Source organism: Phoenix dactylifera, chromosome 7, assembly GCF_051530095.1.
Source record: "Phoenix dactylifera cultivar Ajwa chromosome 7, Ajwa_hap1_PhDact_Kaust_v1.1, whole genome shotgun sequence".
NCBI classification, from domain to species: Eukaryota; Viridiplantae; Streptophyta; class Magnoliopsida; order Arecales; family Arecaceae; genus Phoenix; species Phoenix dactylifera.
The window spans coordinates 29,506,542-29,577,843 of record NC_143196.1 but is presented as its reverse complement, the minus strand read 5'-3'; the positions used below and the strand labels follow the sequence as shown (position 1 = coordinate 29,577,843).

General features: G+C 42.8%; 5 protein-coding genes across 12 annotated transcripts; 4 read left to right on the top strand and 1 right to left on the bottom strand.

Moving 5' to 3' along the window:
* The first annotated feature begins 2,370 nt into the window (after window positions 1-2,370).
* Window positions 2,371-2,946, top strand: LOC113462386 (uncharacterized). The gene has a single exon (XM_026802542.4). The coding sequence runs from the start codon at window positions 2,371-2,373 to the stop codon at window positions 2,944-2,946; it is 576 nt and encodes a 191-aa protein (XP_026658343.4).
* A 28,892-nt stretch (window positions 2,947-31,838) lies between these two features.
* On the top strand, window positions 31,839-34,783 carry LOC103703361 (homeobox-leucine zipper protein ATHB-13-like). The gene is made up of 3 exons (XM_008786197.5): window positions 31,839-32,469; window positions 32,545-32,921; window positions 33,642-34,783. The coding sequence occupies exons 1-3, from the start codon at window positions 32,337-32,339 to the stop codon at window positions 33,975-33,977; spliced, it is 846 nt and encodes a 281-aa protein (XP_008784419.2). The 5' UTR covers window positions 31,839-32,336; the 3' UTR covers window positions 33,978-34,783.
* Window positions 34,784-48,325: 13,542 nt separating this feature from the next.
* Window positions 48,326-54,215, top strand: LOC120111010 (pentatricopeptide repeat-containing protein At4g32450, mitochondrial-like). 8 transcript variants are annotated; one of them, XM_088701552.2, is made up of 3 exons: window positions 48,335-48,487; window positions 48,566-50,693; window positions 52,925-53,337. In XM_088701552.2, exons 1-2 carry the CDS (start codon window positions 48,431-48,433, stop codon window positions 50,681-50,683), a joined length of 2,175 nt encoding a protein of 724 aa, XP_088557678.2. In that variant the 5' UTR covers window positions 48,335-48,430; the 3' UTR covers window positions 50,684-50,693; window positions 52,925-53,337. The 8 variants fall into 8 exon arrangements, with proteins under 8 accessions (XP_038983202.3, XP_038983203.3, XP_088557675.2 ...); XM_088701553.2 differs by lacking the exon at window positions 52,925-53,337 and adding an exon at window positions 52,113-52,565; XM_039127274.3 differs by having other exon boundaries at window positions 48,326-50,693.
* Window positions 54,216-56,714: 2,499 nt separating this feature from the next.
* On the top strand, window positions 56,715-62,600 carry LOC103703387 (vacuolar protein sorting-associated protein 29). Its single transcript, XM_008786234.4, has 4 exons — window positions 56,715-56,872; window positions 57,342-57,525; window positions 59,047-59,184; window positions 62,096-62,600. The coding sequence occupies exons 2-4, from the start codon at window positions 57,394-57,396 to the stop codon at window positions 62,396-62,398; spliced, it is 573 nt and encodes a 190-aa protein (XP_008784456.2). The 5' UTR covers window positions 56,715-56,872; window positions 57,342-57,393; the 3' UTR covers window positions 62,399-62,600.
* A 1,019-nt stretch (window positions 62,601-63,619) lies between these two features.
* Window positions 63,620-66,547, bottom strand: LOC120111011 (uncharacterized). The gene is made up of 5 exons (XM_039127278.3): window positions 66,076-66,547; window positions 65,877-65,926; window positions 64,680-64,803; window positions 64,495-64,599; window positions 63,620-64,373 (listed from the first exon to the last, which is right to left on the bottom strand). Exons 1-5 carry the CDS (start codon window positions 66,251-66,253, stop codon window positions 63,754-63,756), a joined length of 1,077 nt encoding a protein of 358 aa, XP_038983206.1. The 5' UTR covers window positions 66,254-66,547; the 3' UTR covers window positions 63,620-63,753.
* Between the last annotated feature and the right edge of the window lie 4,755 nt (window positions 66,548-71,302).

The window sequence follows — 71,302 nt, the reverse complement described above, 5'->3', positions numbered from 1 at the left end:
GGAGGAGAAGAAGGAAGCCGAGGGCTCGGCCGGAGGCTAGGGTCTCGGCGAAAACAAAGAAGAAAGAAAGAGAAAGAAAGAGAGAAGGAGAGGGAGTGACTGAGAGGGAGAAGGCCACAGATCTGGCCGGAGGACCGGTCGGAGGCGTGGCTTCCGGTGAGAACGAAGGAGAGAGAGAGAGAGAGAGAGAGAGAGAGAGAGAGAGAGAGCCGGAGGAGAGAGGGAGGCGATGGAGACGAAGAGGCGGAAGCCTCTGGAAGGGGGGAGAAGAAAACTTGATAACGGGTTCGCGGGTCGGATCCGAATCCGAACCCGCAACCCGTTAAGCCCAAAGAAAAAGAAAAAGAAAAAGAAAAAAAAAAGAGAGAAAAAAAAAAAGGGGGAAAGGGTTTAGCCAAATTTGACTAAACCCGAGCCCAATCAAATTGGGCTAAGTCTGGACAAGCCAGACTATAAATTTAACCAAAATTAAACCCAAATTAAACTTGGGATTAAGCCTGATGACCAATTAGAAGGCCAATTAAACTATATGGACCCAATCAAGGCTCCAATATGAACACATTAGACTTGGGCTAAATTTCGGGTGGAATCCAAACAAGTAAAAGGAGATAATATGCTCATTATAATGTGATTTTAGGTGACTCAGGATCCGTCACCAGGACGTAAGAAACTTGGGAGAAAACGAATCACTGTAAGTAACCTGTCCTAATCCTGTTATGGATCATGTTATGTTATTAATGTTTCCTAAGCATTTATTTTAAGTATATATGTTTCATGCCTGATATGTTACAATGCATAAGTAACTTGCATGATTACAGAAGCTATGGTTATGTATGCGACATGATGATACTGATATTTTAATTATGCATGTAAGTTTGTAAAGTCTTAGCTAGCCAAGAGGCACTGTAATGGCTCAAAGATGCTACTGATCGAATGCAACTGAGCTGGCCTTGCTAGTGGCCGAGAATAACTTCGCTGGCCTTGCTAGTGGCCGAGAATGACTAGCTGGCCCCGCCAGTGGCCGAATGGACTTCGCAGTAGCATCCGAGAGAATGGACCACGGCATGTCGGGGGCACGGTTTCATATGCATATAATATGAAAATTTTGTGATTTGCACTACTGCTTTGTTTAAATTGCATACTTATTATGCCAGGATGATTATTAGATAAACATGCATGTCAGCTTCTCAAAACCCTGATTTACATGTTTAGTCTACTGGTTGATCCGGTAGGATTATGCAGGATTACTTACTGAGCCGTGTAGCTCACATCTGTTTATGTTTCGTTTTCTTTCAGATCCTCACCAGTGATCGCCATCAGATATGTTTTTATTTTGTTACAGAGCTTCGTATTTTTGGAGAAGCTTATATACTTCTGTACATTTGAATAGCATAGAAGTTCTGTATTTTTGGTTTCAAACTTGAAGGTTGTACTGCAAACTTTTAATATATATATAAGGATGAATCCTTTTGGCTACCTGTTACCCCTGTATGAGGCTGCGTGCTACTGTGGGCGATAGTCGGCAATAGCACGGCCGTGTCACGGATCCGGATCCGGGGCGTGACATGGTCCAAGCCCAGCCCAAGATGAGATGACAGCTCAGACTCTAGTAGCTTTACTTATGGCATGCATGTGATTTCTTACATAGAATTCCCGTCATCTAAATATATGTCCTCTCACTTCATCTAGTTTCTTCCCAATTAATTCTGTAGGACCAAGGAGCATACTTATCTGGAATCGATTAGTTTAGTCTTTCTAATACTTAAACCTTCGAAAATTTAATGCAACATCTTGCTTTGCTGATGTTCCATTTGTTTGCAGTCTAGCACCACTTCAAATGGTTTAAATCCAGCTTCATCTGTTGTATATGCTAGTAAGCTATTTAAAGTATGGGGTTTAAAGATGGCCTCAGATGGACTGAGTTGTCTTTTTTGTTGCTCGGCACTCCGAAGAGTATGTCTGGACGAGTGTCACAGATAGATCCTTTCCTTTATATCAGTTTCTTTTTTTTGTCTTGGCAGATTGTACTCTAATGTTGGCCGGTTTTCACCCAAAAAAAAAAAAAACCGGCCTAGCAAGAAGAAGCTTGCTACCAATAAAAGAATAGCCCAACCCCAAAATTCAAGGCGGAAAGGATAGATGGTTGGCATTGCAAGTAGTGAAGGTCTAGAACTATATATAACCAGATGGAATGCGTCAACCATTTCATGTTAGAGAGTGAATGTTGGTGGTGGCATTACAAAACATGAGGCCTTCCAAAAACTTCGCTGCCATTCAAACTTCCCCCCTACCTCATCTCCCTTCTATATCCTAATTCCCCTCTCCCACTCCTTCCGTTCTCCTCTGGCCTCACTTACCCTGGCTGCAACCATGAGGCCAGGAAGCGCCCACTTACTCCTACTTGCCGCCTGCTTCGCCCTCCTCCCCCTTGCCTCCCCTGCCGCCGTTCCCGGCGCCGGCAGCCATCCCCGCCGCACGCCCCTCCCCCCTGTTGACCCTCGGATCATCCCCCTCTGCAACCAGACTCATCTCCCGGACATCTGCATCAGCGCGGCTCGCTCCTACGCCCATGAGTACCCCGTCATCGACCCCACCAACCTGTTCAACATACTGGCCCGCGCGCTCATAGACCGCATCAAAATCGACACAGCCAGGACCAGCGCCATGACCAAGACCCAGAAGTTGGATAAGATGGTGAACGTTGGCATCAACAACTGCCTTAAATCCTACGAGGACGCAATGGAGTACACGGGCGAAGGGATAGAGGCATTCATAACACGCGACATAGGAACATTTGTGACCATATTCAGCCAGGTGATCGGCGCATTCAGCGGTTGCAACGACGAGTTCATGGATGTTCCTAACCCGCTGGAAGCTCAGAATGACAGGTTGATAAACATGGCGGGCAACTGCATCCGCATTGGCAAAATGACTTTTAAAGAATAAGCAAAAGCGGTTTCTGTGTGCACTTTAGCTCTTCCACGGGTGTAAGAAGTGCTTCTAGTTTCAAAGAAGGAACGCCCTTTATATATGTAATAAAAGAGATGGAAGGAAGTGGTTGGATTTTGTGGGATTGATTTGGAGTTGTGGATCGTGGGTGGGCTTTACGTTGTATTCTTTTGCTTCTATGGTTTTTCCTTTGGTTTAACTGCTATGGTTACGGGTGGTTTCGGATTATGGGAGGGCAGCAATTACTTTCCATAGCCATAGATAACTCCTACATCGGCCAATATATAAATACAAGCATATAGATATTGATAAATTCTTTGTTGGTCCTCTCATGCTCGTAACAACTCTGTGTATGATTGAACTATCCATTAACTGTTGTAGTAATTTGTATATGTTTTACTGCAAAATATGTGCACTGCTTCTCTAACCAGACGAGAGATTAGGTCTTGGGCCAATAAATTGCATTCTTCATCGAAATCTTGCCAACTTCTGCAATTCAAAGGTGCAACATAAGTCCAGATGTAAATGATATATACCAATGCCTGACTCCAACATTACATTAAGAAGGTGAAGCAATTCGTACTCGTTTTGATGGTAAAACTCCGAAGATGACATGCTTTCTAGGAGTGATAGTAAAATGTATCAACTATCAGCAACACAGCCGGCTGAAGAATTGATTCTAGAATACTCTACTCTGCTGACAGCTGGCTTCTTCTTCTTCCTCAGCAAGATATCAAGATTGTCTTCCCCTGTAAGCTACCAGGTTTCTTCCAGAGCAAGACTCAGCAGGGCAGTTCTTCACAAGCCTATAAATACCTGATTCCTGTAAGCACTGTTTAATTTTTTACTGAAGCAAGACACTGTAGCTGAGCACTGTAGCTCGTACCAGTGAGAGGAATATAATGTTTCAGTGAGAGAAGCCTAATACATTAGTTTTCTTCTCATCTCAACTCTTCTCTATTCTATACACTCTGAGAATCTCTTTATGGTATCAGAGCGGGTGGTCCTCCCTTCCATCAACTTCCCACCCTCCCTCTTCCCAATTATCAGAAGCATCAATGACATCCTCAGTTCGATCAGAAGAAGTTCAACACTCATCCGACTTGATATTCTCTCCAAAACTCAAGTTCCTGGTTACAAGAATCACATCTCTTGTTTCTATTCAACTTGCATCGGACAACTACCTTACCTGGAAATCGCAGATCTCTCGGGTATTTCGAGCATCAGGCTATTTCGGTTTCCTTGATGGATCAACTGTATGTAACCCTCCCTCAGGCCCTTCCAGTAGCTCAGATGAATATGATAATTGGCTTCTGATTGATCAATTCTTAGCCACTGCTCTTAATTCAACAATTTCCCCTGCTATTCTGCACCATGTTGTAAACTTAGATCATAGCTTTCAAATTTGGTCTGCTTTGGAAACAAGGCTAAACTCTACTTTCAGATCACACATCATTCAAATTAAGAATGAGCTCCATAATTTGAAAAAGGCTGACAAATCCATGCAACAATATCTGGGAGAGATCAAGACAAAGGTAGATATCCTGGCAGCAGCCGGTTCCACAATGGAATCAGAAGATATAATCCTCTACATTCTAAATGGTCTTCCACCAGCCTACGACGCCTTCTCTACTGCTATCAGAATTAGATCCTCCTCTCTCCCTCTAGATGAATTTTATGCATTATTGAACAGTGAGGAAATTATCCTGCTTAACAAAGACTCACAGCATTCTAGTACAGCGTCGTCTTTTGCTCTCTCTGCTGTCCGTGGAAGGGGCCAATCAAGCAACCAATTTTCCCGAGGACGAGGAAGATGGTCCTCTGATCAAAATAGAGGCAGATGGCAGGGTAGAGGATGGCAAGGAAGTGGACGGTCCGGGCGTCACAACTCAAACTTCATTGAGTGTCAAATCTGCAAGAAGATTGGGCACTCAGCTACAAATTGCTGGTTCCGCCATCATCCAACTGTTCAGTATTCCCCTCCAGATACAACCCATCAGGCGCTGTTTACAGCACCTCCCTCCACACAAACAAGAAACTGGATCATCGACAGTGGCGCGTCTTCCCACATTACAGCTGATCCTGCTGCTCTTCACAATGCATCACCATTTTCTGGTACAGATCAGATCTCAGTAGGTGATGGCAATTCGATTCCCATTACCCATTCCGGTTCTGGTACGATTACTACTGACTCTCACAGTTTTCACCTCTCTCAATTGCTTCATTCCCCACAAATTTCACACAATCTTCTGTTAGTACATAAATTAGCTGTTGATAATGATTGTGTTGTCATTTTCGACTCGGGTGGATGTGTGATTAAGGACAAGAAAACAGGGAAGACACTGTTTCAGGGTCAGTGTACTGATGGTCTCTACTCCATTTCATCTTCCCCAACGACCACAAAACCCTTCACTACCTCTACAACAGCACTACAGACTTCATCAAACTCAAGTGTCCTCTGGCATCACAGATTAGGCCACCCCAATTCTGCTACCGTATCACAAGTATGCAGGCTGCAGGGAGTGCCCTACTCAAAGATGCCATCTTGTGTCACATGTAATCAATCAAAGAGCCACAAATTACCTTTTCAAGCTGCAGAGAAGCATACCAGGCAACCTCTTGCCTTAGTTCATTCAGACGTTTGGGGTCCCTCACCCATGTCTTCAGGGAAAGGTTTCAGATATTATGTAGTCTTCATTGATGACCACTCAAGATTTAATTGGGTATACCCCATTGTTGCTAAGTCAGATGTGTTCTCCTGCTTTGTCCACTTTAAAGCAATGGCTGAAAATCAGCTTTCTACATCCATTAAAAAACTTCGCTCTGATGGCGGAGGAGAATTTCAAAATCATCAGTTTCATACCTTCTGTTCTAAACATGGGATTGTTCAGCAGTTCTCTTCCCCATGCACACCGGAACAGAATGGGATCGCGGAACGCAAACACAGGCACCTGATTGAGATGGTTCGCAGGCTGCTATCCGAACTAATTGGCAAATGCACAATGCCTACTGAAATCTTCTGTGACAACGTTTCAGCCATGTCGCTTGCCAATAATCCAGTATTCCATGCTCGCACCAAGCACATAGAGATAGACTATCATTTCATTCGTGAAAAGGTGCTCTCCAAAGAAGTTCACCTGTCTTATATCACCTCTTCTGATCAACCGGCTGACATATTCACGAAGCCCCTTTCGACTCAACGTCATCTTCTTCTTACAACCAAGCTTCGGATTCTTCCAGTCTCCTCGGCTTGAGGGGGCCTATCAACTATCAGCAACACAGCCGGCTGAAGAATTGATTCTAGAATACTCTACTCAGCTGACAGCTGGCTTCTTCTTCTTCCTCAGCAAGATACCAAGATTGTCTTCCCCTGTAAGCTACCAGGTTTCTTCCAGAGCAAGACTCAGCAGGGCAGTTCTTCACAAGCCTATAAATACCTGATTCCTGTAAGCACTGTTTAATTTTTTACTGAAGCAAGACACTGTAGCTGAGCACTGTAGCTAGTACCAGTGAGAGGAATATAATGTTTCAGTGAGAGAAGCCTAATACATTAGCTTTCTTCTCATCTCAACTCTTCTCTGTTCTATACACTCTGAGTGTTGGGGGAATAAGGTTTTTCCCCCAAATGACACGAATGCCCCAAAGAAGCCGCACAATCGTCGACCCTGGAAGGCCGAAGTCGGCACCCGAACTCGGAACCTCCGACCTAAGAGAAACCCCAATGCCCGAGGCCTACTTTTGTCAGCCACCTACTACGGCTATACGTCTCCGAGGTCCGGCCAGAGACCGTACTATGACGCCCCTCCGGCATTTATTGCGCATGACCGCTGTGATCCTCCGGCACACTCCACAATAAATATGGATCTCCAGCTTACTCCACAATAAATATGGATCTCCGGCTTACTCCACAATGAATGCGGATCTCCGGCTTACTCCACAATAAATGCGGATCTCCGGCTTACTCCACAATAAATGTGGATCTCCGGCTCACTCAACAATTAATGCACGTGACTCCTGTCATCTACGGACTCCCAGCTCTCCACGGCAAATAAGCCCAGCAGAGTCTAGTCAACTGTGATAAGTCTCTAATCTCGGCCATACCTCCGACACTGATGCAATAAATTCGCCTGGTAGCGTGCTAGTTCGGGTTGTACAACGCCCTCATCGCCGACATCAGTGCAATTATTCGCCTGACCAAGCGCCGACCTGAACGACATGCCGAGCCGTACTACGGCTTCGCCCCGTTACATCGCAGGTAAACCGCCCCCGGTCTATAAAAGGGGGTTGGAAAATCGATACTGAGGACACGCACCGTTTACCTCTACTCTACACGATTTGCCCCCTCCCTGACTTGAGCGTCGGAGGGCCGGCGCCGGGAGACCCGGCCACCGGCTCGTGTGCAGGCACCCAGACGGAGGACGCCGCCCACTGTCGGATCGTCGCCCAGCCGCGGGAATCAGCCGCTCCTTCTCGCCGATCGCCCCAGACGGAGGACGCCGCCCGTCGACGAACCACCGCCCCACCGTGAGTAACCACCTCCCGCTCCCTCTCCTCGACCGAAGATTGCCCCCGGGTCCAATTTCCAGCAACAGTTGGCGCTAGAGGAAGGGCCCGAGTAGCAGTCATGAAGTTGAGAAGTAAGGGAGCCTCTAACGTCTCCCGGCGTCCCCCGCAAAGTCCTGGACACTCCGTCCAGAATTTCCCAACTCCAGCTGACCCAGGTCCTCAGGTCCAGCTGGAACAGTTCAATGCCCTGGTACAGCAAGTCCAGGCCCTGGCCGCCGCCGTGCAGGGCCTACGGCGCGTGGAAGCTTCATCGGCGCTTCCCCCGCAGGCCCAGGCCCCGCCGGAGTGTCTCCCCAACGGCCCGGTTCTCCCCAGTCAAAATCTGCATGGCTCCTCCAGAGCCAACAACGGAGAACGGGCTACTCCCCGTAGGGAGTTACCGAGAGAAGGTTTCGATCGGAGACCCCAACTTTCCGAGGCGGAGTCAGCCCCGGACCGCCAAGGGCCGGCGCAAACCACAACGACAATCCCACGGGTGGGGGAGCTCGACCGAAAAGTTGAGCATCTGGAGCGCCAGATTGCGGCACTCCACGGCAAGAAGGCAAGACAGGAAGGGGACTTTGAGTTCACTGCCAAGTCCCCCTTCTCCCGCCAGATCGAGGACGAGCCGGTTCCCGTGAGATTCAAAATGCCTCAGGTGGAGCCCTACAGCGGAATCACCGACCCCCTCGACCACTTGGAGAGTTATCGGGCCCTCATGGCCCTACAAGGGTCCTCGGAGGCCATACTCTGCAAAGCCTTTCCAGCGACCCTCCGAGGGACCGCTCGGCTTTGGTTTTCTGGACTGAAGCCGAACACGGTGTCCTCCTTTGAGCAGCTCGGCAGGCAGTTCGCCACCAACTTTGCTGCCAGCCGGCGCCAGCGACGGACATCAGACTCCCTCCTGGACATCAAGCAGAAGGAGGGGGAGTCCCTCAAAGAGTACCTGGACCGCTTTACCGCCGCCACATGGGAGGTCCGCGAGCTAGACCAGTCGATAGCCATGTCGGCTCTGAAAACTGGGGTTCGCTCCTACCGATTTCTCTTCTCCATCGAGAAGAGCTTCCCGGCCGACTTCACCGAAATGCTGGCCCGAGCCCGGAAGTATGCTAAGGCCGAGGAGGCAGTCGCCTCCAGGCGGGGAGCAATCGAGCCCGCCTCTAAGAAGCAGAAGAAGCGCCGCGAGGAGCGCGGCCGACAAAGGAGCCGGTCTCCCCGCAGAGAGAAAAATCTCCCCAGACTGAGGAGTCCGCCCCGTCAGCAGGGGCGACCTCAGCAGAGGACACCTCCTCGTCCGAGGTCTCAACCACGGCCCCGGACGTACGAGGCGAGGTACGAGAACTATACACCCGTCAATGCGCCCCGGGCCGAGATCCTGATGGAAATTGAGGGTCGGGACTTCTTCCGACCCCCGCCTCCTATGCGAGACACGGGATTTCCCCGAAATACCAGGAAGTATTGCCGCTTCCACCGAGACCGTGGGCACGACACGGAGGACTGCTTCCAACTCCGGGACGAGATAGAAGCGCTCATCCGACGGGGAGTACTCAACCGGTTCGTGAGGAATCGACCTGAGGAAAGAAGGCCGGCGGAGAATGTCGCACCAACCGAAAATCCAGGCGACAACAGGCCCATCGCCGGCACCATCAACATGATCGGGCGGGCCTCGGCAGGAACGGCCGCCCAGGGAACACCCCCGAAGCGCCCACGTACTGATGAAGTCATCTCGTTCTCGGACGAGGACTTAGAAGGGGTCGAGACCCCTCACGATGACGCTGTGGTCATCTCCATGATTGTAAATAGGTTTGATGTAAAGCGTGTCCTAGTTGACAATGGAAGTTCAGCCAACATTTTGTACTACCATGCCTACCAAAAAATGGGGTTGACAGGAAGACATCTCCGGAGAATCAATGCCCCGCTAGTCGGGTTTACCGGAGATGCGGTCTCGGTTGAAGGTGAGGCTAGCTTCCTTGTCACAGTTGGCCTCGCCCCCCGGGAGAGCACTGTGAGGATGGACTTCTTGGTGGTCCGTCTGCCCTCGGTCTACAACGCCATCCTTGGGCGCCCAGGGTTAAACACCCTTCGAGCCGTGGTTTCAACCCGCCATTTACTCATGCGGTTCCCCACCGGCCAAGGAGTAGGCGAGGTCCGCGGAGACCAACTGGTCGCCAAGCAATGCTACATGGCGGCCCACACAGTGAAACAACCAGCTGAGGCGCCAGACCGCCCGACGCGCCCCTCACTCCCCATAGAAACCCTCGATGCAAGGGACACCCCCTGGAAGAAGCAAGTAGAGCCCGGTGAGCTCCTTATTCAAATCCCACTACGAGAAAATTTTCCCAAGCTAACCGTGCAGGTCGGCTCCGGCCTCGGCGCCCATGAGAGGGATCGCCTCGTCAGCTTCCTGCGGGATAATGCCGACGTCTTCGCCTGGTCGCCCGCGGACGTGCCAGGAATTGACCCTGAGGTCATGGTCCACCGACTTCAGGTGAAACCAACCAGCAGGCCTATAAAGCAGAAGAAAAGAGGCTCCGCCCCCGAGCGACAACGAGCTGCGGCCGAGGAGGTGGACAAACTCCTCGGAGCCGGCTTCATCCGGGAGGTCTCCTACCCGGACTGGCTCGCCAACATAGTCCTCGTAAAGAAGGCCAACGGAAAATGGCGTATGTGTGTGGACTACACCGACCTGAACAAGGCCTGCCCAAAAGACAGTTTCCCCCTCCCGAGCATCGACCAGCTCGTCGACTCCACCTCGGGACACCAACTGCTAACTTTTATGGACGCCTTTTCAGGATACAATCAAATCCGAATGGCGCCAGAAGACGAGGAGAAGACGGCCTTCATCACCGACAAGGGCACCTACTGCTATAAGGTGATGCCCTTTGGCCTGAAAAACGCTGGGGCCACCTATCAGAGGCTGGTCAGCCAGATTTTTAAAGACCAGATCGGCCGGAACATGGAAGTCTACGTGGACGACATGTTGGTGAAGAGCCGAGCGGCGGAACACCACATAGCCGATCTCGACGAGACGTTCGCCAAGCTCAGAAAATATCAAATGAAACTCAATCCGGCGAAGTGCGCGTTCGGGGTCACCTCGGGCAAGTTCCTGGGTTTCATAGTGACCCAGCGCGGAATTGAGGCCAACCCGGAGAAAATCCGGGCACTGCAAGAGATGTCGCCTCCAAAGACAGTTAAGGAGGTGCAGCGGCTCGCGGGGCGGGTAGCCGCCCTGGGAAGGTTCGTCTCTCGGTCAGCCGAGCGTTGCCTCCCCTTCTTCAAGAGCCTCAAACGGCCGAAAGACTTCCGGTGGACAGAAGAATGCCAGCAGGCCTTTGAAGATCTTCGGAGCCTTCTGGCTTCTCCCCCGCTGCTCACCAAGCCCCGGAAAGGCGAGGTCCTTTACTTATATCTGGCCGTCTCCCCAGCCGCAGTGAGCTCAGTTCTCGTCCGGGAAGAGGACAAGCTCCAAAAGCCGGTCTATTACACCAGCCGGGTTCTCAGGGATGCCGAGACCCGATATTCTAAACTTGAGAAGACCATCTTCGCTCTCATCATCTCGGCTCGGAGACTCAGGCCTTACTTCCAAGCCCACACGATAGTTATATTGACTGACCAGCCCATGAAGCAAATATTGCAGAGGTCGGATCGTGCGGGGAGGATCGCCAAATGGGCGGTCGAGCTCGGGGAATTCGACCTCGAATATCGGCCCAGGCCGGCTATCAAAGCTCAGATACTCGCCGACTTCATCGTGGAGTGCACCCTTCCGGACGACCCCGACCTGCCATCTGGACCCGCGGAGGAGGCCCCGAGGCAGCCATGGGTCCTGCACTCGGACGGGTCTTCGACCTCGGGGGGTAACGGGGCCGGACTTATCCTCACTAGTCCAGACAGAGTGGTGGCTGAGCAAGCCCTGCGCCTCGAGTTCCCGGCCTCGAACAATGAGGCCGAGTATGAGGCCCTGATCGCCGGGCTCAAACTGGCGAAAGAACTAAACGTGGGAGACTTGACGGCATTCAGCGACTCCCAGCTGGTGGTGAACCAGGTCCAAGGAGATTTTGAAGCTAAAGAGCCATCCATGCAAAAGTATCTCCAAAAGGTGCGGGAACTCATATCTGCCCTGAATTCTTTCAACATTCAGTACATTTCCAGAACGGAAAACCTCAGGGCAGACCAGCTATCCAAGCTGGCAAGCTCCCGCATGAGCGAGCTTCCTAAGGGAACCGCGCTCGAGTATCTTCAGACCCCCAGCACGGAGGAACCCGAGCCTACCATGTGCATCGGCTCCGAGCCAAGCTGGATCGACGGGCTCGTCTGCTACCTTCAGGACGGAACCCTACCTCATGACGAGATGGAGGCTCGCCGAATCAAACGCCAGGCCCCCCGATATGTCCTATACGAGAACAGGCTCTATCGACGATCATTTACTTCCCCCCTTCTCAGATGCCTCCGCCCCTCCGAGGCGGACTATGCTCTCCGAGAGGTCCATGAAGGGATCTGCGGAAATCACCTGGGGGGCCGGGCCTTGGCCCATAAGATCCTGCGGCAGGGATATTACTGGCCCACACTCCAAAAAGACGCAACAGATTTCGTCCGCAAGTGCGATCGGTGCCAGCGAAACGCCAATATCCAGCGCCGACCTTCAGCTCTGCTGACCTCCATCATCGCCCCCTGGCCGTTTGCCCAATGGGGGATCGACATCCTGGGGCCCTTTCCCCTCGCCACCGGACAGAGAAAGTTCCTGGTCGTCTCCATCGACTATTTCACCAAATGGGTCGAGGCCGAACCTGTCGCCCGGATCACCGAGCAAAGGATGCGGGATTTCGTATGGAAGTCTATAATCTGCCGATTCGGACTACCCCGTATCCTTATATCTGATAATGGTCGACAATTTGACAATATTCATTTCAGGGAGTTTTGCTCTGAACTCGGCATTGATCATCGCTTCACCTCGGTTGCCCATCCCCAGACAAATGGGGAAACCGAGGTAACTAACCGAACTATTTTGCAGGGACTTAAAGCTAGGCTTGATCGGTCCAAAGGACAGTGGGTCGAGGACTTGTACAATGTCCTTTGGGCGTACCGGACCACGTTCCGACTACCCACGGGAGAGACCCCCTTCAACCTAGCATACGGCACTGAGGCCGTCATCCCGCTGGAGATCGGCCTGCCTTCTCCCAGAATGGAGCATTACGACCCCGACACCAATTCTTCCCAGCTAAGGAGCAACTTGGACCTTGTCGAAGAAACGAGAGAGGTCGCCCGGGTTCGCATGGCGAGATACCAACAGCGAACGGCCCAATACTACAACTCCAGAGTCAAGCCCAAGCTCTTCAAAGTAGGGGACCTCGTCCTCAGGAGAGTCGAGGCTTCTCAACCGACCGAGCAAGGAAAGCTCGCCCCAAATTGGGAAGGGCCGTATCAAATCGCCCGGGTACAACGACCAGGGGCGTACAAATTGAAGTCCCTGGAGGGGACTCTGATCCCACGAAGCTGGAACTCCGAGAATCTACGGATGTATTACCAATGAAACCCTAAGGGGTTCAAAACAATCAGGACAATGGACTCAGCTCCTTTTTCTGCAAAAATTTCTCTCACCTTGATAACTGTAATCCTCTTTTAATATTGGGTCGTCTGTGATCCTCAGATTCCCCGGCCAAAATCGGGATGCCTCGAGGCTCGACCGTAGAGTCCCAAACTCCCTCGACCTCGGGAAGGATCGCAAGACGACGAAACGTGGAATGGAGCAGGATTCCTCGACTAAGGCCGAGATGCCCCGAGTGTCGACAGTGCGTGCCCAGACCCCTCGACACTTCGGGAAGACGGGGTAGTACCTTCGCGGCCCCCCGTGGCGCTCATCACCAACAACGGGGTAGTACCTTCGCGGCCCCCCGTAGCGCCTCCTCAACTAAGGTCGGGATGCCCCGAGGGTCGACCGTAGAGAACCAGACTCCCTTGACCTCGGGAAGGCGCCGTGAGGGGTGGAAAGGGTGGCTCCACCTGGGGCGCCACGAAGTGGACCCCCAGGAGCGGTCGACGATCCCCGATCCCCGAAGCGAGCGATCCCTCGACTAAGGTCGAGATGCCCCGAGTGTCGACAGCGCGTACCCAGACCCCTCGACACTTCGGGAAGATGGGGAAGTACCTTCGCGGCCCCCCGTGGCGCTCATCACCAACAACGGGGTAGTACCTTCGCGGCCCCCCGTAGCGCCTCCTCGACTAAGGTCGGGATGCCCCGAAGGTCGACCGTAGAGAACCAGACTCCCTCGACCTCGGGAAGCGTCGCAGGTCGACAGTGCGTACCCAGACCCCTCGACCTGACGAACGATTCCTCGACCAAGGTCGGGATGCCCCGAGGGTCGACCGTAGAGAACCAGACTCCCTTGACCTCGGGAAGGCGCCGTAAGGGGTGGAAAGGGTGGCTCCACCTGGGGCGCCACGAAGTGGACCCCCTGGGGCGGTCGACGATCCCCGATCCCCGAAGCGAGCGATCCCTCGACTAAGGTCGAGATGCCCCGAGTGTCGACAGTGCGTGCCCAGACCCCTCGACACTTCGGGAAGACGGGGTAGTACCTTCGCGGCCCCCCGTGGCGCTCATCATCAACAACGGGGTAGTACCTTCGCGGTCCCCCGTAGCGCCCCCTCGACTAAGGTCGGGATACCCCGAGGATCGACCGTAGAGAACCAGACTCCCTCGACCTCGGGAAGCATCGCAGGTCGGTAGAGCGTGCCCAGACCCGCCGACTTGACGTATGATCCCTCGACTGAGGTCGGGATGCCCCGAGGGTCGACCGTAGAGAATCAGACTCCCTCGACTTCGGGAGGTACCACAGGTCAGCAAAGCGTCCGCGGACCCGCCGACCTGACACAAGACCCCTCGGCCAAAGTTGAGGTGCCCCGAGGTCCGACCACAGGGTCTCAAACTCCCTCGACCTCGCAAAGAGCTACAAATCAATAAAGCCTCCCCAAGCCCTCTCAACCTCGGCGGGTGCTGTCGGGTCCGTGAGAAGCCCGAGCCCCCTTAAAGTCAAAAATGACTCCGCAGGTCGACGAGGAAGGGAAGCAGCCTACTCCACCATGCGAAGCATAACTCTGAGAATGAAAGAGGTACATTCAACTGGACGCCCTCCTTGTCAAATTTTATTTACATATTGCTGAACGGAATCTTAATGTTGAAGCCTTATCTCGCCCCAAAGTCGGGCCTCTCTAACGGGTCGGCTTAGGATCGACCTCCTAATTACATTATGCATGCACCGTTCGTCAAGTCTCCGAAACTGGTACAGAGGATTTCATAAATTAGTGCCCGACTTGGCTCTTCGACGTAAACTCCTACGTCCGGCTAAAAAGTGGTCCCGGCCACGAATGCGCCAGCCAAACACGGGTACCAAGGCAATCTCTGGAAACCCCAGCCTTGCTCACCGAAGCCTCGGCAGAGTCCGAGAACAATAACTACGAAAACCTTCGGTAATAACCTGCCTATTGGCCCGCGCTCCCTCTGAGGAGTTTGGAGTTAAGTTCGGAGACCCGACTAAACTCCCCGATTAGCGGCACATACAGACCTAGTCCGGTCTTAGTTAAAGGGCTAAGGCCCGACCTCGACACCTTGGGACTTCCCTAAAGGCTAAACGCGATGACCTCCACGTCTCCCAAATCCGAGCTATAGGACTTAGGGAAATTTTCTAAAAAACTCAAGACTCGGAGCTCCTCTTCGTCGGGATGACTGGAACCCGAGAAGGCTAAGACGTAGCCCGGGAAGAAGGGCAACTTCGTTAAGCAGCCCGAAAATTAAAATGCAAAGCTAGGCCATCGAGGCTGTTCGCTAAGGCCCTGGCCTCGGTCACGACAACAGAGGGAAAGATGAACACGGAATGGCAAAAATACTTTTTCATTAACAAAGGGCCGGAAGGCCAATTACAAAATTAGAAGTCGGCCGCTCAAGGGCCGACCTCGGATACAATGAAAAAGAAAGAAAAATACGCTAAGTCCTAAGCGGCGGGAGCCACATCCGGGGGGTCGTCCGGCACATTGATGACCTCAAGACCTTCCTCCGGAACAGGCTCGGGGTCGGGAGCAGGAGCTTCGGGCACCACCTCCGGGACAGCGTCCGTCTCGGCCGCCAGAGCCACCTCCATGACACCGTCCGCCTCGGCTACCCTCGTCGAAGGCTCGGCGGGGTCTTGCTCATATATTCCCGCCTCGGATGTCAGGATGGTGGGAAGGGCTCGCACGTCGGACCCCCAGCCCCGGTCCTCCCTCGGACGGACCGTCGAGAAGTCATACTGAGGGCAGTACAGGCGCACCTGCTCTCGGAAGTTCTCGAAGCCTCGAAGGAAACCGTCGACCGTCTCCTCCTCCAACATGTCGCGGAACTCTTGCGACTCTTTGAAGAGCTCCACGGTGTGCTCGGCTCGTTCGAGAGCCCTCCTCTCCCGGGCCTCAAGTTGCTCGATTCGGAGGCGAAGGGCCCTCTCCTCATACTCGAGGGCCGCGACCCTGGCCTGGACCTCCCCCAAGCGCGCCTCCGTGCCGCGCATGGTTGCCTTGGTCATGGCGTGAGCCGCCTTCTCCTCCTCAAGCGCCCCCACCACGGCAAGGCGCTCGGCCTCGGTGGCCGCCCACCGAGCCTCGGCCGCGGCCGACACCGCTTCTAGCTCGGCGATTCTTTTCTTGGCCGGCTCCAGCTGCTGGCCGAGCTGCCGAACTTCTTCTCGATACCCGTGGGCGAGGAACGCCATGGTGTCGAGCTCGAGAATATGCTGAAAAAAAAAAAAAAAAGGAAAAAAAGAAGAAGCGAGGGTATTGTGAGTTGAAAGGCACGTATGCACGCTAATAACTCAGGAAAATTAAGAAGGGAACTTACCCGGGCGGTGCTGCAGTAAGCACTGCCGGCGACCTCCTCCAGCGAAATCCCCCGGAACGCGGCCCGGTCCGCTGGGAGCACTGCACGCCGCAACATGGAGCGTGCGACCTCGGCGTCCTGAAGGGCCGAGCTCCCCTCAGGAACGGAAGAGTCTGGCTCAACCGACTCTTCTCGGAAAGCTCGGGAAGAGCTCGGCACGATCGGACCCGAGGTCCCGGAGCCGCTCGCCTCGGGGCCTCGGGCAGGCCCGGGTCCTGGCTGTTGCGGCCGGGCCACGAATGATTCCCCCCGCTGGGCAAGGGGGGCAGGGCAAGGAGGGGCCGATGGGCTCGCACCACTGACCACCCGCTCCCGCCTCGGGTCGGCCGCAGGGGCCCCCGCCTCGGGGCCACTCATCCCGGCCGACGAGGAAGCGCCGTCCGTCCTCGCCCTCCTCCGAGGCTGGGGATTAGCCCCCCCGGCCTCGGCCTCCCGCCTCCTCAGGCGGGAAAAAAGCGACGTGTTGCTGGTCGGCATGCGGGGAATATCTGAAATCAAAAATTTTGTTAAGTGTCAGGCCAGTGGCAGTAAAAGCGAAAGACAAAGAATGAAAATAACGTAGCCGCCCTTACCCTCGGGGCGCGCCGAGCTCAGACCCACGCTCGCCAGGGCGCCCTCCCGCAGGAGCTCGGTCAGGTTGTTGCCCCTCCCGAGGGCTCGCACAGAGTCTAGGATCCTCAGCTCCCTCCCCGTGGGCTCGGAGAGTCTGTTGAGGGCCTTCAGCCGTGGGTGTCCCCACCTCGGCTCAAACCCCCAAGGCGCCGCGGACGCCAGGAAGAAAAACTTCACCTTCCACTCGTGGATCGAGGAAGGGGCGCCCCGGAAGAGTGACATACCGCCCCGAAAGGCGAAATATAGCCACCCTGCGTCCGCCGGGTTCTTCTTTAACAGAAAACACCGGCGGAAAAGGCCTACCGTGATCGGGATCCCGTGCCCGAGGCACAGGGACAAAAACCCGATTATGGTCCTCCATGAGTTCGGAGCCAACTGCGCCGGGACGAGCTGGAACTCGGCCAGCAAGCTGCTCACGAACTCATGGGTGGGAAAACGCAGGCCCGCCCAGAGTGTCTCGCGGTAAACCGCGATCCGACCTGGGGGCGGCTGCGTCACCCTGTCCCCCGGCCCTGCGGTTTCAAGACGAAACCCGGGCTGGAAGAAGAAACGGGAGCGGATTGTCTCCAGTTCCTCCTCTGACATATTCGACCCAACTTCTTCGGGACCGAGACTCATTCTCACAGAAGAATGGAGTAAAAATTAAGAGCAGAAAATGGAAGTTGGCAAGGAGAAGAAAAGAGGAAACTCTAGAGAAAACAGGAAGAAAACCTACTGGACATTGCCAGAAATTGCTCCGAGCACCGCCGGCAAAATTCGGTTGAGGGAGAAAACAAGGGAAAAAAGACGACGAAAATGAGGGGAAGCCAAACAAGACCTTTAGGGCAGACTCGTGGGGTTTATATAGACCCCCCTGACGGCCCAGATCGATGGGGTCGGTTCCCATCCCCCGATCGGGCTGCGCCACGTGGCGACCTCTGAGGCCGAGGCACTGCATCCACTCCGGATCAATAAATCGAATACGAAATCAAAGTGTTGTCCCATCGGATCTCGGGACCTCATTATGGGTCCACAGAACCCCATCGCCTCGAAGAATGAGCGGACGGCACCCCCGCTCCCCTCGTTTAATAAAATCTGGGACACGTGGAGCCCCGGTGTGGCCTCCACTCCTCCGAAATTATGACCCGGTAACACGAAATCGGAAGCGTCCGACCCCTGGTCATGCCGCGTGTCCGTTTTGAAACCCAAAATGGCACGCTCATTGATGAGCGGGAATTCTCGATTGTGGGGCCGAGGCGCCACCCCGTCGAACCCGAGGACCCTCATCCTGGGTCCGCCTCACAAACCAACCTCGGTAATCCAAGAGACACCGCCCCCGCTATAGTCGCCTTGAAAGACGTAGGGATATGGACCCCATCATTAATTCGCCGAACAAAGTAACCTCAAAACGCCCAAGGGCGCAGGTCCTACCACGAAAATTCTAAGAAACATGAGGGTGCGGACGAAGTTCGCCCCCCAACTTTAACGATGGACTTTACTTCCTACGTCCGAGCCCACAAGCCGCTCGAACTCGGAAGTCGGGGGGTAGTGTTGGGCGAATAAGGTTTTTCCCCCAAATGACACGAATGCCCCAAAGAAGCCGCACAATCGTCGACCCTGGAAGGCCGAAGTCGGCACCCGAACTCGGAACCTCCGACCTAAGAGAAACCCCAATGCCCGAGGCCTACTTTTGTCAGCCACCTACTACGGCTATACGTCTCCGAGGTCCGGCCAGAGACCGTACTATGACGCCCCTCCGGCATTTATTGCGCATGACCGCTGTGATCCTCCGGCACACTCCACAATAAATATGGATCTCCAGCTTACTCCACAATAAATATGGATCTCCGGCTTACTCCACAATGAATGCGGATCTCCGGCTTACTCCACAATAAATGCGGATCTCCGGCTTACTCCACAATAAATGTGGATCTCCGGCTCACTCAACAATTAATGCACGTGACTCCTGTCATCTACGGACTCCCAGCTCTCCACGGCAAATAAGCCCAGCAGAGTCTAGTCAACTGTGATAAGTCTCTGATCTCGGCCATACCTCCGACACTGATGCAATAAATTCGCCTGGTAGCGTGCTAGTTCGGGTTGTACAACGCCCTCATCGCCGACATCAGTGCAATTATTCGCCTGACCAAGCGCCGACCTGAACGACATGCCGAGCCGTACTACGGCTTCGCCCCGTTACATCGCAGGTAAACCGCCCCCGGTCTATAAAAGGGGGTTGGAAAATCGATACTGAGGACACGCACCGTTTACCTCTACTCTACACGATTTGCCCCCTCCCTGACTTGAGCGTCGGAGGGCCGGCGCCGGGAGACCCGGCCACCGGCTCGTGTGCAGGCACCCAGACGGAGGACGCCGCCCACTGTCGGATCGTCGCCCAGCCGCGGGAATCAGCCGCTCCTTCTCGCCGATCGCCCCAGACGGAGGACGCCGCCCGTCGACGAACCACCGCCCCACCGTGAGTAACCACCTCCCGCTCCCTCTCCTCGACCGAAGATTGCCCCCGGGTCCAATTTCCAGCAACACTGAGAATCTCTTTAAAATGTACATGGTCTGAAGGTATAGAAGGTTGTCGAGCCTTTGTTTTTGGTGGTTCAGGACATACCAAAATATGGGTGCTTTAATTCGGCGTTTGGTCCCATTGGCGTCCCCGGCCGGTGCTCGAACTTTCGGACAAAGGTGGTGGGGTAGCATAGTCTTAATTCCTTTAGATCAAAAATTCTAAACAAAATCAAGAACCAAATTGTTGGGGGGAAAAATGGACCACCCCACAAATACAATTAAAGCACCCAAATCCGACAGCGAGCCGAGCTCAGAAGGCTGCCGAGCACAGAAGGCTGCCGAGCTCAGAAGGCTGCCGAGGCCGAGCTCAGAAGGCTGCCGAGGCCGAGCTCCGAAGGCTGCCGAGCACAGAAGGCCGAGCTCATAGGCCGAGCCGAGCTCAGAAGGCTGCCGAGCACAGAAGGCTGCCGAGCTCAGAAGGCTGCCGAGGCCGAGCTCCGAAGGCTGCCGAGCACAGAAGGCCGAGCTCATAGGCCGAGCCGAGCTCAGAAGGCTGCCGAGGCCGAGCTCAGAAGGCTGCCGAGCTCAGAAGGCTGCCGAGGCCGAGCTCAGAAGGCTGCCGAGCTCAGAAGGCCGAGCACAGAAGGTCGAGCTGACCTCAGAAGGCCGACCTCGTCATCTGTATGCTGCGGCCATGCCCTGCAGCAGCCTCACCGCACCATGCTTTGCTTGCCGGCCACGCCACGACATATCAATCAGGAACCATACCCTGTTACGACTGTCAACGCCTCACCATTCCCAAGAATGTACTGCACTGCGCGCCACAAGCAAGCTCTGGCTACGCGCCATCTCCTCCCATGATGGGAACGGGCCATCCACGGCAACTCATTACTTCACACGCCCACGTCCAATCGTGACGGTAACCCATTAATTCGCCCAGTCACATCACAGGTAACCCTGCCACCCTCCCTATAAAAAGGGAGGCTTCTTCCTCCCGAGGGGGAACTCCTCCTAACTCTAATTTTCTGGCTTGGACTGCTACATACGAACTACATCTCCTTCTCCAAAATTAAGCCCCCCTCTGACTTAAGCATCGGAGGGCCGGCGCCGGGGAGCCCGGCCACCGGCTTCTTGCAGGTCTCCCGGAGGACGCTGCCCGCCGACGGACCGCCACCCGCCATTCTCGCGCCGGAGCTCCTCCTCCTCAGCCGACGGCCGCCCCCGGGTCCAATTTCCAGCAACAGTTGGCGCTAGAGGAAGGGCCCGAGTTGCGGCCATGAAACTAAGGAGCAGAGGAGTCTTTAACGCCTCTCAGCATCATGCTCCAAGTCCCGAACGCTCAGTCCATAATTCACCACCAAGATCTCCGGTAGATTAAGTTCCACAAGTCCAACTCGAGCACTTCGATGCGCTAGTGCAGCAAGTCCAAGCGCTAGCCATTGCAGCTCAAAGCCTGCAATAAGTGGAGGCCCCTCCTGTGCCGCCTCCACGGGATCATGTTAAGCAGAGGAAGAAACTTTCTCCCGAGCCATCTCGAATCAGGCATGGCTCCCGCTACAACGACGTATGTAGGGGCAACCAGTGAGTAGTCCAAGTCTCACGCCAACGAGTTGGAGGGAAAGAGAAATAAAAGCTGAGGTCTGGAGAAGGAGAGTTATGGAGCTTTAAAATGGGATTGTAAGCCCCTGTGACAAAGGGTACAGCCCCATTAAATTCCATTGTCCTTCCAAGTCTTCTGTCTTCCGGCAGCAAGCAAGAAACCAGCATGTACTCCCTCCTCACGGGCGTAAGTCCTTAGGATAGTGCCCGCGACGTAGCTCCCCTTCAGAGCGTCGCCATCACAGAAGCCCCCGCCGAGCTCATGCAGACCGAGCTCAGAAGACCGAGCTCATGCAGGCTGCTAAGCTCAGAAGGCCGCCGAGCTCATCCAGTCCGAGCTCATGCAGGCTGCCGAGGTCAGAATGCCGAGCTCAGAAGGCCGCCGAGCACAGAAGGCCAAGCTCAGCAGGCCGTCGAGCTCAGAAGCCCGAGCGCAGAACACCTCCCAGAAAATCGAGCCAAAGAAGGCCGGTGCTGAGCTAAGTCCTGAGGGACTTTGGAGCTCGGGAGCCCTCAAAATATCTCCAAAAAGTACAGGACGCCACTTTGGCTTCAAATAATTTCAATATTTTATCTATTTTCAGGTCGGAGAATCCAAAAAACGACCTACGGGTATCTCTATCTCCAACGTCGCCCCGTTCCGAATAAGGGCGCACGATCGCCAACGAATGAAGTCCATCTCCCGTATGTCTCCAAGATCGGATTCCCAACTAAGCTCAGATCCTCCAGTTAAAGGATTAACGGCATGCTCCATCGGCTAAATCGAGCTCGGCTCGATCTCCATCGGCTAAATCGAGCTCGGCTCGATCTCCATCGGCTAAATCGAGCTCGGCTCGATCTCCATCGGCTAAATCGAGCTCGGCTCGATCTCCATCGGCTAAATCGAGCTCGGCTCGATCTCCATCGGCTAAATCGAGCTCGGCTCGATCTCCATCGGCTAAATCGAGCTCGGCTCGATCTCCATCGGCTAAATCGAGCTCGGCTCGATCTCCATCGGCTAAATCGAGCTCGGCTCGATCTCCATCGGCTAAATCGAGCTCGGCTCGATCTCCATCGGCTAATCGAGCTCGGCTCGATCTCCATCGACTAAATCGAGCTCGGCTCGATCTCCATCCACTAATCGAGCTCGGCTCGATCGCCAACAGACAAGGCCAAAGAAGGCCGCTGAGTCAACTGGAGCACTTAAAACTCCAACTGCATTAGAGGTACACCCTACTTGGTACGTACATCTCTATACATATTTGGCTATATTACAGGATGATCGACGACTGGACTACTTCCTTCGCCCGAGCCAAAAAGCAGCTCGAACTCGGAAGTCGGGGGTAGTGTTGGGGGGAAAAATGGACCACCCCACAAATACAATTAAAGCACCCAAATCCGACAGCGAGCCGAGCTCAGAAGGCTGCCGAGCACAGAAGGCTGCCGAGCTCAGAAGGCTGCCGAGGCCGAGCTCAGAAGGCTGCCGAGGCCGAGCTCCGAAGGCTGCCGAGCACAGAAGGCCGAGCTCATAGGCCGAGCCGAGCTCAGAAGGCTGCCGAGCACAGAAGGCTGCCGAGCTCAGAAGGCTGCCGAGGCCGAGCTCCGAAGGCTGCCGAGCACAGAAGGCCGAGCTCATAGGCCGAGCCGAGCTCAGAAGGCTGCCGAGGCCGAGCTCAGAAGGCTGCCGAGCTCAGAAGGCCGAGCACAGAAGGTCGAGCTGACCTCAGAAGGCCGACCTCGTCATCTGTATGCTGCGGCCATGCCCTGCAGCAGCCTCACCGCACCATGCTTTGCTTGCCGGCCACGCCACGACATATCAATCAGGAACCATACCCTGCTACGACTGTCAACGCCTCACCATTCCCAAGAATGTACTGCACTGCGCGCCACAAGCAAGCTCTGGCTACGCGCCATCTCCTCCCATGATGGGAACGGGCCATCCACGGCAACTCATTACTTCACACGCCCACGTCCAATCGTGACGGTAACCCATTAATTCGCCCAGTCACATCACAGGTAACCCTGCCACCCTCCCTATAAAAAGGGAGGCTTCTTCCTCCCGAGGGGGAACTCCTCCTAACTCTAATTTTCTGGCTTGGACTGCTACATACGAACTACATCTCCTTCTCCAAAATTAAGCCCCCCTCTGACTTAAGCATCGGAGGGCCGGCTTCTTGCAGGTCTCCCGGAGGACGCCGCCCGCCGACGGACCGCCACCCGCCATTCTCGCGCCGGAGCTCCTCCTCCTCAGCCGACGGCCGCCCCCGGGTCCAAATTCCAGCAACACAAATGCTCCTTCAAATGCATCCATGGCACGTTGAAGAAAAGCATATCCACAGGAGTCCGTTCGAACTTCCGGGCTGTTTATGATATAGCATTCTTTTAAATGAGCTCTGAACTAGAATACAAAAGCTATTTTTGTGGAAAAGTAAGCACATACATGACGAAATGCGAATGCACCAGCTTGCTCAGCTGCCTTTGGTTCAACGAGGTTCCCGTCCTCCCTTGACCTCTTTCTTCTTCCTCTCCCATCCCATGGCAGCCCCATATGATGACGACTGCACCGGCGACCTCCACTGGCGACGGCGACGGCGATTGTAAGATCCCTCTCTCCTTCATCCTCCTCTCCCTATCTTTCCCTGTCTTTGGGTCATTCTTGGCCATCTCATGCTCCATCGCCAACCACCGCCACGACCCTTGCTGCCAGGCTTCCCAAATCTCCAAACCCACCATGATCAAGGCTGGCTGCGACGCTGCTGTTACTGCCTTGTGTTGGGCACTGCGGTTGGAGCGGAATTATGGATATTTTCGCATAACGCACCTACACAAGCGTTTGCCATGATCCACCGGTTTCTGGCAAGATTGGGTGGGTCAAGCAGCGATTCCAATGGCTTCTACGCGTCCTCCTCCAGGAGCTTGGTCATAGGCTGAAAAGTTCTCAGATGTTGATGGGGGCAGCTTCTATTGCTCTGCTTATGGCGCTGTTCTTAGTCCCATACTGGGTGCTGCTATACCATCACCTTGTCACCATGTAATCCTTTTACTGTACTTGGGCTTTCTTTTGGCTTCCTTGTATTGGACTTTGACCCTTCCCATTTCATTTTAACGTAATGAGGAGGTGGCATTTGACCGTTTGATTCAAAAAACGAAAAACAGATATCACTCCCTCAGCGCTACATGCGTTCTATGTCGTGCTTGCTGCTTACCATTTGGGTGTTCCAGGGTTCTCATATATTTTTCATGCTTCAATACCAGTACTAGATCTCACCAGGTCATGGCCAGCCCTTAATCAACCTAAATGAGTCTGTATTGCAGAGTTCCTAGTTTGCATTGGGTATCAGCTAGATCCATTCTAATATTATTTGTAACTACCAAAGGCCTCATCTAAAATCATCAATTTAAAAATATTATTAAGATTTTTTAGCTCTATATAAATATTCAGTATCTTCGGTGAATAATTGATATGGTACTGAACACATGCTTGGATAGGCCTAATTTATGGCTGTACCACAATCCTTCAAGTTCTTCTACTCTTCTCCTAGGCTGTTTGGGTCTCTCAGATTTGTCTTTCTATGACCTTCCCACTGCTCTGAATGCGATGGGATTACAGTTCCCAAGGGCCTAACGTTACTCAAGGATAACCTAAGAAAATGCTTACGTATTTAATAAATCATTTTACCTTTGTCCACACTATTGAGATGGGACATTCTTCAACACCTGTTGCTGGTGCTGATATCTTTAGGATTGACAGCTCAGCTGATGGTAGTGAATGAACTCCATGAACTGCGGGGGGATTGGGTCGAATTCATTCGCAGCTATCAACCATCTGAAGAAAAACTGCACACAGGAAATCTAGCCCTTAGAGAAGCTTGCATTGGGATACGTTTTGTCCCTAAATATATTAGAAAAAGCAGTAAGGATGAAGGATCCACCACGTACAGTCCAATAATATTGAACTGCTTAAATTTCCAACTAACATAGCCATGTGAAGAAGGCTTGTTTCTTGCTAACCAGAGAGAGGGCCATACCTATTAAAGCACACGAAAGGCTTGGAAGCAATCCAATGTATATTTTTTTAACTATAGTGTGATTATTTTTCTTTAAACATTTATATTGAGGACTAATCCTCTCTCTCTTCACGTGTAAATACACATATATCAGCAAATTGGTAGCAATAAGCCCAGTTTGAAGATGTTCGTATGTTAAAGAGGTTTCCCATCATTAGTTTTCTTTTTTAAAAAATATTGATTCAAAATGTTGACGGACAATTTAAGCCTTAACCATTATAACTATTGTATAAACTCGGATACTAATTTGGCTTTACATCTCACACAACGTTTACAAAGTTTGGAACTGTTACAATGGGTCATATAGTTCGAGAAAATAGATTGGTGAAAGTGCTTTTCTTTGATAGTGCCACCTTACCAAGCTGGTAACTTTCGTGACAGTTGGATTAGTGAACCCAAATCGGACCCTGCCTTTGCCAGGTTTGGGCGTTCAGGGGCATTTGGGAGAGGGTCCCACTCATATGGCCCGCTACCTACCAATTCCATATAAGAAAGCTCTCCTCCCCATGAAAGTGCTGGCTTGTAGAGCTGGTAAAGTTTTTGGTACTCGAACCAAGTTTTCCGAGATCCAACACCACCTTGCATGAAAGAGCCTCTCTTGGGACATTTATATGACTAGGTCCTCGGGTAGTGCTATCGTTTTAATTTTATCAATAAAATATATGGCAGTAATCCGTCTGCTTTGCTTAAAAAATAATATAATTCAAGCATATCAAATGAGTCAAAATTATCATAGTTGGCATCCTCGTTACCTTCCAAATCGTGTATGTTTATAGAAGGCTAATAGAGCCGCAGATCGAGTGGCTTCATATATGACCAATCATTCAAAATGACCCCATAGGTTAGAGAAAAGAAATTGCCTAGAACACGCCGAAACTTGTTATTTTTTAATTTTTTTTGGATATATCCATAGGCTCAGCAACACAAAAGCTGAGTTGATGGGAAAAGAAAGGTCAAGCTATCGTTAAGTGTTAAAAGTCTCTTCTTTTTTTTTGGACTGGACTAAACATGAGTTAAAAGTTTGGGCTTCCTTTCTTGCCAACTTTGGGTGCCAAGATGTGGGGCCAAGGGAGGGAACGTTATGCATGAGAGCTGTAGGTGGGCTAGGCAGCAAGCCCTGCATCCGTAGGTCCCATCCTTTGGATTCCCAAACAACCCTGACCCTTTCTCCCCTTTACCTATCTATCTATCTATCTATCTATTATTAGTTTTATCTCCAGAGAGGTGTCGTTGCAAAATAGAGTGATTTGGGAGATATATTTGTAAATAATGATTTTGAAGAGTAGATAATGCAATAAGACATCTTTAAAGGTATATATTCAAAATAGCAAATTTATAAATGTAATTTAGTGTTGAGGCTTCGCAGCCGTGGAGGAACCGTGTCGGAAAAAAGTAGGGCTCATTAGAATATTCTTAAGATAGTTTATATCTAGGCTTAGCATCTTTATCCAGGACTCTGTTAAGTCTATATCTTTTCTTTGCTTTTACTTTTGAGAATAGGAGCGGGTTCCAACTATATATAATTATAAGGGAGTTTTGTAGGAATGTTTTACCCCCACCCTCTCGGGGTGAAATCGTGGAGATAACATCGCTTCAAGACTTCAAGACTTGAATACAGACCCTTTCATTAAATGGAGGGGCCTAACTAAGGTGGCATTATTTTGACCCAATCCACTTAGTCCTCTTGGACCTGGTCTGCTCTAACCTATTGGGGCTCAGTACAAGTCAAGTACTGGTTGGCAAATTGAGCTAGGTTTTGGTCAGAATGCCTCAAATGGTTGGGTCAGAAGGTATATATTATATTACTATTTTTATATTATCTTTAAGTCGTAAATTATGGTGTGAATGTGAGCCATTGGATGTAATATTTATCTAGAGATTTGTGATATATATTGTTATTTTATTTACTTTGTTAGTCATGTCATTCAGTTGAAACTGTGATAAAATTACCCATGGACACAATATAAAGCCTAAAGTTAAATGGGCAATAGATTGGATGTAGGCCAATAGGTTGGCTATAGGCCGGGCATACGTAACATGTTGGCGAGCCAAGTAGGATTTGGGTTAGAGCCTAGAGGCCTTCTGTAATGGCTCAATCCCTTTGGGCTAGTGGGCATTCAAATGCGTCTATTACACACAATGAGAAGAAGACTCCTTCTTCCTCCCCGATTTTGCCAAGCTCTGAGATTCTGGAGCTGATCCAATCACCGATCGGATAAGATTGGGATTCGGTCTATTTAAGGCCGCCTCCTCGTTCGAGCTCCAACAAAGAACACTTGAGACAACACCACCGATTTCAAGTTTCTTATCTGAATCTCTCCCTTGGATCTTCGCTGGAGAAGTCGCCAGACCACCTCGCTGAATCGAGATGAGTATTCTACGTCTTCTTCTCTTTCCTTTTTAGTCTTTTAGCCATCGTTTATGTTGATTTGGGCTAGCAAATCGTTAGAATTTCATCCGAAATAGGGGTGCCTATTTTTGACTCCTTCTATCATGTTTATCATTGACGGCCGTCGGGTTTGATCGGGTTTTGTTGCCTCATGAGACCTCTATAGTCGTGTGGCCGTCAGTCGAGGGGGAGGGGGGGAGATAGTCATATCCTAGGACGAGTTTAATGGTGATGATCTTCCTCTTATCTTCTTCCTTACGTCGGCCAATTGTCGTTGCTGGTAATGCAGTAGCTGAAGGCCGGCTATGGCCGCCATCGCCGGGGCTAGGCCACCGTGGCTGCCCCTGGTGCTGACCGAAGGGGGAGGGGGAGATGAACCTCCCAGTTCATGAAGAGAGAAGAGAGGTTTCTCTTTTCTTCTCTCTCTTCTCTTCCTTCTCTCGTTCTCTCTCCTTTTTTTATCTCTCTCTTCCCTTCCTACCTCTATTCTCTATTATTGATTCTTCCTCTCCCTTTTTCTCTTTCTAATTGAACCAGGTTATTAGTAGAAGAGATTCGGGGGACCTACTGATGGACGCTAGTAGGCAATCTAGGTTACTAGTCTATTGCGTAATTTTTTTTTTGATAATCGGATTTGATTTTGTAAGGAAAGAGTAATATGCGCAAGAAGATTCTGATCGGGGCACTCTACACCCCAGTTTGTAGTTCATAAAGTGGGTAAGTGATTGCTATGCTTAGTGAGTCTTCGGTAGAAGTAAGAATTCTTGTATTAGTCACCAATATATATATATATATATATATATATATATATATATATATATATATATATATATATATATATATATATATATATATATATATATATATAAATTTATACCGCTGAATTTGCATCATGAGTTTTACATCAATAGATTTGGCTTGGCATGTGACGCTATGTTTTATATGATTTCCAATACGAATATACTTATATAGTTATAATATGTATCAGATATTGAAAACATAATTATGCGAACAATGATACCTTGAATTTGAGATAAATACATTGTGTAAGTAAAAATTGATTTGATAAAAGTAACATATAAATCAGATGAATAAGATATGATTTGGACTAACTTCGTCATAGGATAGCCTCCATGAGCAGATGCGTGAGATATTCTCCATGAGCTTATGTATGGGATAGCCTCCACAGGCTTACACATGGGATAGCATCCATGAGCTTATGTATAGGATAGCCTCCATGGGCTTACAAATGAAATTTTGTTTAGTAGTCTTGGACTGGGTCATGATCTTGGTTAGTCCAAAGTCGAAAAAATATTGCTATGAAATTTGAAAATCAAGTTAATGAGTTATATGTGTGTATATATATATATGCTTCTTTGGTAAGATGATACTGAGAGCTTATATGCTTGTAATTTGTATGAACTTTTCGAGTATTGATATGGTATTTATTTTATCTGGTATTGTTCATTTGATTATTTTTTTATTACTTATGGTGTAGCGGTTCGGAATTTTTACTAGGCTAGAAAAACTCATATTCTTCTTTGTATTTTTTTTCAAAGTCACAGAAGGTGTAGTTTCGAGCTAGTAGTTAGTTAGCTAGTTATCTCTATTATTTTTTTTATACCAATGGATATCTGAACTTTATAATATTAGTGGTTTTATTGGATTGATTTTATTATAATTATTGGTATATATGGATATCATTAATTTTAGGCCTTATATGATCTCTAGTTGATTATTTAATGTTAGTAGTTTTATTGGATTGATTTTATTATAATTATTGGTATTATATGGATATTGTTCATCTTAGGCCTTATATGATCTCTAAGGTCTTGCTTTAAAACTATGTGGCTGTGTCACTTGGTCAACCTGGATGATGGGTTCGGAGCGTGACATGTTGATATAGGATTTTGACCAGATCTTAACTCAACCCAACAATCAGATTACCAGCCGCAGGCATGAGCAATAAGATAACACTTAGGTCATGATTTTATCATATAAAAACACCCTTTAAAAATGTCTATTTATTTTCATCAAAAAACAATAGTAGATTTTAGTCTAAAATAATTCCCACAAATACTTCATTTCTTCAAGTATTGTGAAATTATATTATTGTTATACTAAACAATCTATGTTTTAATTATGTTTATTTTCTTATCGTATTCTTCAATGCCTTAATTTTTCAAGTTGCAAAACTATACTTTTTAAAATAATGATATTGAATGTGCTAATTACATTTTTTTTTCGTTGGTATAATCATAGAAGGCCACAATGAGCTACACAAGGAGAGGTAATGCTCCCCAAATTTCGCCAACCTCCTCCAAACCTGATGAAGGTAGGATTCAATCCCAGGTCGTTTGGTATGGTGCTAAAAAATAAGCTAGCATCTTGCTAATTATTAGGGCCCAAACTGTAGGAGAATAACAAATGATGAGTCATGGCTCACTATGTTTATCAAAGGATGTACGAACATGTGCTTGAAAGAGCTCTTATTGCCACCAAAGTTGTAGCCTATTGGTAAGGAGGCTTGGACTCCATCCGAATTGTCCGGGCTCGAAATGCGCGGGCGTCGATTAAATTAGGGAACCGTATGCCCCATGCCCGGATGGCTCTATGTGGATATGTGATGCGGATACTAGTACTGGACTGATTATTTTACGGGATCACGGTCGTCGCAGAAGGACGGTCCAGCTACTTTCGTTGTGGTTAGATTGATTTATGTTATTTTTTATTATTTTATGTTGGTAGAATTAATTTGCATATTGTCATTTGAGGACCTTGTTCAGATTATTTTCTTTGTAAGGACCTATCTGTTATTTTGTGGCCCTATATGTATGTGGGGCATGCATTTGTTTTTTTTAATGAAATAATGCATGAAAATTAATCTTCTTCCTCTTCCTCCTCCTCTCCTCTTTTCTTCTTCTTCCCCTATTTTTCTCCTCTTTCACTCTGCCTTCCATCCCTTGCATCCGTCCTACATCAATATGTTTATCTTCTATTAGTACTGAGGTGGTGCTGGGGTGACGTACTCACACGTGGATGGCCCAGTGGGATTTTCCATAGGTTGGAGAGGGCACGCGGAAACTTGCGATCCGCATCGAATATTTTCTGGTGGAAAGAGGGCCCAGTGAGGGCTACCCCCCCCCCCCCCCCCCCCCCCCCCCCCAATCCAAAAACAAAGAGCTCTTATTAGATCTCTCTATTTAGATTTTTTTTTACTTTCACTAAAAATCCCAATATTCCTCTATATAAAAACTTATTCATCTAATTTTTGCGATCCACCTGTAAAAAGTAATTTGGTCAATCTTCTTGATAAATTTACTTTATACGAGCTGTAGTGTCATCATAACTCAGCAATGACAACTTCCCAAATATAGGGGAATTTTTGAGTTGGGAATCTGATATGTGCTTCCTTAGGATTTTGGACATGACTAAAGTAAATAGATAGGCCTTTCATTCTTTTTCTTAGCCAGAAAAAAACAAAAAAAGAAGTAGAAGTTACCTCAAACACTCAAGAACCAAAAAAAGCAACTTGAATAAGTTTTTGAGTGGACAAATGAACTTTCTCACGAAACACATTTCCTACATTGATGTTTTAAATTTATTCCTTTATTTTTCTTATACAATTTCAAAATCTTGTATTATTTTTAAAATGTTTTCGGATCCAATTCTCGTACCAAAAAAGCTCCGGCACTATGTTTCATAACAGGAATACCACTTCACATCAAAACTTTCTAGGACTCACATTGATTGTAAGTGGTGCCAATCCCCTCTTGTCACATAGCCTGCTAACTATGAAGAGATTTTCTTTTTTTTTTTTTTTTGCACCATGCTTGGATTAATAAGAGGGAAAAGGATTGACATAAATAATTGGGTCCAAATGATTTACGCTTTTAGACAGAATTGTTTTCTAACATGTAAATATGATACTTTCAAAAATATAAAGTTGCCAGAATTTGGTGACTCTTTTGAAGATGAAAAATTGAGTAAAATAAATCACGAATGTAAAATAATTTTGACTAAAAGTTATGCATTCTTTTCGCTCCAATAAAGTTTTAGATGGCTGCTGGTATGACATCTGCTAAAAAAAAGGGGAAAATATGGGAAGCAAAGCACCCCCCCTGCTGCTTGAATCATCCCACTCCTTGCTGCATGAGGGCGGAGAAGGGATCCATGAAACTGCCATCTTTTGTTTCTTATAACAACTCTCTTTTTTTCTCTCTCTCTCCACCATAAGACGTAGCTGCCCTGGCCACTTAACTGCCAACTTCATAGAACTATTGGCATTTTAACTTACCAAAAATATTTCTCCACTCGTTACCAAGAAGTAAACCATACAAGTCCCACCCCTGTTCTTCCCTAGAAGAACAATGATGCCTTCGGACAGAGGTGCATGACAATATCACTTCATGACAAGACAATCATATGATTATTGTAGCCACTGCATCCACAGCTCTTGGATTCTCGAACCGGTGCGTGACTGCTGACGCCATCTTCGTCGTCCCTAATCCCCATGCCAAGCCCAACATTGGTATTCTCTTTTCTATTTATACCTGTAATTTGGACTCAGCACGACGTTTTTGTTCGGAGTATAGACTGACATTTTTTCCATTTCATGCACCAATCGCTCCTTCCATCATCTCTAATCGTCTTGCTTGTTTTCCTTCTCTGTCTTCCAAATTCTTATGATATCTCGGTGCTCTGTTCTCTCTATTCCCTGTTTCCATCTCCTTTCCCTTTCACCCATGTCACCATTAAATCTTAACAAGGCCATCCTTTCATAATTGGCTTGTGACCACCAATGTTTAACAACCAAATTACTTGCAACGGAACGCCTGCCTCCTTCCCTACAAACTTCTTGCTGCCCCATGAAGAGAGCCACCAGCCCCCAACTCTTAGTACCCTGCTACCCACCAATCCACAGGACTTCAGAGGTGAGGAGGATCTGGCGCAAAACTAATCGTCAAGACTTCAGGTTGAGGCTTTCTCAAATTGGTTCGTTGGTGCAGGTGCGGCCACAATGCTGGGGAAGAGGTCCATGTCATTCGCCGGCGTCGAAGCCTGTGAGGAGATGAATGCAGAGGATGAGCTCTCCGATGATTGCTCGCAGGTGGGGGAGAAAAAGAAGAGGCTGAATTTGGAGCAGGTGAGGACTCTGGAGAGGAATTTTGAGATGGGGAGCAGGCTGGAGCCAGAGAGGAAGATGCAGTTGGCCAGGGTTCTCGGGCTGCAGCCAAGGCAGATTGCCATATGGTTTCAGAACAGGAGGGCCAGGTGGAAGACCAAGCAATTGGAGAAGGACTATGATTCCCTCAAGAGGCAGTTTGAGGCTGTCAAAGCTGAGAATGATGCTCTCAAAGCCCACAACAGGAAACTTCAGGCTGAGGTACTGTTTGGGAACTGCCGCATGGAATTCATAATCTCTTGAGGAAATCAGCCTCTCTCTCTCTCTCTCTCTATCTCTTTCTGCTAATTGTTGGCTTAAATCAGCCATTTAATTGAGATTGATATGATGTCAATTATTTGTCTGTCGTATTGTTTTTTGTGTCTATTGAGAATGATTGGCCACTTTTGGTAGTCATTTGGTATCCACTTGGTGATTGGATTATAAGTCTTAGAAACTCCATTATTTTGCAAGATTTTGTTCCTGATCAATAAATGTCGGGGTCCTTCATTTATATAGGAAACTCTATTTGATCTTTTGTAGTCACCGAATTGAATTGCATCATAATTCAACATCTTATAATGGTTTCCTCTCATTTAATTATATGTGGTTCTTACAACATTTTTTTCGAAGTTGATTGAACTCAGCTTTGATTCATTTCTTCTGACTTTTCTTAGTCCGACTTCAGGTAATCAATTGGTAACCACTTCGTGAAAGGATTATGATTCTTAGAAACTTCTTTTTTTCCCTTTTTTTTTAATTGCGATCAATAGATAGGTTGGTCAAATTATCAATTTTTTTCTTTTTTACACCTGAGAAATAACTGGAATGAATTGCATCATACTTTGATATATCCTTTTATTAATTAGCTCTCAATAAATCATACGCCTTTTGGTGATGTTTTCTTCTTTTTAAGTTGATGGAACTAATAAACATGTGCAGATCTTGGCACTTAAAGGAAGAGAAGGAACTGAGCCCATCAACCTGAATAAAGAAACTGAGGGCTCTTGCAGCAACAAGAGTGAGAACAGCACTGACGTCAACTTGGGTATCTCAAGAACACAAGCCACTGATGGCCCTTCAAATCCCCAAGAAAGCAGGTCATTTCTTGCATATAGATCCCCTGGTGCTGCTCATCTCCTCCAGAGCTCCTCCAAAGCAGAGACCCAAGGCCCCAAGATGGAGCATGGCATCCAAGAGGAGAACTTTAACATGTTCTGCAGCATAGAAGATCAAACTGCCTTCTGGTCATGGTCAGAGCAGCACAACTTCCATTGACACATTCAGCTATGCTCCTCTGGTCATCCATTGAGAACTGCGCGGTTCCTCATTCTCCGCATGCGCGACAAATTTGCCGGTTGGTCACGGTCATAACTTAGCGTTTTCCTTCACTTTGGGTGTTTGAAGAACGAAGCTGGTGAAAAAATTGAACCTTGGAAGGAGGTGCTGGGGGAATAAGAAGTTCTTTGAAGCTAGTCTCCATCTTTTCTTCCCCATACTACTACGACATTTTGGGCAGCTGTTTTGAGATGGACCTAGTTTATATATGTTTTGGGCGATGGTCCTTGGCTCCTCCATGGACCATGAAATAATGGGTATTTTTCTCCATATACTGGCGTCCTCCTTTATGCTCGCAAAGGAAGAACATGTGGGTACTGATTCAAGTGTTTGAAGAAACTCTGGTGGATATAAAGTTCAGCTATGCAGCTACTATAAACAGTCAAAAGAAGAAGAAAGGCTACTTTCTACTCGGTTATAACTTATAAGAGAGAGAGAGAGAGAGAGAGAGAGAGATATTAGTAGCGATTCTGGTTGCTTATAGAAGATATATAATGTTCCTCTTTCTAAACCTCTGCCTCTAAATATGATATTCCGAACTCTATTTTGGATATAGGAAACTTTTTAGGATGGAGTCATGCTGATTCAAAGTGCTTTTGTGATCTATGCTTGGCTCAGCAAACTAACCACAAATCGGATCAAATTCTAGAAAAGATCTACAGATCTACATGACTGAAAGTGAGAGAAAAGAGGAGAGAGAATTGGGAGAGGAATCAAGGAAGTGGACAAAGAGGTAAGGAGAGGGCATATAGGTACTGGCGCCTAAGGACCAAGGGGAAGAAAACAAGGTGTTGGAAATGGCCCTGTCTGTGGTTTTGGTGGTAACGTCCTGCTGAGAAGGGACCCTCTCTCTGGCTTCACAAAAGCCTCGCATTCAAGGTAAGAAGGGAGGCATGTGACCCACTGTCACCCACTCTCTTACAACCCTTTGGGGTTTTTGAAAGAGGAGTACTTGACACCACCCTAAATATCACCATCTACAATTACATTTAACCCCTTTAAAATACAAAAGATTAATAAGATTCCCTGCTTTCTTTATCTTTGACCTCTGAGTTCACTTTTTTTTAGCAAATTTTTTTTTTTACTAAGTTAGCCGGTTCATATCTGACGAGTACGAACATACCGAATAAAGCAAGAAAACAGAATATCTCGAAGCATCCGAGGCAGCTCCCCATCTTAGACCACATAGGCGTCCATCTAATCCACAGTTTTATTAGCTTCACGAAAAATATATTTGATCTAAAAGGTAACTCCATCTCTTGTCATGACCCTATTTTCAGCAATTTTTTGGGCTCGAAAAAATAAAAGATGCAATTGCCAAGTTTGCGAAAGACTTGCATAGGTGTTGCACGCTCTGAGGCGTGGCACCACCCTTCTCACCACGCGAACCAACCACCCCAATCATTCTGTGGGGCTCAGGGTATCTGTGGGGGCAAAGATGTGTCACATTCGCAAGTCACAAATTGGATTCTCCTTTTCTTTTTGTTCCTACCAACTCTGCGTATATTCTTAGACGAGGCAAAGATCAAAAAATTAGTGGAAGTAGGTCTTACATAGACCACAGCAACTTATATGTCCAGATGTAAATATTACCGTTTTTATATTTAATTTTAGAGGCCATTGCATATATAACATTGCAAATATAGCATATATATATATCAACTCCTCATCTTGTTTTCACAGTAGAATTCTTTTCATTAAAATTTTGATTGATGGTATTGATAAGTTTTTTTCTATTACCCTTCTACATGTATACCTCTAAAAAACATGCAGAAACAATCTTGTAGGATACAAATGGAGTATTACATTTTTCCAATGATACTAATATAAAAGGATAATAAAGTCATTTTAGATATAAAAATAGATACTTGTTAACACAATCAACCAAAAATCTAATGGCAGGGATATGGTTGCAGAAAAATGACAAAGTGAGTGCTATACGAATAGTAATTTTGAGAGGTAAATATATAATATCCCATATTTACAATGACATATATGCAAAAAATTCTTAATCTTATAATAGTCAGCTTAATTAAATCATGGGTTCCCTTCTAAGCTTTGCCAACTGTCCTTGTCTACATTGAATCACACATCCTCTCTATCTCAACTCTCTATTTATTGGGCTATACATATGGACAATTTCTTATGGATGTATGCATTTATGTGTTTATTTTTTGTCCAATATTTCTTTCACAGCCAGGCAGGGTCCATTAAGTGATGAACAGAGAGAGGAGACCAGAGTATAGCTCATGGACAAATCTTTATGGATGTATGCATTTATGTGTGTATTTTCATGTGGCTTCTCTAGTGATTAAGAGATTGGTGGGTCAGAACCCTCCAAGGCATACAATTATGTTTGTCCCTTACCGTTTCCTTACCATGATATTTACTATGTGAAATGAAAGCCCACAGTCCCATTGTCTTAATCTGGATTCAATTATATAACATGGCTGTCATTGGTATTGGGCATAAAACTTGCCACAACTATTCCTTTTCCTCCATTGGCAACTGTACAAGCTTTCTATTATTTGAAATAGTCAAATCTTTTTTAATTGAGAAAAATAGTCAAATCTTATTCATGAAAAAATAATGGTCAAATCTTTAAAAAACAAAGGTCCTTCCAAATGCAGTCAAAAGTCGCACCTGAATCAAGGCCACAATCTACCCACAGGTTGAATTTGGGTCCAAAAATTTTAAACCTGAAATCCATGAATAGGTTTTCCCTCCTACGTACAACGCAAACTCCATAATCTAATGCGACGTAGATCCTAATTCTCAGTTCCTGTATCCTTTTCACTTTTGGAGGCTTTCTCAAGTTCTCCTTTTGTACCTCTTCATTTGTATCTTGTCTATTATTAGCTCTATTAAAAGTGGCTCACAACCTACCCTCATCCTGCTACCCATTAATTAGGTCCAAATCCTCTAGAATTGGTTTTATTTCCTATCACTTGGTTCAACGTTGAAAATTTTATACTGAAAATATGATTTGAATTGCTTGTGCTGTTAATAGCACTGATGTGCTTTATATATAAGTTGAGCTTCTAGATACAGTAGAATACAACAATAAAATCCTATGTTATGGAAAAGATACTAGGAACCAGATATAGTATAATACAATAGCAAAATTATATGATTTGATACCATTACTAAATTTGAATATGACAATCAGATTCCATAATTTTTAGAGATTGATCTGAGCTGATATACCGAAATTGTGCATACAATATATGGCAGCTATAATTTCTAATATCGTATATACTATAATAGACGAGATTCTGCATGGCTCCCAGTCTACCCTCATCCTGCTACCCATTAATTAGGTCCAAGTCTCCTAGAATTGGTTTTGCTTCCTATCACTTGGTTCAAGATAATGGGCTTGGGTTAACTTCTTTCTCTTTGTTGAGGTTTTTCTTCCATCGCAGGCAATGGAGAAATCATTTCCCACACTATGTGTACCACATAGCCATGCATGCTACCAATCACAACCGCTCCTTCCTATAGGCCCCATTAATCAAGTGTGCATCTCAGTGCAGTGCTACAGGAACGAACGATTGTGATTGGTGGTGTGTGTGGTCACATGGTCCATATAGTGTAAAAAATAATTTTTCTAGGTAACGGTGCCCGTCCTACCTTTCTTCTCTCCGAGATAAGGTAGCAATCCAACCATCATGTATTCTATATATGAAGATACTAACAAAGAGAAGAAGAAGCTAAGTTCCATTGAAGAGCATAGCAAGAACCTGGGTCTTCCTCATGATGAAGTTATTGTGTGTAACCAAATTTTACTTGCCATTTTATTTGTATTATTAAACACACGTCAACTTTTTTGAGGGGAAAATACACATGTCAACCTTCTTAATAATAATAATAAGAAGAAGAAGAAGAAAGACCTAATCATTCAACCATGCAAGGCATTGTGTGATACCATTAAATATGATCAGAAACAATCTCAAAATATTCATTAGACTTAAACCCAACCCAGACCTGTTGAGTTGAGTTGAGTTGAGTTGAGTTTGGACACAAATCTTAGGGCCTTTGGAACAAGTAGGGAGCTTTTCTTTCTTTCTTTTTCTTTTTTACCATTTTTTTCTTTTTGTATACTCCTTTTTTTTATGAGATTTATATTACTCTTTTCATAGTTCAGCGACCCTTTTGGCTTTGGGCAGCTGTCCTTACATCTGTCTTTTACTTCAAAGAACAACATGCATGGAAGCTTACCAATTCAAGTACGAATATGAAGGAGAATGCACAATAAGTTGCTATCCAAACAGTCCATTTCGATTGGCATGCAGCAAAGCATTCAGTGATCAAATCCTTTAACAATGTGTACTTGAGCACAAGACGACTACTAAAATCCTTCTTGGGTCCTTGTAAACTTTGGATACGAAAATAATAGCAGGGATTTGGCTGCATCTCTTCCTCTTCCCCTCTGTTGTACTCTTTTTCCATGTTGTATGTACAGAGGAAAAGTGCAGTCAGGAGAGAAGGAATTCCATCCCCCATATATTCATCAAAGCGAGAAAAGGGGAAGCCATGCATGTGGGGGCCGAGACTGAGGTACGTCTTGATCTCATAATGGAAGAGTGACCATGACACTGTTCCATGGGTCCCCAGCATGGCCATGAACAATGTAATCCATGTGGTGGCACAGTGACCAAATGTCCGTATGAGAGAATGACCATATGGCAAGATCCTTGAAACGGGCATCTATGGGTGATTACCATTTATGTTAGAGCTTGTCTTTTAGATATAGATAATTTTAGGGGCATCGTGTCACGTTAGGACAGTTAGTGTGATTTATTCGATGAAATCAGGCATGTTGATTTCTTTCAGTTTCTTGTATGTCTTCTTCTTCTTCTTCTTTTTCTTTTTTCTAAGAGAGTGAGGGAATTCTAAAGAAAGAAAATTAAGGGGAATTGATTTTTCATTTTCTTTTTCTTCTTTTTTTTATTTTTTTGAAAGAAGGGTTGAATTTTGACCTATGGCTTCCAGCAACCAAATATCATATGAAAAAAGTTATAATGGCCATTTATGAAGGTTTCTTATTTGAATCTTATTCATATGTTAAGATGGAAGGGGAAGTGGGTGGCCAAGCCAAATGATGCACGTTTAGGGTTTAAGGAGTCAGGTAGTTTATCAGTACGCTGTTCTTGACGACTGGGCGTGGTGCAATAATTTGACACCTGGCACGGCGGTTTTGTTTACTTAATAATTGTAGTACAAGAAATAGAAAAAATAAAAACGTACGGAATCCAATGCCAACTTATATTAAAATCCTTCTACATTTCACGTAGCTTTGGATTCCATCTCCAAGAATAGGGTTGTATCTTTTGTGCAAAAGTAGGATTCACCTTCATGTAGATCCATTGAATCATGCAACGATCAGTCCCTTCAAGATCCATATAAACAGAAGAATATGAAGAAGTTTCTGATTGCTTTAATATCTATGCAGGACGTGATCCAATAGTCAATATCGTGTAAAAAAAGAAAATCTATTTTTTTTAAACTACTTCTACAGGCACTTGGCATTCGTTCTCATAATGATTTATTCCAAGGACTTGTCATTAAGAATCCTCAAAGCCAATGATTTATTCCAAGGACTTGATGAGAACTGATTGACCTTTGTAAATGAGAAGGCAAGAAATGTGGAACAATCTGTATAAGTAAAGAGATTGTGCTTTTGAGCGATGGTGAGAGATGGAGTGGCTTTTCAAACTAAACATATGTTCAGAGAGGCCAACAAGGCTGCAGACTGGATGACCTGCCATTTTAGGAGTACTCTATGGGCTAGAGAGGGTGAGTTGTCCGGGACACTCCGAAACTTATTGTTTATAATTTTATTGGATGTATTCGTACTCATAATGTATAAAATACCTATTTTAGTATATATATATATATATATATATATATATATATATATATAAAAGAGACTCCGTTTCTGGTGTGGCTCGTGATGCACTGTTGTTAAAATATGGTCGAGTATGGGAACTATTTCCTTAACATAGCTGGAAGAAATAAGTTGCATCCATAACGCTTGAGGCCCAAAGTCCTGGTCCAATCTATGGAAGTCCTTTCAAGTTGAAAGCCTGGGAGCTAGAGATGAGAGAATTACCTAAAACCGCACTAACGCCGGTTTTGTGCAAATTACATAATAGAAAGCATGGTGGATGGCTATGACCATGAAAGAGAAATGATATAATACCTCCCTAAAAAAAAGAGAGAAATCATAAATACTTGTGACCCCTCATTCCATAAGAACATGAGTTAGGTAGGACTGCTTCAGCTTCAAATGTTTTCTGGTGAGAATCAATAAAAGACCTCTCAAAATGATAATTGGTTGGTCATCATCTAAGTGTATAGAACAGCTAGAAACCAAAAATTTTGAATTTTTACATCTTTTATTCATGCATCAGATAAAAATAAAACTAACAATTTCAACCATGTTTGCCTATATCATGTTCTATTTTGATCTATGGTTTATATTTAGATTAGCAGAAATTTAACTTGGACATATGGTAAAATATTTAGATCATGATCAATAGATGAAAAGCAAATCAAATAGTTTATTCTACGTTTATGTTGAGTAGCAAAATTGCAACAATTCAATTTTATCAAGATATTTCTAAGAGCATTAAGCTCCAAATGCTTCCCAATCAAAATCAATGAAAGACTCTGAAATGAAAAACCACATCATTGATTGCAAGTTCTATGACAATTACAGACCCTATTCCCTGTCACATGATTTTTAAAACCATCACCCCAACTTAGTCGATCTTGACCATCAAACATAGATCTTGGCAAAATTACAATCTCCTGAAGAAAACATGATGGAGAAATGGTCGATTCCAAGAGCCATCATCACTCAGAAATACATTGACAGCCATATAACTGGATGCAATTTATATCAACAGGAAAAATCATTCTATCAAAAGAGACCGAGAAAACCCATGGGTTATATAGAATAGAAATAGTATCAACTTTAGCAGCAATACATGAAAGCACCGATTAATTTAATGAATTTCTATGCCATGAGGCAAGTAAGGAACCTTATAGATATCCTAAGCCACATGAGATTGGAGTAGCATAACGCAAAGTACATACTATTAAATAAAATTTTAACTAAAGATAATTAAGATCTAACTAGAAGGAAAAATTATAAATAAAAGAATTAGAATAAAACTAAAATTGTTATGATAGCTAGAAGGCATCACACATTTGTTTGTACTAGATTTTCAACATCTTTAAGTTATATTGTATTGCCCAATTCCTCTTTGGTTGGAAGTCATACATCGTCAAGATCTTACTCGAACTATTTTGAGTTACAAAATCGACCGCTAGCTAGGTGGCACCTGTCTACTGAAAAGCTGCGTAACATATCTTGCCACCATAACAAAAAGAAAATAATATTATGATTGATCTTTTGTTCTCTCTCAAATTAAGCTGGATTTTTGAGTGAACCATATTGTATCTTCGTGTACCTTATCTATTTTATTCTCTATTTTAGTATTTAATTCATTTATTCCCGGAGTTATAATAAAATAAACTTAAAATATTAAGAAAATTATTAATGACTATAATCTTTAAAAGCATCTTTAAGGATTAAGTCCCTTAATAGTAAGAACTATATAGCTTATTATTAAGATCATGTAGGAATTAATCTCTTAAATGAATGTATTAAAAGATATAACAAATATAAGGTGATAAAATGAATCTTTTAAAGGCATCTTCTAAATCTACCAAAAAGAAAGTCATTTTCCAAAAATAGATATTAGAATACTAGTTTTATTTCTAATTAATAAAAAATGGTTTTCGAGCAATGTAATGAAGACAAAGTAATATGCAAGTTATTTTTTTTGTGGTTTGATACAATGTATATAGTCATAAACAATTATACAAATTATCAAAAAAATAAAATTATATTATATTAAATAAATAATAATAGAAATATTTACATAAATTAATTCACCAATTATCAAGAATTATATAGACTGTCATATAGGTCATATAGGAAAGAACTCCCCTAAAAGAATGTAGTCAAAAAATTATCAAAGTTACATAGTTATTAAAAAAATAAAGACAATAAATTACCACCATATTCCTTTGAAAAAAATATATTTAGAAATGTGTAATTTTACAAAACGAATTACTTCATTGAACTTGTTTCTTATAATGATGAAGAAATTATTGAAACTTATGATTGGTGAAGGATCTATTTCTAATATATTTCTAGAAATGAAATATACACAAGTTAAACTTTTTCCTAAAATGAGACTAATGTGATTCATATAACCATTAAGAGAAATATATATAAGTAAAGCATTTAATCAAATGCATGGTATATGGCTTTCCCACTAATTTGCTTATACAATTCCATCAATGATGTTGTTATTTTACATAATAGTGAAAATTAATGACTTTTACCTAATAGCATTTGAGTATATCTTTCTAAATATTCGAGCACATTTAAGTTATTTTTTGCCCATTTAAAAATATATAAAATAATTATAAGTAAAATGTGTGACAGCTAACACCTTAATCTTTTTCACAAGTAGCACCTAACACAAGCATCTTTTTCGAGACGTGTCAATTACTATTTTCTTTTTCTATTTCGTGTCAGAAATCTGTAGTTGTACAAACTGGCATGGGTTGGTGTTGCAGTCTTTAGAAGTTATTCATATTTTTTTAAGGTCTCTTTATGTGAAACGCAAAAAGTAAAGGAGGGGTTATGGACGGTTCAATCTTGGTTCAAGACCTCATGGGAACATTGCCTTTCAACTAGATTGCGATGGAAGAAACAAAAAAGGTGTTCTCAATTGATTTTGAACCACAAACATTGAACTCCGATCAGTTGAAGCAAGCTAGGGTATAGATTTCCTTATTGATTATCACATATATTTAATTCATACTATTTCTACATTTATACTAAACATGTCTTTGGTATCTATGCATAATTTCTTTTAATAGTATCAAAATTATGACATTGTATCATGTATTTGGTGTAGATCTATGATTGCAAAGGGAAAAGATTGTTAGTTTCTTATTTTTTTCTTGATTTCATTTTTAAATGAAAAGGATGTAAATTCATGTTATAGTGGATAATTTCATCATGAGAAATTAAGGGTTGATTTCTGTGTATGCATTTTGTAACCATTTATATGATTTACTCATTTGATGGCTGATGAATGTCTATAATATGTTAGAGAATTTTGTTGTTGCCTTTTTCTTTGATCTTCATAAATGATATATGGCAACCTTGAATATTTTTTTCTTATATGCATACTCTAAATTTGGGGCTTCGGGAGATAGAGATGTATGTATACGTTCTTATATATTCTGCTACAAAGAATAAGGATGTCAAGCTTTTACAATAGCATATTCCAACATGTTAAGCACCTAAGACTTGAGCTGCTCTTGAAACTCTTATATTAGCAACATCTTCTTTTCGCAAGATAATTAACAAACCAATAGTTAATTTTGGAACTCTTATATACTTTGATTAATATATCAAGTGATGTTTCAAACAAATGCTATTGGTACCTATCACTCCCATGATAATTTTCCTTGCTAGGATAGCATAGGCTTGAAACTCCATGATTTAGCCATTCCCCTATGAATCTTGTAAATTACACCAATCCCTTGGTGTCGTATATAAATGAGGGACATTTTGTATATTTAGGATATACCTAGTACTATTCGAAAGAAAAAATATCTAAAATAAGTATTTGTGAAAGTGTTATATAACTTATTTTTTGTCGGTTCTTAACTGCCACCAACATGTAGGAAAGAAATTGCCTTTGACAAATAGTTGTTAATTTCTTACAGTTTGCTAGTGAAAAATTAATTATTACTATGTCCTACATATGTGAAAGCAATTTTTTTTTGATAAATGGTTATCAATGAGTTTCATGAAAAGGGAATAATTGATTTATTGCAAGTCAAAAGGATATTGCTTACTTTATAATCAATAAAAATTGCTCCAAGTGGTGCCAAATCTTTTATTTGGAGATATCAATTGATGACGTAAGAAAAAATATTTATATAACTACGTAGTTGCTTCATTGAAACGATCTAAGATTTGTTTTACTCAGGCCTTGAACTTATTCTTTGTTTGCAACTGTGGTAACTTTATTGTGCTTAAAGATTATTTTGTCCATAAATGATATAAATTAGTAATTTTTATCTTTCTTTGAGGAAAAGGAGGGAGACAAATTGTACAGTAAATTATCCAAGCAATGCTTAAGTTTGGAACCTCTAGTTGCAGTAAAGGTTAGTCTTCTAAAAGCTACATAATGCATCTAAACTTGCAAAAGGAAATGACTTTTAGAAAGGAGAGTTAAAGATTGGAGCATTCGATTAAAAGTTGTGTGCTCTAAATTATACCATTTACATAAACTTTTTCTGGGAACGACAAAGGTTCGACGATAGAAATAGCATTGATCTATATCTATATCTTCAGCCAATAAAATAATTTATTTACAATCCCAATCTAATGGGATTATGCACTTTCTCATTACTTGTAGATGAACGCATTGATTCTTTACTTGTGTGCATCCAATGCTGCCTTCCAGACTGTTACATTTAGTCACGACATGAGACTACATCATTATTTACATAAATTATAAATAATTATGGAATATAGATTAACAGATACTTTTATAACCATACAGTCTCTTTGTGCTTGAACTTTTTTAGTGAAAGATGATGGACGTTTCTTCCATTCATGCTACAAGGCTAGATTTTCTTACATAATCCAACCTTATCATTTTTTATTTCTAATGCATTCTATTTGCTTCTTAGTTTTCTCATATCAATTATCTCTCTAAATTTGATTATTTTAATAACTTTATTTGCTACAGGAAGCAGCCTTATACTTATTAAATACCAAAAGTTCTGAGGAAGCTCAAAAGATTTTCACCGGAACTTCTGAGAAAGCCCAAGAAAATTTCATAGAGGTAACATAAGTGGGTTAAGAGTAATCCAATCGAATTATTTATATGTTTGATGAAGTAGCATCATAGGATACGCGAGCACACACACAAAGATATGGAAGAATGGGAAAAAGATGATTAACAGATACTTATTTGAATATAGATGGTAGAGTATCTTGCAATTTGAATACCATATGTAACACAATGTCCATTTAAGAGTAAACATGATGGTACCTAATGTAACTTTGATCAATTTATTTCTAATCTCGAAATAAAGAAAGAGAATAGTTAATTTATTTTTTATTTTGAAATTATCCAATAGATAAGTTATAAGAGGTGGAAAGAATACATGCATTCGCTGAAATATTGGAGATTAATGAGTTTTTAGTGGATTATAGGGTGTGAATTCAAAGATTCAAGAAGCACAAGGAAAAAAAAACGGATGCAATGGGTGCTGATGATGACACTAATTTGGTTCAAGAAATAAAGAATAAGAACATGCATGGAAGCAATAGGCTCTGGTGATTATGTAAATGATGACACTAATAATTTGGTTCAAGAAATAAAGAATAAGAACATGCATGGAAGCAATAGGCTCTGGTGATTATGTAAATTTTGAAGAAGAGTCAGACAACACGTCTAGTGATGATTCCCTGGTTCCTACTCTTATTATTCATGCAGAAAGAGATGTCTTTTCAGTTCCTTTTTAGATCCATCATTTAGTCCATAATCAGTTGTATATTTAAGGATTTGGATCAACTCTCTCTCTCTCTCTCTCTCTCTCTCTGTGTGTGTGTGTGTGTGTGTGTGTGTCTGTATGTTGTTTTCACTCTTAAATCTTTGAATAAGTATCCTATTTGAAATAAGAATGGAATTTGAATACACTTTTCATGGCTTTGCTTTAGATTCAACTACCTACATTGACAAATATAAGCAGAATATAGGACAACTTATGTTCTTCCCTTACAAGATCATATTTTCACTTTATGATAACCATTTCTTATGAGCCTACATGACAAAATCTTTTTGAGTGAAACTTTAAATTCATCATCGCAATGGAGGGGATTGTGATTGGAAGAAATAAGAAGAAAAATAATTATACAGATTAATATAAAATATATAACCTTTAAACTTAATCAAAAGATACTTCAAACACATCCTCAAAACCTTAATATCTTGGTTTTGTGTATATTAAGAAATTGTAAATTACACTCTTCAAATAGCTAAGCAAAGCCAAGCATTTGTTTTTCATATATTCATATACCCAATCAATCCTGTAACTAACTTTAATATCATAATTAAGCTCCATTCAATCATTCAAGTTTGCAGCATTTTTTCCATTAAATACTTTTTCAGGGTCAGTATTTTCTAGATCAGGATTTACTAAGGTCAAGATGTTGTATTCTAGAATTCTTTTGATTTTCCTAAAAATGTAAAAGTGTTTTTCATGGTCTATATATGTAACAACCCAGGATCTCACCCAAAATGGCTAGCCGGAAATTATTATTTGGGTTCCTTGATCCTGTATAAGTACCCAAGATCTACCCAGCGAATAACCTATGTGGGACTAAACACACGCCCGCACGGATCCTTACATACTCCCCCGTTCAAGCCCTGACGTCCTCGTCAGGCTAAGGGTTCAAATCTATTCGAATCTAATCACAAACACCACGATCAGTCCGTGGTCAACCCCAATGGATCCGTGCTGCAGTGTCCCCTAGTCCACATAGGTTATGGGCCGGGTCTGCTCTGATACCATTTGTACGGTGTGAGGCCCAATAGTCCCACATCGGAAAGACTCGTTCCAGAGCCTGGGCATATGAGGCGAGTGTCTCCTAATCCTGCAGACGCGTTTTGGGTGGAAAACAAAACCAGGAAGAGGTGAAGGACGCTTGCGTGAAGCCCCAGAACCGGACAATATCTGGCAGGGGAGCCCCGTGTTCCCCCCTCATGTGGCCCCCACGTGGGCACTAGGTGCCTCACGTGCCTCGCAGAGGCGGGGGCGTGACATTTGGTATCAGAGCCGAGGACGACTCTTGTCTGATAGTGGGAAGGGCGTGAGGCCCAATAGTCCCACATCGGAAAGACTCGTTCCAGAGCCTGGGCATATGAGGCGGGTGTCTCCTAATCCTGCAGACGCGTTTTGGGTGGAAAACAAAACCGGGGAGGGGTGAAGGACGCTTGCGTGAAGCCCCAGAATCGGACAATATCTGGCAGGGGAGCCCCGTGTTCCCCCCCTCATGTGGCCCCCACGTGAGGCACTAGGTGCCTCACGTGCCTCGCAGAGGCGGGGGCGTGACATATTTATATCATGCAGGATTGGCGTACAAGGATTCTTACTGGGCTGTAAAGTTCACCCCCCTCTTCTTCTTTTTCTTTACCAGAGTTGCAGGATGCATAGATTTGGATGGGATGGGCGCAGAGTGCGAGTACCAGAGTTATTAGTTAGTTAGTTTGTTTATCCTTCTTTGATGTCGATGAACATTTGAAGACTTTGTAATTGAACCAATTTGTTTATTTGGACATGTCGGATTTGTCTATTTGAATTATTAAATTAGTTGTGGATTTATTGGAATTTTTGTTAATCATAGGCCTTGCATAATCTTTAGGGCACTGCTCTAGGGCTCATGCGGCCGGTCGCGTACCGGACCCGGGTGCTGGGTTCGGGGCGTGACAATATATAAAGGCTTGCAATTAGTTTTTCAAGCTCTGCATGTTTTAAAAATAACAAATTATCTATTTTGAGTTTCAATAACTACGAGACTAGATTTTTTTTCTATTTCTTGCATTTATAGCACAAGATAAAAGATTGCATAGTTGATGTTTTGCAATTAAAATGAGACTTTAAGTTTTAAGTCTTTTAATCCATGAGGGATGCTTAAGTCTTATAAAAGGATGCAAAATCCTATAAATCAACTCACAATGCTTTAGTCTTGTAAAATAATCAACAACCATGTGTTAAGAGAACAAATTAGACACAAACATCATATCGATCATCAACTGAAGTACTATATTTGTGTGTGATGGATATGGCATGAGCAAGTTGCATGCATATTCATCTAATGGAGGCCTTTAATCATCACTCACCTTCTTATTATTAAATTAAAATGAGGACTATAAAAAGTATTCAACTATATCTTGCTATGAAGAAGCCATTCTGTACACAGCAACAACAAAGATTGAATTTAAGCAAAAAAAAAAAAAAAAACAACAAAGATTGAATCATACTCCGAAATCATGTTTGATTAAGAACATGAATCCGCTCTGCCACCATGAGAAAACTGAACCAGACCGTGTGGATCGATGGATCCAGACCGGACCGGAACTAATTCGTCTCTACGGTTCACATAATTTTAAGAGGACGAGCGGGGTTTAATAGCTCCTCCCCCAAATCTAGGTTTCCGGCCGACACCCAAACTAGGGTTTTTGGAAACACAGGAGGAGAGAGAAGAGAGAGCCTCGTCGATGCCGAAGAAAGGGGCCTCCGTCATCGCCATTAGATCGCTGTCGGCGCTTGCCAAGGTCAGCTCCTCTTCTCCTCCCCCTCCGCCCTCGCCTCTCCTCTCCCGCCCCTCCTCACGTCCTCTTAGTTCTTCGCAGAAGGACCTCGCGGACGCCGTCAAGGCGTCGCTCTTGGTCCTTCGATTCCGGAGGCTGAGCACGGCCGTGCAGAGGACCGATTTCGCCGCCGACCCTCCCGGCGGCGGCGAGCGGGAGGTCGCCGGAGATTCCCATCCCGGACTCAGTGTCTCTTACCCGCAGAGCCCGCATGGGTTCTATGACGAACACTCTTATCAGCAGAGAATCGATGGTGTTCATGGAGGAAACCCAATTCCGAGCCCCGACGGGTACCAACGGTGGAATCTTGGTGAGGGTTATGGGGGAAACCCCAATGGGTTTTATAGGGGGAACCTTTTGAGACAGGGGGCAGAGCGCTTCCCTATGAATTCACATGAGAATAATGGTAGAGTCGTTGGGGAACGCTATCAAAAACCTGACGGGCATCATGGAGGGAATGTAGGACAGGTGACCCAGAGGAATCCTGATGGATTTTATAGCCAAGAATACTATCAGAATCTTAACGGGCATCAGAGAGTGGATACTAATGGTTACAACACGGTAGGAACTGGAGAGCCACATATGAATCCCGGTGGGTTCTATGGAGAAAACCATGGAGGGTTTCAGCAAGACCCTAACAGGCAATATGGTTATAATCCAGGGCAAAGTTATCAAAATCCCAATTTTTATCACAGAGAGAGCCCGAGAGGTGATATCCAAGATAATATGCAAAGGGTTTATGATGAAAGAGCTGGAGATATCCATCAGAGACCAAATGGGCATTATTTAGAAAGACCTGGGGATTTTCAGCAGAGCCCAATGGGGTATCAAGCCGTGAACCCTGTTAATCCTCAGCAGAACTCTGCTTTTTTCCATAGTGAAATTGGATATTCTCAACCAATGAGTTTTTCCCAAACTAGGGATGGATTGCCTGCTAGTGATTCTTCTGAAACTGGTGAGAGTGGTGGCTATAAGGGTACTATTGATGAGCTTGATGAATTCTGCAAAGAAGGGAAGATGAAAGAAGCTGTGGAAGTTTTGGCTTTACTTGAGAAAAATGGTGTGGTTGTGGACCTCCATAGATATTTGCAGTTGATTCAAGCATGTGGGGAGGCAAGGTCTCTAGAAGAAGCAAGAATTGTCCATGATCATCTGGCACGGACAATGGTTCATGTTGAAGTTGGGGTTCATAACAAGATTTTGGATATGTATGCCAAGTGCGGTTCGATGATTCATGCTTACCAATTGTTTGAGAACATGCCCCAGCGGAACTTGACATCTTGGGATACTATGATTATGGGTCTTTCTAACAATGGTCTTGGAGAGGATGCAATTGATCTTTTCAGCGAGTTTAAGCAGAAGGGATTGAGGCCGGATGGACAAATGTTTGTCACTATTTTTGCTGCTTGTGGCATTCTCGGAGCAGTCGATGAGGGAATGTTGCATTTTGAATCGATGCAGAAGGATTTTGGAATATCTCCTTGCATGGAACATTATGTGAGCATTGTCAGTATGCTTGGAAGTGCTGGTTACTTGGATGAAGCTCTTGAGTTTGTTGAACAAATGCCTGTTGAGCCAAGTGTAGATGTTTGGGAAACTCTAATGAATCTTTGTAGAGTTAATGGAAATGTGGAACTTGGGAATCGATGTGCAGAAATTATTGAGCAGTTGGATTCTACTTGGCTAGATGAACAGACTAAGATTGGTCTTTTGCCTGTGAAAGCTTCAGACCTGGCAAAGGAGAAAGAAAGAAAGAAGGCTAATCTACTTGAGGTTAGAAGTAGGGTACATGAGTATCGGGCCGGGGACAGGTCCCATCCTGAGCATGAGAAGATTTATGCGCAGATAAAAGGTTTGGCACCACAAATGAAGGAGGCTGGCTATGTTCCAGAGACACGATTCGTGCTGCATGACATTGACCAAGAATCAAAGGAGGAGGCTTTGCTTTATCACAGTGAGAGGCTGGCTGTTGCTTATGGGCTTATGACTAGCCCTGCACGTTCACCAATTCGAATTATAAAAAATCTTCGTGTTTGTGGAGATTGTCATAATGCTATGAAGATCATATCAAAACTTGTTGGCCGTCAACTTATTGCACGGGATGCCAAGAGGTTTCACCATTTCGAGAATGGGGTCTGTTCTTGCAAGGATTATTGGTGATATGGAGCATGTAAGTTTCTATTATGCTAAGCTCTCCCCCTTTCCTTTCTTTATAGAGTAAGAACAGAGTGCTTCCAATGAAAATGCGATAATTATTGTTGTTGTGTGCTCCATGTTGCTAATGTAATGAATTTGCTGGTTGTATTAAGGAACCCTCAGGGCAATTGGTAAAATAATGCCATCATCTTCTTAAATAATGTCCCATATCTAAATGGAGTCAAAAATGTTATGAAGGGAGCAAAATTCTCAATTCTTATGCTATAGCCAACCTTTCCATATGTGAATATCTCATGCCTAACATTTCCTTATGTGTTATGCGAAATCTGCTATTCAAGTTTCTCCGCAGTGAATGTCAACCAATCATATAACATGTGTGTCCAATATGTTAAAGATATCTATTAGTGTGTGATATGGGAGGCATTTATTAGCAAAAACTAATTAGAGTAGCTGTGTTTGGTTCCTAAATACTTTTAGCCAGCAATTACCTTATTCAAGTAGGTACTCATTTCTTGTTAATTGGCTAAAATTATTCGGCCCTCCCTCCATTGAATAGTTTTAATCATGTTAAAACTGAATAAGGATGAAAAAGATGCTTTCTATTTTATCTGAAATCTCAAAAATGTTACATTTGATTCAAGAGCCAAAATAGTTATTTGGCTGTATAAACATGAAAAAAAGTTGAACAAGTGAACTTTATTGAATTTATTCATGTTTTCAGAACCAAACATGACTTAAGAATAAAACATATTGTGGGTAAGTGAGATAGCAATCATGTGAACAATGACCTTAATCCATTTGCCCATTCTGAACTTTACTGGCTGTCAAAATATCAACTAAAGCCCCCATATCAAAGCAAAGCAATATAAGATCATCCCTTGAAACCAGACATGGAATATAAATATCAATAGAAGAGATGAATTTCCCACACAATATAATACATGTTCCAAGTATGATGGACTTTAATTTTTATGTTGATGGGTGAATTATAAAGTTTAAGTAAATGATAAAGAATTGTTTGGCATATATTGCCATCTTTAAGGAAGATTCAAGAGGACTTCAATATGGAAAGATATATTAGTTTGTGTTGAAGGTCGTAAGAAAGAGAAGCAAAGACCTAGAATAACATGGAAAGAGGTTATGAGGAAAAATATGGCAAATAAAAATTCCCTATGAGCATGACTATGTTGGAATGATCAACTTGACTTAGAAAATTTAACTCTGTCTGCAATCACCGGCTAGTAAATCTTTTCTGAGTGTGAGAGAGTTCTGTGTACATGTGTCTATCACTATTCTCTTCTGAATGTTTTCGAATCAATTAGCTTGGTAAACGTGATCCCAGACTCTACTGTTCACTGATTTTTTTGTCAGATAGACTTTCTCAATCTCTTTCCATAATAAACCTTCATTTTCTTGTTGGTACCTTCTGCAGTTTATGATAGAGGAGGAAAAGCAAAGGTTTGAGGGAAGGTTCTGGACCACTCAATGTTAAGTTTTACAAATATTAAATGGCATCCATATTGATGGATTAATCACCTAAATGTTTAGAACTTGTTCATGGTGCGTATAGCCTAAAACATATTCTATGAAGGAAAGCAGTATATGATACACTTATATCGACCATTAGCTTGTCAGTTTGAAAACATAGCTTTTGATGATACTTGGTGGGGAGGATTTGAACATGAAACCTCTCTCAGAAAATTCTGAAGCTTAGTTGTGGATTTGACTGTTTGATGATGTCAATGCAGATAATTTTGAAGAAGCAAAAGGAGGTGTTTTCTTCCTGCTACTCTGGGGTGTGATTGTTTCTTTAAAAGGAGATGAGGCCTTTAGTTACTTAATTCTTGGCAAACCATTTCTTTTTAAAATAATGATCTCTTTGACATATTTGCGTACTGATTAATGCATTTTGTTTGGGGTTGGGTTCCTTTTTCTTTTTTCTTTTTTCTAAGTAGGGAATAATTAATATATGATATCTTTGATTAGGCTACAACTTCTTCTTCCTACCATAATCAGGTAAATTCCTGGAACATATTTGACAAAAAAACAATTATCATACATGGAATCTTTAGTGTCTTCACCTGCCATTCCCTTTTCCACTGTTCTCTGTCTTTCTTTAGCTTCTTGTCTGCAACCATGTGCCTTTCCCCCGTTTGGGCAGCATTCATAGTTTGAACGTTAACCCATCATCTATGAACATCATCAGAACTTCTCCTGATAAGGTTTCTGTCATTGAACTTGTAGGTTGCAGCCTTCATGACACCATAAGGGAAGGCATGAGGAAGCTACATGAGGCAGTCCTCTAATGTTGAGCCTTCTGGCTTCTGTGAGCCTTCGATATTTATGTTTTGTCAGGGAGATATCTGTGCTTGCATTGCTATTCACGTCTGCATGAGAGAGAATTTGTGAAGTGTGGTAGAAAACTTGACAAATGATGAGCAATAGCGTTGTTACAATAGTTCTTCCATCCATCAATCAACAAGTCATTTTTTAACCTTTCCTGTATTTGTAGCGGCAGTGAAAGACCCTGTAGGGTTGCAACATGAATTTATCTGTTATAGCTTAGATTAGAAACAAATATAAACTCAGTGACTATACTCCTGCGAGAATGATCTCAAAAACATGGCTTGCGTCAGCTGCCCCCTTTTATTTTTCCATTTGTTACGTTTGCACAGCATCTGATGAGCTTAACCTTAACAATTGATTCCAGATTTTGCTGAATGTGAGAGATCTGCGTACTGTTGTTCCTATGCAAAAATATTTAGCTGTGCTTTTCCCATTTCAGACAGTAGTATTAGAGTTGACAATGGTAATGGTGCTAAAGAGCTCGACGTGGTAAACCAGAGAATGGAGCAGTTAGTATCATTATCATATTCCCAGCCTTTTCTTGACAAATTAAAATTGGCTATAGGGCTTCAAGTCAAGAAGCCATTTCTGTAATTATAGTAGTTATCCAATACCAAGGAATATTTACCAAACTTTGTGAAATCACCTTAGTTTGTTAAACTCTTTGAGTATCCTCGATTGATAGAAATGTTGATAGAATTCCCAGCTTCTTTTTGAAGGAAATGGAGGGCCAAGGCGCACCTTTTATTGATGGATTAAAGTATACAAGTGGAGGTACAGTACAGAAAGGATTAGGCTACATCTCAAGGACCTAATAGTCTACTACAAAGCATCTTCACACTGTGATGGCTGCTAAGATTACAGAGAGGCTTCCAAAGAGATTTCAGGATGCATGATTCTGTGGAAGACACACTTCTGTGAGCTCTGTTGTTGCATGAATTTTCTTTTTCTTATGCTCAACAAATAGCTAGGACCAGTTGATCCCAGCCAGCCTGTAAATCCTTCTGAATCTTCTGTCTTCTCCAGTCCCGTCACAGATGAGGTACATTAGAAAAATTTACATTGATTCGTAGCTTCTTCAACTTTATCTTTCGCCATATATAGATGTCATATGCATATAAAAAAATTGGATGTATGTTATCTTCCTGTAACTTTTCTAGAATTCAAAAGGGTGTTTATGTTTATAGCATGAATGGGAATTACCTGAATTCCCACGGTGGGAAAGATGGAGACCTCCTGCAAACTTTTTGAGACTTTCCTACTTGGTTTGGTTTGTGGCCTTGTGCATTACCTAAAAACAATCAACTCTTAAGAACTCACAAAATAATCTAGATATGTAATGAATTAAATATAAGTTATATTTAATGGAAATCATGACGAGGCCCACTATTTTGCACTGGTTTAGATAGCTCTTTGGCTTCAGTTTTGGCAAGAATTATCAATGTTTTGCCAATCACAACCGCTCGTTTCTATGGAACTTATTCATCAAGCACTAATCTCGGTGCACCGGTATAAAAATAAGTGGCTATGATTATTGGTGTGTATGGCCATATAGTGCACGCTGTGTAGGATATAATATCTCTGGCTAAAGTCATGGTAAAGGTGACAAAGCATCCAGATTATCAATATCCAACAATTAGTGGCATTACAAAGCTACTCAATTGATATCTTGAGACGATTCTAAAAATTTGAAGCAACAGAGGGCATAAGGGAAATCGTGCGTTAAGAAAAGGGAAAATCCCAGTGCCCTTTCTCAGACATCTTTCTCTTGTTTTAGCTTTCGGGGGAGATATCAAATGCTTGTTGAAAGACAATTTCCCAAAAATCACCCGGATAGAAGGAGCATTTTTAAGGATCTCCTCCTGTCCTTGTTCTGAAATAAAAGAAACAAATTTAAATGTATTCCATATAACTGCATAATTTTGGTCTTAACACTGCTGTGGATCCAACCTTAAACCAACACTTTGCCAAACCCAAGGTTAAATTTGAAAGTTACTTTATTGGTGTCACATTGCCTTTAATTGCTTATGATCAAATGCGATCACCAAAAATTGTCCAGTTTGATTTGGTTAATTCAATAGCAGATGTGGACAAAAAACAGGAAATAACAGTGTGATATGTCAAAAATTTGTAAAAAACAAACAAAAAAAAGATGCCATATAATTTATTAGGGACATTACATTCTAAGTTAAGCCGTGTGACTCATTATAATGGAGTCATCCTTACTCATGCAAGGACCAAAGAAGTTTGCTATGCATGATAAAAAATGATCACTTAGTTTTCATGGTATGATAGAATAGCTACAATAAAACCTGATTTGAATAGAATGGATCTAGCTGCTTTTTCTCCAAGACAACAATTGCCAATTTGTTGTAGGAAAGCATATTGAGATCATATGGGGGAGTGACACTAGTTTCTTTACATAGTCTTTCCTTTTGAGTATGGGTGCAACTTCTAAAGTTAAAAATGCCAATTCCTAAAAAAATTTAAATGTTAAATAATGTCTTGAGAATTCCTTCTACTAAAAGATGTCAAAATAGAGTGCTTAGGAGAAACTAAAAATGTTTGTTTGTAATCTTTTCTTTCATACGATTGTTTCTTATCTTTCAGATATGGAGAGTCCACACACAAAAACCTATTCTGTAATATTTTATGTTTGGTAGAAATAGTTTTTTAATATATTACTGCCAAATACCAGATGTACTGAAAATATTTTTAAATTTTGCATAAAATAATTTTTAAAAAATTACTTTTTGTAAAGCTAATGTAACACTACTTGTGGGTCATGAATCCAGTTATATATTTGTCCATAAAATACATAACACTATTTTGCTCGTTGTTACATATTTTATGGACAAAAAGTTCATCAGCCAAAAATTATTTCAATAATTGTAGCCAAGAAAATTAGAACTATATTAATCATAGGTATTTCCAATTGTGGGTCATGGATCAAGTTAGTTGGTCACCACTACACATTAGACCTACATATGCGTTGGGTCAACTTATGACTCGACGTGGTCCCAACTCAATTAGACCTAAACTTATCCATAATTGAAGACCTATGAGTTGGGTCGGATTCAAAAAATGTACATGGTCTAAATTCTAGGTCAAGTTTGATTTTTTTTTTTTCAACTCCACTAAACCCAATCCAACCTATATAATTCAGGTCAACAAAATGGACCCAACCTAACCTGGACGTGATCTAATTTGACCCAAAAATAAGAATCATGTGAACCTTCTTCCCCTTTGCTCTAAATTTTTTTTCCAATTTATTGAATAAACTCTCAGTTAAACTAATTCTTTTTCTTTTATTCAACAATTGCATCTATCTTCACTTAACTACTTTTAAAAAATTCATATTTCCTTGTTTGTTTTGATAGATTTTTATTTATATGTGTATATTATAAAAATTCTAGTTTATAAATTTATTTAATTATTAATTATTATATTTTAGTTATGAAAGAATATAACTTAAATTGTAGACTCGATCTAACCTGAGCTGCAAACTCGAACATTTTAAGTTGGGTTCAGATCATAGTTTCCCTCAACTAAACCCAATCTGGCTCGATCAACTAAGAGATTGGGTTTGACCCATAAGCATGAACGGATATTAAATTTGGCTTCTCGGTTCAACCCGACCGGTTTGCAGTCTTATGGTTAATTAGTAAAATAGGCTCGTCTCGTAGGCGTGCTAAATTGTTCGGAAGGCACAGGTAAACGGATTCCTTTGGAGACCGAGAGACGAGTTTGGGAAGTCCTCTTCGGTGGAAGCTGCCCTCTCCTTCGGAATTCGATGAAATCTCCTCCATTTGCTGCTATGGATCGTCGCCGGTTTTCTCTTCAATGGTAACCTTTTGGTCCCCAATCTTTCGATCGTTAGTTTTATAAGAGAAAGGGAGGATTATAAAACCCTATCTTGATCCTTTTTAATCCATTGTTCTTGGTTTTTTATTTTATTTTTTATTTTCCTTTTGATTTTTGCGATCTCAAATGGGAAGTTTTTAATCAGTCCAATCTGGAGGGCGCGAGCTGTTTTTTTGTCATTTCTTTTTCATATCATTAGAAAACATTAACTTTTCGTTTATATTTGGTGCATCGTGGCTTTAATTCTTTGTTGGTTGAGTTGGAATAAGTATTCTTCGAATTATGAAATCTTTATTTTTCTAATTGTTTGGTTCTTCATCAAGAAAAAATGTTGCGAAATTTGTGATGATTTTTTGGATAAAAGTTTTTAGTGTTTAGATGTGATTGGCTTGCAACATGAGTGTTACTGCTTTTCCATTTATTATTGTTATTATTATTATTTTAATTTCAGGTGGTGATGGTAATTGAAAAGGTGTGAGTCTTGATTTGTTGAGTGAAGAAGAATGGTGTTAGTTTTAGCGTTAGGTGATCTTCACATCCCTCACAGGGCACCTGACCTGCCGGCGAAGTTCAAGTCCATGCTTGTTCCGGGGAAAATCCAGCACATTATATGTACTGGAAATTTATGTATTAAGGTACCTCCCATCCATATCTTTTATTTTGCTTTTGATTGTTTTGAGCCTTAGCAAGGACATGGCTTTCTTTCTGATTTCTTTTCTATATCTTTATGTGGTTTTTGTATCTAGTATATTCAGTATATTGTTTGTAAAGTTATGATTTACAACCAAAGGATTCGGAAAATTGGTCTTTGTTGTGTGCTTAACTTTTTTTCTTTTTGATTTTTTGAGATTAGGAGGGGCTAATCCCCACTTTCTACCCTATCCCCTCCTCAACCTTTGAGGATGATTTCAACTGAAATCGAACCCCAGCCCCTTGCCACTTGAGCAAGGGTTGATACCATCTAAGCAAGCTCTCGGTGATATTGTGTTCTTACCTTCATTTGAGCAGAAATGGTTTCTTCTTTCAGACATGGATTTTGTTGCTGAGTATAGGGTTTGGACTCAAATGTTTGATCGAAAAATGATATTGTCCGTAAGTATTTATGACGCTGTAAAACCTCAAGCTCTTAAGTTATGTTACCTAGACGCTTCAATTTAGCCTAATGTATCCAGACGTAACACTTTAGCATGGACGATGGTGCTTCACTTAGAAGGTAATCTACTTTTTCTCCCAGAAAATCAGTATATAATGGCTTTGGAGGCATTCATGGCCTGGTAATTGTCTTCTATTTCTTTAGTTGGTCATGACTTTCCCTTTCTTATATTCACATGGTATTCTATTGATATCAGAGATTGTGGATGAGTATTGTTGCTGCGAGTTCCTTTATCAGACATTTTAATCCATGAAAATTGTATGCAGTTGGTAGTCCTCTAATTCTGTGGTTTTCATGGATGTAGGTTTGTTGTCAGAAAAATTTTTTCTCATAAATATAATAGTGATCTTCCAGACAAGCTTATAACAGTTGGTAATACTCAAATATCATTTTATGATTACAGAAGTAAAAAAGACAGTTCTCAGGAAAGGTTGTGTTTGGTAACGTTCAAAGAAGAGTGCTCACATAAGCAAAAGTTGAAGGGTGCTTTTAGGAGAAGCTAGAAAAACTAGCTTTTGCCTTATTCTTATATGAAATACCTATTTTATTTCCACAATGATAATTAGTTTGCCATACTTAAGAATAGATATATTGGATTTGCACATGAATTCGCTAACATTCAAACTTTGATGGTCATTTTGAAGTCCTTAATTAAAAAAGATATTTCAATAATGTTGGATTTAAGTCTACTAGAATAGAAGCCATCCCTTCGTTTTTTTTTCAAGGCAAGCTTTTTCATTCTTGATATATCATTATGTATGATGGAATGCCATTTTTTTATAGTACTTTGGCTGTATTTTATGTTCAATTATGTTGGTTGATAGTCGACAAGCTGTTTGAAGCAACTCCATTATTATATTCTGAAGAATTATTATACAATTATATTATTTTTGATGCATAATGTTTGAACGACAAAAACTGAGCAGACAGAACATTGATTTTTTGATACTTGTAGTTTTGCTTTTTATTCCCATCAATAAGCAACTTGTATTTTGTTTCTTAGGAAGTTCATGATTACTTGAAGAGCCTATGTCCTGACCTGCATGTTACTCGTGGTGAATACGATGAGGATACTCGTTATCCAGAGACCAAGACTCTTACCATTGGCCAGTTCAAGCTTGGGCTATGTCATGGCCATCAGGTTGGTTTTCCCCCTGTGTCTGTTTTTTTATCTTTTCTACATGTTATGTTTTGCTGATGTCACAATAATTGTATCTTCGTGCTTTTACTGGCTTAACTTATTGGCTATTACGGCATTACCTCATAAAAATATGGGATCTATGCAAAAGATCAACTGTCAGCTCCACCATGCTCACAATTTTAGGTAGTGGAGTTGTTTTCACCCCCACTAGATGTTTGTATTCTAGGTAAAAATCAGAGGGTCTAATAATTGGACACATTTACAGATGTATTTAAACGATGGTTCTCAAAGTCTTGGTCAGTACCAAACCATATCGGGCATCCTAGATTGGACCAGTAATTGACTGAGTTCTGGGACATATACGGGACCCTGATCCCATGAGAACTGCTCGGGCCCAATTCAAAAGGCCCTAACTGGCTTCTTTTTCTTTATCACATTCAAACTGAGCGAGGAAAGAAGAAGGGATAAAGAGTGGAAGAAGAGGAAGAGCTTATACCGGCCTCCTTCAACCCTAATCTTTTATAGATATGAAGAGTCTCCTCTCCCACGTTTTTATCTGTTTTCCACTAAAAGTGGTGGAAAATAAAAAAAAAAGTAAGGGAAAAACCATGCTGAATATGTGACCAGTATCGGCATTTCAAACCCATTTTGGCTCAGAAACCTCACCTAACATAAATAAATATAATATTTCCTAAGCAACAATAAAATGCATCATAACAAATAGAACAACAAATCTAAGAAGTGGGGATCCTGGTTGGTAACGAGGTGCCAACAAGTCCCAAGTGTTGGTACAAGGGCATCATAGTACTGTACTAACACACTGCCCAACTGAAATTGTCACCGAGACCGAGAATTTTAAAACCTTAATCCACACAGACAAAGGAAAATTGATCTCCATTATTTACTTTGTTCATTGAAATAATATCTTGCATTCCTTGAGAATAGTCCAAGCTTCCTTGGAATATAATTACTAATGCAATCCCATTGTGTCTCTGAGAGCTAGGTCACAAAGAGAACAAGCAGCAGATATTTGTTTCAGCACACCCTACAATTCAGGTTTCCAACAACTCCAAAGATTAAGGTTACACTAATAAATTGGAAGCATGCTAGAATTGAAATTCCCAAAAAATGTAAATAAGATGCCTCTCTAATTGGTAGAAGCATTACTGTATACTTAAGCAGTTAAGCTCTGGTCCATGAATCCCATTTGTCTAACCACGGTTTAGCCTCTTCATAGGATGGTCTATGGCCTTTGTCCTTTGATCTTTAACTTGACTATCTATGGTTAATAATCACTTCTTTTTCCATATCTACAGTGAATAAAAGCATTGCTGATATTCTGGCATCGACTATATTAGCTATATCATTAGTAAGTGCAAAGCCTGTAAAATAGCCAACCTAACTTTCCACACTTAAAAAAGATTCTTTAGTTTTGATCAGATAACTCTTGCCCAGAATTGCACAAGCGAATATCTCTTTCACAATATTTGAAGTATTTTTGAGCATAAGAGAGGGAAAACCTAACAAGTAAAATTACTCCAGTCCAAATACTTGAAGAAACACCTCCAAGTTTTCAGACTAGAACCTCAATTTTGAACCTGGAACCTCCTCCATTTGGAAGAGGGTTGCAACTGGGAAGCTTTTGCCAAGCTTACCTTTTCTTGCTAATCCATGATCACATTTAAGAATTCTGTCTAAGGTTTGGAAGAGGAAAGAAGATGCTAAGAGGAAACATGGAGGGGAGAAAAGAGTTGGGCATCAAGCTGGAACATTATATTCATTTTTATCTATGCAAAGGAGTTAAAGCTGGAATACAATTTCACAAAAACTATTGAATTACTCTAAATAAAGGTACAGGAGTTTATTTTTGCGGCATCATTTGTCTCGTGGATTGTTTATTAAACCATCAGAAGTTGGCACGATGTGAGGATGCATGTTTTAGACTCACAAACTTCTTTGGTGGTCTGTGGTTGAAAGTCCCAAACTCAGAAGAACGAGAGGATCTATATAGTTTGTATCAAATTGGAATCGTTTTCCCATGTCCTTTTCTGGACTCATCAATTTTTGGCTCAGTAAGCATTGATGTTTGAAAAATTGAAAGCAATATTAATGTTGTCCTAGGAAAAAAAATCATTATTTTCATATTGCAATCTAGGGATGGCACTTCAGCTTGTTGATATTATCATATACAAAATGATAAATGAAGAAGAAACAAATTAAATCTTAACATGGTATGGCTTTATCGCTTGTATTCATTATTATGAGTTAGTGGACACATAATAATTGATCCCCGTGAATGGCATCGTTTGATTTTACAATCATGCCTGTTTGGTAGAGTGAAGGACGTGGAAAATGTGGTCCCCTAGTTTTTTCAGAAGATCTGGTATAGTAGCTTAGCAAAGAAAATAGTCTACTAATTGAAATGCATATTTATAGGACAGTCTTGACGCCAGAATGGTGGAGAGAGTTGGGAGACGCTAACAGGATAGATTTCCCTGTATTTACTAGACCTACAGAGGCTCTCAAGTAACATGGACGAGTAGGTTATTATGAAACACTGATGTACATAACCTTGGTGCATGAATCTTATGATTCTTTCTTTATGACAAATGCAGGGAATGATATAAGATAAACTTTGTTTATCAGTTTACAAAACCTTGTATTTTTTTGTAGTTAGATTAATATCTAACATCTTGCTACATTAGAGTTGATAAGCCTTGTTGACATTAATTCTGCAAGCGCTGGTATTCCTAGATCATGTTTGATATGAATTTTTATTGTTAGCGAAGTTCTTTCTTCGTATACTTAATTTTATCCATCCAAATGCCCTTCTTTATCTATTTATTTCCTAAACTTCAAGCGTGCATTCTCATGTGAGTAGTTTTCTCACTTTCTTAATAAAATAATGCAGATCATCCCATGGGGTGACTTGGATTCCTTAGCCATGCTTCAGAGGCAGTTGGATGTTGACATCCTTGTGACAGGCCACACTCATCAGTTCAAAGCCTACAAGCATGAGGGTGGTGTTGTCATAAATCCTGGCTCTGCAACGGGTGCGTATAGCAGCATCACCTATGATGTCAACCCGAGCTTCGTGCTCATGGACATTGATAGCCTCCGTGTTGTGGTGTACGTCTATGAGCTAATCGATGGAGAGGTCAAGGTCGACAAGATCGACTTTAAGAAGACTGCAACAGCCAATGCTTCTCAGTAGAACTCCACAAGCTATTATCACTATATGATTCGACTGAATGCCTTGATGTTACATTTGGAATTCGATTTTCTTATTAGACCTGAATGTGGCTTTTGGTTATTGCTGTAGAGTGGTTGCTTTGCATCTGAGAAACAGAGCTAGCTCTGTAGATTGTTAATGCTAAAGGAAATTTTTTGTGGGTGATTGATTTAGTCCTTGAAAATTTTCTCGGCCTTTTCAGATCGATGGTATTTAATGAGTTTGGTAAATTTATTTATTCCCATCTCCCAGAAATCCAAACAGCCCAGGTATACAAGCCAAATAAGTTATCAGCACATGCCACAGATGGATTCCCCTACTGATAGTTTCTCTGGGGATATATTGAGAGATCAGGGTGGAAGTAACATCCATGTTAGGAGCTGAGCAGAGTGCATACTTGAGTTGTGATTGAGGCATCCATTGTGCCTCGAGACTATGAAGGAGGGATAGACATGAAGGGCTCGAGATATGGGTTTTGAGGGATCCATGGTTCGATGGAATGATCATGTTGCTTCGAATACATTGCAGTAAACCTTCTTTTAAATGTTTGTTATAATTATTAAACTTAGTTAATTCTTATAAATCTGGTACCAAGTACTTCGATACATGTTGTTTCATGCTGGGGTCTTATGTAACATGAAGATCAACACATCTATGCATCATAATCATCATTGGCATTGGATAAAATTCTGGCGCCTCATGTGTGTCATATATTACACAACAAATATGATGGCAATTGGCAAGTAAGTTGATTGGTACAAGTCCACCAGGTTGAGTTGGTTTTAGGTCAAGCCTATTTCCATTACGACACTCCGATGTCAACAGTTGCACCTTGGACCATATATTGATCGATACAAGATCAATTGATTGGGTATTTGCAGCTTCATATAGCAATGCATTTTGCTATAATGTCATTTTCACTTAGTTTTCTATTGTTTTCTAATTGGATATTCCAAGAATATTCTGAATTTCCATTTTATCATAAAGATTCTTTCACATGAGACGTTCCAGGCCACATTCTATGGTTGCCTTTTCATTCATCAGAATTATTGCTTTGGTCGTCCCTACTTTGACACTTGAATGGTCCCAGCATTATAATGACTGCGTCGTCGATAGCCTTTCATGTTCCTTACTCCAAATATCTTCATACACAACAACTGCCTTGATCTAGATAACATTTTACTTCCGGAGACTTGACAGTGCTTTAAGATGGCAAACATGACCTGCACTATGCATTATTAAAGGGAAATTATTATCTCATGTAAAACACAGAGAACAGACCTTGGTTGCCAATACTTGCATTTGTTAATGCAACCTTTATTCTTTCTTCGAGAAAATTAGTAGGAGAACTTGAACAGCATGTAATGTTTGTAAACCTCCCCAGGATTCACAATCTGGGATGGAAAGTTGGGATGGTTCACACCATCTGGAAACCCTTGTGTCTCAAGGCACAGAGCAGCATGCTGACCATAAACAAAACCACCCTTTCCCTTGACATCCTTCAAAGAGTTGCTAGTGTAAAATTGTACCCCTGGCTGGTTCGACCACAGCTCGAACGCCCTCCCCGAGCCACCATCCTTCACGACCGCCACCTTCCTCATCCCATGACTGTCCATCGGTAAATCGAGAACATAGTTAATGTCATATCCCCCTGTTAGCTCGTTGATGCGGCTCCCAACAATCATGGGCTTAAGGAAGTCATATGGGGTCCCAGAAACTGATACGATCTCGCCAGTTGGGATGAGATGGCTATCACTTGGTGTGACATGAGATGCAAAGATCTGGACTGTGTTGGATAGAATTGTGCCACTGTTATGGCCACCAAGGTTCCAATAGGTGTGCTGCAACAGGTTCACAGGGGTGGCCTTGTTCACAGACTTTGCATCCATGGTCACACTCAATTCATAGGCCCCCGAAATCTTATAGGTCACAAAGACATCTAGATCGCCAGGAAAACCTGTTGTAGTTGACAAAGAGTTGCAATTAACATACAGAAAGGGTGCGAGTACCTGTAGTTTGATATAACAAATGATTTATGTCTTAATTATTCTAAAGATGAGATAACAACCAGCGGATACCTTGTTCCCCATCAAAACTATGATAGTATAATGTTATGTAGGGAAATTCACCATCTACCTTCTCTTTTACAGTCCAAATGACATGACTGAAACCTCTGTGCCCACCTGAAATGAAAATACAAAGGAAATTACTCCCGCAGATGTTGTAAGCTATGCAATGAACATGCAGGGAAGGAAAGGGATACCATGAAGTGAGTTGTTTCCGTCATTAGCATATAATCTATATGCCTTCCCATTTAGAACGAATCGTGCTCCGGATATTCTGTTACCGACACGCCCAACCAATGCTCCAAAATAAGCACTATTGTTCTGATAACAAAATCAGTAGGCGCTTCTTTAGAAAGGGAATTGATGGTTATCATGTTTGACACTGACAGATATCAAAGGAGATGGTAACATCAAATTAGAAGGAAAAATCTAAATGATTGATCGCACCTAATGGTCCATATATCAATTTCAAGACCAATAAGGTTTCAAGAATAAAAAGCACCAAATATTGAGTTCTATGGCAAGCACCCATCATCATCGCCAACATCAACTCATATCCATAGACAAAAATCAACAAGCCAAAGCACATAGGCTTGGCTGGTTCAGTTAAATCCTTTGCTGTTCATTCTTATAGGGTAATAATCAAACTTGTGATAAGTAAAATATCGGAAACCATGCGAACAGTCTGGTCATAAATCAATTAAAAAAAAAATTGTCTCCTCTTAAAGCAAGAACAGTGAGGCACTCCGTAGCCGGAGAGCCACATTCACATGGCATTACTTTTAAAAATGGTCTAACTTGACTTCAGCAATGAACTTAGAGAGTACATACTATTCAAATATACTACAACATGGAATAAAATATAGCAATCCAATATGATAAGCTAAAAATACAGCTAACTCTTCAACATTTGTTATGAGCAATGTCAATTCCTTGGCGTAGCTACCATGGATGCTATGAGCAATTAATCTGCCCACCAACTTCATACATCTGTGTTCTCCCTATGTCACACTAAAATAGGTATTCCTAAGTTATAACTTCAAATATATGTTCATTTTTTATTTTTTTCCATAAAATCTTAATTTAGTTTTTGTTCCCTAAGGGTCATAAATAAGAGAAGTGCAGCAGGGTGAAGAAACCGGGAACCAGAATAATCTTAAAGTTATATCACTTAAAGTTCCTCTAAGTGGTAGATTTTAACCGGAAAAGAAAGCTGAGGAAAAGAAAAGGAATTGAAAAAAAAAATTACAAGAAAAAAAGAGACATGACCCTGATTTCTACCTTAATCAATAACAGAGCCAGCATCATGGTTACACGCATTGTGGAATAGAAACTTTAAAGAATAAAAAGAAAAAAAAAAGAATTATTCAGAGGAAAAGATCTATTAATCTTACAATATATGGGCCAAGTCCATCAAAACCAAGAACAACATCAGCCAGATTCCCTGCAGAAGAAAGGGGAAAATCAGAAATTTGCAACGAAAAGTGAGGAAAAAAGAAGACTTTTGCAGAGATAGATCCAAGACAAAGAAAAAGAAAACGGAAAGTTCAAACTTTTAGAGGCTTTATAATAGAAACCAACAAGAATCCAGACCTTTTGAGTCAGGAAGAACAATAGAGACAATGGTGGCACCCCAGTTGGTGACCTTCACAGAGAAATCCCCCTTCTTGAGCTCATAAAACCCCACCACTTTCCTTGGGCTGGCAGTGGAAACACTCACCAAAGCCAAGGCCAGCAGAGAGAGGCAGAGAACCAATGGTGGTCTGGCCATGGCTCCCAGAAGAAGAGAATGCCGACAGTCAAGTGATGGACCTTGGTCACATAAACAGCGAATGGAGAGAGAGAGAGAGAGAGAGAGAGAGAGAGAGAGCGAGCGAGATAAGGATATTGTAAAGTTACAAGCGGTTTGTCACATTTTTCTTCAAAGAGGATTTGTCTCATTTGGACAGAAGTTTGCCAAGAAGACGCGGAGTTGCTGGATTTTTCTGCAATCCAATTATACGCCCGTGGCAAATCCTACAGTATCCGACGGTGTCACTGGATTGAAATTGGTCCTCCCATTCTTGTCCTTAGGAAAAAAAAAAGATTTGCAAATAAATAATATCTCATAGATATTTGAGATTGTATGACATTTGAATGAAATGCTACCAAGTACACAAAGAAAAGAAGAAGAAGTCATTTAGCATTATGTTTAGTTCCTTAATTCTTGTAATTTAACTGATTCTTCAAATATCATATGGGTATGAACCTATCTAATCATATCAATAATGAATATGGTAGCATTGACCAAGTAGGTCCATGCAACAAAATTTTTCCTGCCCTGCTGGACACCAAAATTAGTGATTATGTACACTCTTGTTATTTAATACCTACGATTTTGAATATAAATAAGCTGAAAAATATTAATCTCGAGAAGAACAATGCTTTAGCAATATATCAAATTTAAGTAAGCCGAGCATCAATTGCGCGTTGTACAGAGGATAAACTGAATTTAACCTATAATTCGACCAAAACTGCTAAAACAAGTGAATTTAATAGCTGATGGTACATGAAAGTATATGTAGTGGGCAAAAACCACTTTTACTCAACATAAACTATAATAAAGAATGAGGTTATCCTCAAACAGAATTAGTGAGGAATAATAGTTTTATATCGAATTTGTTAAGAATTCTTGCAGTGCTTATTTATTTAAACGTTCGAGTTTTTGGATAAGATCTTCGTATGGCCTACCGATTCTTCCTACCTACCGCAACTTTCACACTTGTCACTTTCGTCCACTAGGTGGACCATATCCAAGATCATTATAATTGAAAGTAGCTTTGAATTGTATTGCAGCCTGAAGCTTCATCATTACCTTTCACCCTCCAGCTTTCTCAACTAGTTTCCCATTTTTTTTTAAAAAAAGTTGAATAGTTTTTTCATTCTATTCGCAAGAGCCTGCCACATGAGGCTTTTCCAATCATTCTATCCTGGTGGCCTTTGTCATCCCGATTACTTTTTTGTTTGTGGCTTTCCTGCTCTCAGACGTTTCGTTTTTGCACTAAATTTGAAGTCCCCGCAGAGAAAGGCCTCACAGTGAGGTGACCTAGAGGCCTTCATCTCCAGTTCAAAGTCCATCAAAAAAGAAATCATTCTCATTGATTCAGAAAGAAACTCACTGTTAGAAGCAGGACCTTTTATTTTTAAAGAAAAAGATGGGGAATGCAAGTCCTTTCATTATTATGAGAATATGAAGTGAATACAACCAAGAATGTTAGAAGGAGAACTACAATATATAATGCCTGTAGAATAAAATTGTTAGGAAAATTTTGATCCAGACCTCAATTCTCATCAGAGCAAGCTCTTTGGAGAAGGGTTCCAAACCAAAATCCAATTAGGGATTTGCACTTTACTTTCTAATGACATGTTTAACTTGGACAAATAAAGTATGAATTGTTTTGATGTCATTAATTATAAGTTGACTGACTCTTCAAATACTACATTGGGTTTCTGATTAGGTCGGTAACGGAGATGGTTGCATTGATCAAATAGGTCTAACCAATAATATTTTGTTGCCCAGTTAAACACCCAAGTTAGTAGTTTTATATGTCCTGTTACCCAACATATCCACTATTTTGAATATAGGATTAAAAAATATTACTTCCTCAAAGAATAATGTTTGTCCAAAAGTATATCAAAAAAAAAAAAAAAACATGGAGGGCAATCTAAGAATTAGGTTCTAAACACTGTCCCTATCAACAAAGATGATATTGTCGTGCATCCGATGCCCCCTAACCAAAAAAGATAGGGGAGCATGTGATCAAAAGTGTTCCCCTCTCATCTCCTCTTATATATTTGTTTTGATTGTGACTCGTCCCAACCTAATCTCTTCGCGCAATCTAGATATAACTTGATTTAACTCAAACTACTTTCACAAGTAACTATGATAGATAAGAACTGGGGCTTGTCCCAATGATCATATTTTATACTTGGTAATCAAAGTTTCTAAATTGAACTTTTTATGGATCTAGAGATTTAAAGTGTGGATAGACTTCTCTCTCTCTCTCTCTCCTAAAAATAAATAGTTTTCAAGATGCGCATGCTGGGGAACCATTATGACTAGTATTTTGTCGCTAGCTTCTAGTTTTTGTCAATTGAATAGTATTTTCTTTCCGCCAGGAGCCATCTTGCCATGTGAGACTTTGCAAGCTATTTTAACCTCATAACCTATATATCGCCACCAAAATCAAATCTAGTAATGGTGAAGGCCTGGGGACAGCCAGGAGACTACCGGTCAATATGCACGCAAAGAAAGAAAAATAACAATGGAGGTCATCAGAGCTGATCCAACTAGGTGGCCTCCGGTGCTTAAATCAAACAGGCCTCTAGAGAATAGCAGAAGAGAGAGAAGAGTAGCATAGAATAATCTCAGATGTATACATGGTACCCAAAGCCTCATTTATAAAAGTGAAGAGTTCTAGTCCCATTATGATTGAACTCTTTAAAATATGAATGAGCCTATAAGCACGAGTCTAACTGAAATTGGTCCCTTGCTGGTCTGATTTTGGCCACATTATTATGTATATCTTTCAGCAAATCCTCGTAACCTGTCATCCTTATCTCTGTGGTTTTCCATGCTCTCAAACATTTGAACTTTGCACTAATTTTGAATTCCTGCAGGGAATGGCCAAGACTTAGCTGGTCTTTGTTAAATGCATCTGTAAATAGGATCATAATAGAACCAAGGAAGCATACCTGGATCCATGAATAATCTGCACAAATAAATCCTTGTTTCTCCCTCTTGACCCTGCGTTAATGACACCCCCGATGGCTGGTTCTGTGTCGATCAATCGGTAGAGGGTGAGACCCATAAGTTTTATCCTTCCATCAAGGATAAGGGAGTTCCCACTTCCTTAGGAGTCAGTTACGGTATTCATTCTGTAACTGACCACAACGTGGTCATGTGGGTCAAAACCCAACATTCTCCCACTTGGCCCATATGACCATTCTTTGGTTAGAATGATATAAACATTAGGCGCGCATCATTCTAATCCACAGTCAGTTGGGTCATCATAATACTATAATTAAACAACTTACTAATGCGAGTCAAGGCGGTTCCACATCAATATAATGACATAGTTCCTTCCAAGTATTACAACACTAGCAAATTATTTAACCATAGTCCATAAATGAGAAGTATCTTTAATGGTCAAATATTATGTCTTTGTCAGAGACAATTCCTGTAATCATACATTCAAACCCATACATGTACATATATTTGAAGAACAGGAAAAACAGAAACATAATCAATTATATCTAAGTGTCAAAGAAATAAACATAATACAATCCTCAATTAATATCATGGATTACAACTAAGACCCATTCTTTCAACATGCTCTTTAAAAGTCTTCGGTTGTAAACCTTTTGTCAAAGGATCGGCAATCATGAGCTCTGTCCTCATATTTTCTATAGACACATTTTGTTTCTGAACTTCCTCCTTGACAACAAAATATTTAAGTTCAATGTGCTTGGCACCATTAGAATATTTGTCGTTTTTGGAGAAATGGACGGCTGCAGTATTGTCACAAAAGATTCTCAGCGGCCTGGCAATAGAGTCGACAATCCCAAGTCCCGAGATGAAGTTACGCAGCCACAAACTATGAACCGTGGCCTCAAAGCATGCCACAAATTCTGCTTCCATGGTGGACGAAGTAGTGCTTGTCTGTTTGGCACTTTTCCATGAGATTGCTCCTCCAGCTAATAGGAACAAAAAACCAAACGTTGACTTTCTACTATCCACACATCCAGCAAAGTCTGAATCCGAATAGCCAATCACCTCAAGGCTATCTGACTTTCTATATGTAAGCATGTAATTCTTTGTTCCTTGCAAGTATCTCATCACCTTCTTTGCAGCTTTCCAGTGATCTATCCCTGGATTACTTTGGTATCTTCCTAGCATTCCAACTGCAAAACTGATGTCCGGTCTGGTACAGGTCTGAGCGTACATCAAGCTACCAACTGCAGAAGCATAAGGTATATTTTCCATCTGCTTATGTTCCAATTCATTCTGTGGGCATTGCATGAGACTAAATTTATCCCCTTTCTGAATTGGAACAACATTGGCTGAACAGTTCTCCATACCAAATCTCTCTAGAACTCTGTCTATATATGCCTTTTGAGACAACCCTAACAATCCACGTGATCGATCACGAAATATTTCAATGCCTATCACGTAGGTTGCCTCATTCATATCTTTCATTTCAAAGTTCCTTGAGAGAAAAACCTTAGTTTCATACAATAAGCCAAGATCACTACTGGCAAGCAATATATCATCAACATATAGGACCAAAAAGATAAACTTGCTCCCACTGACCTTCAGGTATATACACCGATCAACAGTGTTTTTCTTAAAACCGAAGGAAGTGATGGTATCATTGAACTTGCGATACCATTGTCGGGAAGCTTGTTTAAGACCATATATTGACTTCTTTAATTTGCAAACCATGTGTTCTTTTCCCTTTAATGGGAAACCTTCGGGCTGGTCTATATAGACTTCTTCATCTAAACTCCCATTTAGAAAAGCAGTTTTTACATCCATTTGGTGCAATTCTAAATCATAATGTGCAACCAAAGCCATAATAATTCTAAATGAGTCCTTTTTAGATACAGGAGAAAAGGTCTCTTTATAATCAATGCCTCCTTTCTGAGTGAAACCCTTGGCCACCAGTCTGGCTTTATGTCGTTCAATATTACCCTTTGAGTCGAGCTTGGTCTTAAAGACCCACTTACACCCAACTGTCTTACAACCTTCGGGCAAATCAACGACATCCCAGACTTCATT

Bases quoted from the DNA above. Each gene is read 5' to 3' on its own strand.
- LOC113462386 (XM_026802542.4), top strand. From the start codon at position 2,371: ATGAGGCCAGGAAGCGCCCACTTACTCCTACTTGCCGCCTGCTTCGCC.
- LOC103703361 (XM_008786197.5), top strand. From the start codon at position 32,337: ATGTTTAACAACCAAATTACTTGCAACGGAACGCCTGCCTCCTTCCCT. The intron at 32,470-32,544 runs GTGAGGAGGATC...TCGTTGGTGCAG, and splicing joins CAATCCACAGGACTTCAGAG to GTGCGGCCACAATGCTGGGG. The intron at 32,922-33,641 runs GTACTGTTTGGG...AAACATGTGCAG, and splicing joins ACAGGAAACTTCAGGCTGAG to ATCTTGGCACTTAAAGGAAG.
- LOC120111010 (XM_039127275.3), top strand. From the start codon at position 48,431: ATGCCGAAGAAAGGGGCCTCCGTCATCGCCATTAGATCGCTGTCGGCG.
- LOC103703387 (XM_008786234.4), top strand. From the start codon at position 57,394: ATGGTGTTAGTTTTAGCGTTAGGTGATCTTCACATCCCTCACAGGGCA. The intron at 57,526-59,046 runs GTACCTCCCATC...TTTGTTTCTTAG, and splicing joins CTGGAAATTTATGTATTAAG to GAAGTTCATGATTACTTGAA. The intron at 59,185-62,095 runs GTTGGTTTTCCC...AAAATAATGCAG, and splicing joins GGCTATGTCATGGCCATCAG to ATCATCCCATGGGGTGACTT.
- LOC120111011 (XM_039127278.3), bottom strand. From the start codon at position 66,253: ATGGCCAGACCACCATTGGTTCTCTGCCTCTCTCTGCTGGCCTTGGCT. The intron at 65,927-66,075 runs GTCTGGATTCTT...TTTCTTCTGCAG, and splicing joins TGTTCTTCCTGACTCAAAAG to GGAATCTGGCTGATGTTGTT. The intron at 64,600-64,679 runs GTATCCCTTTCC...TTTTCATTTCAG, and splicing joins CGGAAACAACTCACTTCATG to GTGGGCACAGAGGTTTCAGT.